The sequence below is a fragment of the Podarcis cretensis genome (genome assembly GCF_951804945.1).
Source record: "Podarcis cretensis genome assembly, chromosome: 9".
NCBI classification, from domain to species: domain Eukaryota; kingdom Metazoa; phylum Chordata; class Lepidosauria; order Squamata; family Lacertidae; genus Podarcis; species Podarcis cretensis.
Genome location: NC_137178.1, coordinates 26,396,673 through 26,461,016, shown reverse-complemented (window position 1 = coordinate 26,461,016; position 64,344 = coordinate 26,396,673). Strand labels below are relative to the sequence as shown.

General features: G+C 41.6%; 1 long non-coding RNA gene across 3 annotated transcripts; it reads right to left on the bottom strand.

Moving 5' to 3' along the window:
- Nucleotides 1–7,809: 7,809 nt before the first annotated feature.
- LOC307223938 lies at nucleotides 7,810–52,984 on the bottom strand. Of its 3 annotated transcripts, XR_013842330.1 has the most exons (7): nucleotides 52,775–52,984; nucleotides 31,539–31,607; nucleotides 17,491–17,700; nucleotides 13,597–13,697; nucleotides 12,439–12,488; nucleotides 9,527–9,602; nucleotides 7,810–7,949 (listed from the first exon to the last, which is right to left on the bottom strand). It is a non-coding gene; the product is annotated as an uncharacterized lncRNA (long non-coding RNA). The 3 variants fall into 3 exon arrangements; XR_013842331.1 differs by lacking the exon at nucleotides 17,491–17,700 and having other exon boundaries at nucleotides 52,775–52,979; XR_013842332.1 differs by lacking the exons at nucleotides 9,527–9,602; nucleotides 17,491–17,700 and having other exon boundaries at nucleotides 7,928–7,949; nucleotides 52,775–52,977.
- Between the last annotated feature and the right edge of the window lie 11,360 nt (nucleotides 52,985–64,344).

Sequence of the window (64,344 nt, the reverse complement as noted above, 5' to 3'; positions counted from 1 at the left end):
TCTCAATAACACATGCCCTCCCTCCAGGAAGGAATTGCAGAGGTGGGAATTGCAAAGAAGCAGGGCAGCTTCTCAAGGGTACAGTAGCAGAATCCAACTCTTCATGAGCACGTCCTAATCATCATGCAATGACAGATTTCTGGGGCAGACTTCAACTACTGCGCATTTCATAGCCCTGAAATGATTGTTTCTCCAAAGAAGAAGAACAAGCCTTGGGAATGTCTTGCTGTGATCCTCCTAAGAGGATAAGCAGTAGCAGAAACACAAGTTGGTATAAAAAACAAAACAAAACCAGAAACACGCACACATTTGGATCTTTCCTTCTAACTATTTCTTGCCTATCTTACAGCAACAAAGGAATGGACAAATGATTCCAAAAACTAAGCAGAATTGATCCTAGACAGTGCCAAGATGGGGCACTGCCTGTGAATCCTATGTAAGCCACTCTGAACTTTGGAGACAAAAAGTGGTATCCATACACAGTGGCGGAGCTTCATGCTCCGGCACCGGGGGTGGAGAGCAGGCTGGGCAGGGCTGGTGTGTGTCCTGGGGGTGTGGCGTGCATTCTGGGGGTGGGGCACACCACCTGCAGGGATGTGGCACCCAGAGTGGGCAGCCGTGGTGGCACCCTACCGGGATCACACTGCCGGGGGTGGTGCGCTCCTCCCATACTCCTCTTCCTCCACCAGTGTCCATACATAACAAATGTGCTAGTCTTCTTTGATGGTCTCTTATCATATTTTCTTCTTTGTAACAAATTTCAACCACATGAGACTGATAAGGAACAATCTGACTGGGTAACTTTTTCTGGTGACACTAAAAAATGTGAAAAAGTTGCCTAGTCAGCTTGCTGTATTAATCCTATTTGTTTTATGGTCAACAGCCTTCTTTTGTCACCAAGTTGTCTGCCCTCCCCAACTTCCTCACTATTTTATTTCCTTACCATTTCTTACACTATGGAAGGAGCCACTTCGTACCTGGCAGACATCCTTTCACCTCAGGGCTTTTTTCAGCCGGAGCTCACTGTAGCTGAGTTCTGGCACCTCTCAGGTGGGCACCATTGCCATTCAAAGAGAACAAAGAAGAAGTTCATGGTGAGCTCAGGCACCTCTTTTTCTAGAAAAAATAGCACTGAGCGGCCTGTATCGTTAAATTGGGGTGGCTAAGCTGCCGCTGTCCGGATGTTGTTGGACCCTTCATCCCTGACCACTGGCTGAGACTGATGAGCATTGTAGTTCAACAACATCTGGAGGGCTACAAGTTGTCCATCCCTGACTTAAATAAACAAGCTGTCAAACAATGTTGGGTAGCTGGACTGGAGAGCCACTCAAAGTCAAAAGGGTGTTTTGCTATTGAAAGTAGACCAAAAGCATCTTGAATGATGCCCTGCTCCATCTACAGAGAGAGACAGGCAGCCTGAAGTAAGAAGAAAGTGTCAGTTTTTACATTTAAGGATTGGTGTTTTATGAGGCTTGATGTCTTAATGCTTCCTCTGGGACTATTCTGCATGAGTGCATTGCACAGGTGGCCCATTGCAATTTATAGTCACAATAATTGAACAGGAGAAATAAGAGCCTTGAGCCTTAACAGCACATGGGATGCAGCTGGTTTGGGTGCTTAGGCGGTAGGCATAACTTTTATATGACAAAGTCTTTTTCTGAAAGACAGGAAGTTGTTCTCTCCTCCCTAGAAGCGTCATGCCCCACTTTTTTTTGTAGTTGTGCATACCAGGGCATGCTCCTGGAATCACTTTGTCAAGCCCTAAAATGAGCAATTTAATCCACCATAATTTATATGGCTATGGAATTCTTTTCAATGAACATCTGTGAAAGAGTCAGTTTGAGAAATGCAGGAACCAAGTTGTCATTAAAGCTGGAGACTTGAATGAATATTTTATGATCCTCTTTTTCAAGTTTTTATGTGCTAACATCTCATATGAAGTTTTCTTTCAGCACGCGTGCAAGGAAAGCACGGCCTTCGCCCCCCTGAGTTGCCTCCTTTTGGAAGATATTGCAGGATCAGCTATCCCCGAGTTTTCCTGTTCATCACTCAGTTTTAAATAAATGGCCAACCATCTTAGATTGTTTCTTGAAAGAGCAACAGGCCTGTTTACTCTGCCTGAAGCATGCTGCCGCTGCTGGTTTGGGAAGTGGTGTGCACACGTGGGTGGTGCTGTGGGTTAAACCACAGAGCCTAGGACTTGCCGATCAGAAGGTCGGCGGTTCGAATCCCCATGACGGGGTAAGCTCCTGTTGCTCGGTCCCTGCTCCTGCCCACCTAGCAGTTCGAAAGAACGTCAAAGTGCAAGTAGATAAATAGGTACCGCTCCAGCGGAAAGGTAAACGGCATTTCCGTGCGCTGCTCTGGTTTGCCAGAAGCGGCTTAGTCATGCTGGCCACATGACCCGGAAGCTGTACGCCAGCTCCCTCGGCCAGTAAAGCGAGATGAGTGCCGCAACCCCAGAGTCGGTCACGACTGGACCTAATGGTCAGGGGTGTCTTTACCTTTTTATATCTATCCTATCATTTCCCAAACTTCTATCTATGAGAAAAAGAACTTGATATGTTTTAAGCTGCTAATGTGGGCACAGCCTCAGAGTCAAAAGAAACGCTTCTAAAAAAAGAAATCTAGAATGTCATTAGGGAAGAGAACCAACCATTATGAATGTGAAATTAGGCTGTAGTACTGAGTCCTACTGAATTCAATGGGTCTTACTCCCAGGTAAGTAGGGTAAGGATTGGAGCCTAAAATAGTATCTGTTTATTGGTGTGTATAACCTGGGAAGTTTAAAATCAGTTTCATTAACACACAATTAGAATTATTAAAGATAGTGGGAAGAATATAGTTGATACCATATGCACTGTTAAGTGTGAGCAGCGAGTACAATTCTCTGCTTCTAAAAGTGTGGTTGATGGGATTGTGGGAGGTCAGCTCAAAGATATTATGAATTCAGAAGCCAAAAATGTGTCATTTAACATCTTAGGTGTTTTAAAATGAATTTTCCAGTATAAAGGTCTCTATCCTGGGCATGATTAGATTGTTTGAAAACTACTTAAGGTAATGGAATGAACAGACTAGGCTCCATAGATGTTTACTCAGGAGCAGGGTTGGGGAAGAAATTGAATTCAGTTCACACTGAAAGCTGAATTTACCCAATTCAACCTTTCTGGAACACTATGAGAACTGAAACACAGCCATCCATCATAATTCACACTTCTACAGATTTTGATATGCATTTCTCTAGCAGAGCAATGTGTACAAAAATGTGTGCATTAAAAAACCATATTATTAGGAGAAATTGCTTTGCTTTGTGCTTATTAGGCAAAATTGCAAATTTCACACTACAGTAAAATGCTGGCAAATTTTCACGAGGACAAAAATTGTAAACTGTTGATTCTTGCTATAATAGGGTGAGATAGCACAGTTCAATGTGCTGAGAAGATATGAAGTGAATATGGCAGCAAGGGCATGAATTTGTTTCATCTGCACTCTGATTTGTTTGCAGAATCCCAGTTTTCCATGTTGAGCCCTATTTCCCAGAAAATGCCTCTGCATATTTGGAGAAAAATGAATAATGCTGTTGCCTCTGAAGTATATCCAAGCTTCTGCCACAGGAGGTCACTCAACAGCAATGCATAAATCTCTGAAGACGTGTGATGTGAAAGGTGACAGGACCTGTTCAAAACATTTGAAAACCAAACCTGGGTATGTGTACATGTCCATTCTGAATATACCAAAGGGCAGGATTTTCAGCTGATCCTTTTGAATCCTTATTTATTTATTTATTTATTTATTTATTTATAAAAATATTTATATTCTTCTATTTCTAGAAAAAATATATTAGAGCTAATTACAATTATACATTCACTGTTCTCCTAGCCTGATTTTAGAAGTGAGCTGAGCTGGTGAGAAAATACTGTATTTTTCGCCTAATAGGGCGCACCGGCGCATAGGGCGCACCTAGTTTTTTTGGGGGGGGGATAAAGAAAAAAAAATTTATTTCCCCCCCAGGCGCGGGGCTGGGGCGGGGGAAGCCCTAGCTTCCTCTGACCCCAGCCCCCAGAACAGGCTGCTATCCACAAGCTCAGCGCGCCCAGGCTTCGGGATGCAGGCTGCTATCCGCAAGCCTAGGAAGCACGGCAGGAACTCCCACCGGGCTCCCAGGGCTTGCATATAGCTTCCTAAAGCCTGGAGAGCAAGAGGGGTCGGTGCGCACCGACCCCTCTCGCTCTCCAGGCTTCAGCGAAAGCCTGCATTTGCCCCATAGGACGCACACACATTTCCCCTTCGTATTTGGAGGGGGGAAAGTGTGTCCTATAGGGCGAAAAATACGGTAATAGATGAAAGATGGGGAAGAAAGTTGGGGAAGAATTACACTTCCCTCACCAACTGGCATATTTTGGTCATAAAAAATAGAACCTATCATGTCATTTCTAAAGATGTGACCAGGGCAGTTGTGTGAACAAATATGGCTATATGGCTCCCTGTATCATATCTAATTTGTTTTGCTCCAAGCGTTTCTGGTTCTATGAAACCTGGTTTGTGGTTAAGACTAGCAAAGCTAAGATGGAAGAGAGGAGATCTCATTTGCAAAGACTGCATCTCTCAGTTGCTTGCTCCCTTGCCTTCACTTCCATGTCAAAACACACTGTGGTGCACTTGTGCCTGATTCTCCAAGTCCTTCAGTGTCACACATTTAAGCATGTAAGAGTATCTGGGCTGGATTTTTTTTGTATATTCACATTTATTATTGACCCTATACTCCTAGCAAGGCACATCCAATCCTGGGTTTGTCTGACTTGCTGCTGTTTCCATTCTGCTGCAGTTCCGCTTCTGCTAAAACCTATGTTGTTGCTCTTATTATCTACTATGTGCAAAACTTATGAAATTAATTGCACAATTAATTTCAATGCATTTCAGTGTAAGTCAAACATCAAAAACAATACAGTAAATTAAATCCTTATTTGCATATCTTTGGCAGTTATGCAATACTGCCAATACTGATGGTATTTGCTTGTATGATTTCCATTCATGACCTCTGATGAACAATGCAAGACTTTCTGCTCTCATTTCCATTTCAAATGGAATCCTCCAGCATCCCTAATTCCCCACCCACCCCATTCCTTAGTGTGAGATTAGATTGCAGTTTATTGAGAATTCATCATTTGTAATTATCCTTAAAATGAATAAAATATCAATTAAATAGAATGCTGTACCTGATTTTGTAATTTTCTTTTTTTTATAAGATATTTATTGAAGTTTTCAAGAATAATACAATGTAAAACAAAAAGAAGCAACAAAAATACAAAAATAAAAACAACTAAAAACACATATAATTTCCATTTACTTATTTTCTTTTAACTTATTTTCCAGACCTCCTCATACCTCCCTTTTTTATATTCCAGTTCAAATTATTAATTCAGCAAATCCTCACCATTAGTTTTTACTTATTTCAAAACCTTATTTTCCATATCTCTTAAGCATTACAGCTGGAAACCACTTAATTTCTGTCCAACATCATTCTAACATTCATTAATTTTACAATATTTCTGCAAATAGTCTTTAAACTTCATCCAATCTTCTTCCGCTGACTCTTTTCCCTGGTCTCGGATTCTGCCGGTCATTTCTGCCAATCCCATATAGTCGATTATCTTCATCTGCCATTCTTCCAGCGTGGGTAAATCTTGTGTCTTCCAATATTTTGCAATAAGTATTCTTGCTGCTGTTGTCGCATACATAAAAAAAAGTTCTGTCCTTCTTTGGCACCAATTGGCCAACCATGCCTAGGAGAAAGGCCTCTGGTTTCTTCAAGAAGGTATATTTAAATACCTTTTTCATTTCATTATAAATCATTTCCCGGAAAGCCTTAATCCTTGGGCACGTCCACCAGAGGTGAAAGAATGTACCTTCAGTCTCTTTACATTTCCAACATTTATTATCGGGCAAATGATAAATTTTTGCAAGCTTGACTGGGGTCATGTACCACCTGTAAATCATTTTCATAATATTCTCTCTTAAGGCATTACATGCCGTAAATTTCATACCAGTGGTCCATAACTGTTCCCAGTCAGCCATCATAATATTATGTCCAACATCCTGTGCCCATTTAATCATAGTAGACTTCACCGTTTCATCCTGAGTATTCCATTTCAGCAGCAAGTTATACATCTTTGACAAAATCTTAGTTTTAGGTTCTAACAATTCTGTTTCTAATTTCGATTTTTCCACCTGGAATCCAATTTCCTTGTCCAATTTGTATGCCTCCATTATCTGATAATAATGAAGCCAGTCTCGCACTTTGTTTTTTAATTTCTCAAAACTCTGCAACTGATTTTGTAATTTTCTTTAGGCTGAGGAGGATCCATCCATCAGAACTGGAGTCTGAGGAATGGGATGGGGAGGGAAGTTAACACAAGCTTCTAAACAATGAAAAATGTCAGCTCCCCACTTTAGCTTCCAGCGTGAGACAATAAAGCCAGAGTGTTGAAGTAGTTACCATGGGGGTGGCCAACATAGTACCGTTCAGATAACATTGACTACAACTCCCATCAGTCTTGAGCACTGGCTACATCTCTGGGTAAGAGTGTAGTACAGTGGTACCTCGGGTTAAGAACTTAATTCATTCTTGAGGTCCATTCTTAACCTGAAACTGTTCTTAACCTGAAGCATCACTTTAGCTAATGGGGCCTCCTGCTGCCGCCGTGCTGCTGGAGCACGATTTTTCTTCTCATCCTGAAGCAAAGTTCTTAACCCAAGGTACTATTTCTGGGTTAGCAGAGTCTGTAACCTGAAGCCTCTATAACCTGAAGCATATGTAACCCAAGGTACCACTGTATCAGGCCCTTGGTTCAAATTTTCCCTCAGTTCAGTTCAAATTGCACACTGAACTAGGGGCAGTTTTTCTCTTTCAGTCTAATCTAACTCTCAGGGCTGTTGTGAGATGAAAATGGGAAGGTCGTAAGAACTGAAAGCACCTTGGAGAAAGGATGGGGGGAATGAACAAACCCAAGTCCTGTTGATGGGCTGGGCTGGGTTACGTGTGATAGTATGGCTGTGTACATACCATATATTTAAAGAACGTTGGGAACTGTAGTTTTCCATCACAGAACTGCAGTTCCCAGTGTCCTTAACAAACTACAGTTCCCATGATTTTGGGGAAACACATATGCTTTATGGTGTGAACACAGTTAAGGCAGGAAGTTCCTTTCAGATCTTTCAGTCCTAGGAAGAGCCTTTGCATGGTTTTCCTTTGATTATATGGAAACTTACTGTCCCCTTTAAATACTGAGCATCACAGAAAAAAGAGGTGGTAAATTACATATTTTCTATGTCTCACCTTCTAGGGAGCAGGGGGAACCTCCCTACAATTCTGATTTGCCTGTTGATCTCCAGCATTGTTTTTGATGAGTTGCTAAATTGCTAAATTGATGGGCCAAGCAATTTATTAGGTGTTTTGTCTGTTTTTAACTGCAGTCTGCCTCTCAAGGAAACAAGTATTGTCTGTGGTGTGGAAGATGAGTCTCTGTGTGATGAGAGCCATGTGTACCAAGCCCCCATTTTTCATAACTGCTGTCATTTTACAGATGTATGACCCTCTTCGCCTGGTTACGGAGAAGCCGGGGGTGGGGTAGAGAATGGGGAAAGAAGATAATATACAGGGCTCCACAGAAGAAACTCTGGTAGGCAGATACACAAATCATGTCATGCAAACCAGACCCGGCTAAAGGAACATTGCATCCCTCTTCAGAAGACAATAACAGATAGGACAGAGAAAGATGGAGTCTGAGATGATTAGGAAAACAGGAACGGTTAATGGATAACAGCAATGTGGCGCCAAGTAGTTCATTTCATGTCATAAAGATATGAGAAGCAGCACAAACAGAGAGCAGGTAAAAGGTCTTTGAAATTTATCCAATCAATGCAGATACAGGCCTGTGTCCCCAGTGGATCTGGCAGAAATGGATACAGATGGTGGAAAAGTTAATTTATTTCAAATGGTGTCATTTTGTTTTCTTGGGTATTTCAGCTTGGGATTCTTTGTAATGGGCCTACAGCTCCAGTCTATGCCGGTGCTGCAGCACTGACCACGTACAATGAGAACCGGAGCTACCATTTTGATTCTCGAAAGCAGCTACAGATGTGATGGAGATGTATAACCAATGGGGTGCAGCGACCTCTCTCCCATGCTTTGCATGCAGGTGGACTCATGGTTGATCCCTAGCATCTCCAGCTAGAGCTGGGAATAGCCCTTTTCTGAAATCCTAGAAAACCACAGCCAGTCAGTGCACTGCAAACAACACTGAGCTAGATGACTCAGTGGTCCAATGCAGCTTCCTTTTATCCTCACCAACTGGCAACCCTTCTTCATCATGTTGAAAGGAGGGACTTGTCCATTTGTCTCTCAAGTGAGATGGGAAGGTTCTTTCTGCACCAGGGACTTGTGTCTGCTGGTAATAGGGGAATATATTCAAGTTCCTGTCAGGCAGTGCCATTTTTCTAGAAAAAGAGGTGCCAGAAAACACCTCCCTTGTTCTCTTAGAATGGCAATGGCGTCCATGTGAGAGGTGCCAGAACTGAGTTCCAGTAAGTTCCAGCTGAAAAAAGCCCTGCCCTCGGGACATTTTGACCGGCAGACACTAACTCATGAACATCCATTGAAGCTGAATGTTGGAAGATGCAGGACTTACAAAAGAAAGTACTTCTTCACACAGCACATAGTCAAACTTTGGAACTTAGTCCCACAGCAGGCAGTGATGGCCACCAACTTGAAGGGTTTGAAAAGAGGACTGGGCAAATTCATGGATGATATGGCTATCCATGGGTACTAGCTGTGATGGTCATGCTTGGCCTTCATGCTTGGAGTTTCTGGAAGCCACAGGAGGGGAGAGTGTGCTTGTCCTCAGGCCCTGCTTGGTGGTTTTCCACAGGCATCTGGTTGGCCACTGTGGGACAGGATGCTGGACTTGATGGGCCTGATCCAACAGGCTCTTCTTATGTTCTTATGCTGTCTCCCATTCACTTTTTTTAAAAGATTGATTTAGGTAAAGGTAAAGGGACCCCTGACCATTAGGTCCAGTCGTGGCCGACTCTGGGGTTGTGGCGCTCATCTCACTTTACTGGCCGAGGGAGCCGGCATACAGCTTCCGGGTCATGTGGCCAGCATGACTAAGCCGCTTCTGGCAAACCAGAGCAGCGCACGGAAATGCCGTTTACCTTCCCACCAGAGCGGTACCTATTTATCTACTTGCACTTTGATGCTAGGTTGGCAGGAGCAGGGACTGAGCAACGGGAGCTCACCCCGTCGCAGGGATTCAAACCGCTGACCTTCTAATCGGCAAGTCCTAGGCTCTGTGGTTTAACCCACAGCACCACCCGCGTCCCGTTTGATTTAGGCTAGAGTTCAATTAAAGCTATGCTTTTCAGCACAGCACAGTACGATTATACAATAGTTGTTAACACAGGTTACATTTTACCCTGATCAGTTCCATACAAAAGGTCAACACATTCAAATACAGAAAAGTCTAACCTCTGAAATAATAAGATCGTTAATTATTGCAAAGTTCAGGCTGCAATTCAACAAATGATGCTGCTTCCAAGATAACCTGCGTAGGGAAACATAAAGATCAGTCTCTGTGTGCAGTGGTTACATCACATATGATAGTGCTGCCCAAGATGGTATTGTGTGCCCTTTAGATAAATATCCCAGTCAACAGATGCATATAGACTAAAGAAGAGCAATTGAGAAAAATGCATGTGCTGGGAAAGTGCAAGGTAACGACTCTAAGCAAAGTAGATTTGTATTGGCATAAAGCCCTTTCAGAAACATTTGCGGTTCATTTTGATCAATGGATTTGAAAATTCTGCTTTGTGGATATAGCAAATACTCAGCTCTTTGCTTAACGAGGTGATAAGGGGCTATAAAGTCAGCTGAGATACGACATTGCAAACAAAATACTTTAGATTGTAGGTGCTGTTTTTGTACCGAAACGCATCTGCCTCAGTGTTGGAAGCAGTGTCCTTCACTGGTGTTGACAATGGCGGAAGAAAGCACTATACAGAAGTCTGGAACGAAGCCGACTTCTTCAGCCTATTTAGGCAAACTAGAACTCTGGGCAATGGCATAATTCCTCCATGAAACAGCTTGGCTGAACACAGTGGGCCCTCCCCAGGCTGAAGAACAGGGCGGACTGCAGAATATCTCTTCTTATAGGAAATAGGAGTATTGTATTGAAAAATGCTGTATCCCATTCCCCAGCATGAAGAATGACTGCTTGTCAAAGAAGCAGTAGTACTTTGCATGCTACTTCAGATCATCCAGAACTACTTCTCTAGGCTTGGGGGCAGGCAGGCTGGTCTAAGAGCAGCACACATATATAAGGCACTGCTTCTCACTTTGGGAGCAATCTGAACCCAAGTTCTGCAGGGATGAGCAAGTTAGGATCCAGTGAGTTAGGATATAGTGGCCATTGATAGTCTTGTTGTCTATGTATCTGCCTAATCCTCATTCAAAGCCATCCAAGTTGGTGGCCATTCATTGCTTTTCACCTGGCAGACACTCCTTCTGGTGGGATAGGATAGATCAGCTTGTATTTCTTGCTGGGGAGGATGCCTGTCAGGTAGGAAGCTGCTCCTTCCATGGTATAACAAAGGGTAAGGAAAGAGAGGGTGAGGGATATGGGGCAGACAAACTGGCAACCAAAGAAGGATGCAGTCACCTCTTAGCCGTCCCTGAACCAAGCCACCATATTCATTTCTATATCTCTACCAGTGCCAAAGAAGGTTGCTGTTGTTGCTGTTGTTATTGACAATAGTTGCCAGGCTTAATCAACATTTGAGAAAAGCTTTGAGAGCCTGGAATAAAAGTGACTATAGTATAATTGCAAAGACACCTTAATAAGGATAGTGATCTGTGATAAGCATCTTGATGATGAACAAGATTGAAAGTAATGAATGGATCAATCCAAATCACATTCCTTATTTATTCTTTTTGGGGGGCAATGTTATTTTCTTCCAAATCTTTCCAGATCTCGGGGCATGCAAATATCTATTTTCTTTGCAGTAATGCTGTTAAGAGCAGCCTGGATAGGAGGAGGAGGAGGAGGCATCCCACAGAAGAGATAAAAGAGTACAAAACAGCTCCTGATACTGTGGAGTGTAACCAATTCCTAGGAGTGAGCTTGTGCTTTTGAATATTTTATAATTTATAAACTGGGAACACATGATGTTCTGCTTTTCAAACAGTAGCTCATATTGCATATGCCCTCCATAGACGTGGGATGAAAAACAACAACAGAAAATATGCCCTTTTGTTCCCCAATATTTGGTAGTGCTCTGTGATTTTCAATAGAAGTTTGGCACAGGAGTCATCTGACAGGCTGCCTTGTCTATTAACAATGTATAGATTGGGCCACCCCAGACAACATAATTTGGAGTGCTGCATTCCTGCTAGTTCCATTGAGTACTTACAGCATGATACACTAATCCAACATAAAGACAGTGGCAAATGATGGGGTTAGTTTTGCTGTAGATGGCAACGACGGTAGAAGAACATTATTGGAGGTAAAAGGTTTTGCTTCTGCTTCCAGTGTTGCACTTATTTGCTAATTTGGACTGGGGGAAAGGCCCTAAGTTGGGTTGTGCCACAGCCTCTGGGGTTTGAAGCAATCTTTTATTTGTCCTGAATATTCCAATTTTGCAACATTCATCTTTACTGGATTTTTGCAAGCAAGTTTCCTGTAGAAGAATGCTTTTTTGTACATTATTTTCACTAAAGTATGCACATCTGTATGCATTGTCCACTCACATTTACATTTCCTAGATGTTCTTTGGGTGGATAACTGCATTGCAAAACTTGGAGACATGTAAATTTTTGCTTCAGATATTGAAGGCTAGCTGTGGTTTGGTTCAGGAAGTGTGAATTCAGTAAGCTCACATGACAATGTGAATGAATTTCACCCTCCATCCCTGCATGGGACCTCTAGGGGATAGCGCCAATGCTTCAAAGAGGTTGGGGGGGGGAATGTATTCCACTAAAGCCAATCAGATAGTTTATCTGAAGGAAAACCAGTCAACAAAATACTTGAGGAGGTCTAATTGGTCTAAACCACAAGGCCAAATTATGAAGAGGGCCACAGCTCTGTGAGACTGATAAAAAGTGTTTGTGCCTATACAAGCAGTGGAACAGAAGCACCCACCTGAACAGAAGTTTGCTTGTTATATGTGTCAGCATTTATGCATAGCTGTGTAAGAGCCAGGCGGTGCGGGGATACTGTACATCTTCAACCCTTGAATTGTACAGCGATAAGACAGACTCTTAGGATTAACAGCCCTGTCAAGGGGAAGTCTCTGAAGTGCTTATTTGTTTAGATGGAGAATTTCATTCATCATTAAGGGAGTGATAGAAATGGAAGCCCATCTGACGTGGTATCTGAAGCCTACCTGGAAATATGTTGAGGGTGGTGAGATTAAACGCCGTCCCCTTTCTGGGTCTGAAAGTAGCACTAGATATGAGACATATGACTTCTAAACTATTTGCTTTCTTCCCTTTCTCTTCCCCCTCCCATGAAAGCATGGCAAGCCCACTTGAATGAGCAAAGGCTTTTCATACAGGCAACAAGAGAACAAATGACATTACAATTTTAAATGCAATTTTCCGGTCATACTCTAAGATTAAATAGTGCACGTTTATACAATAACTTATAATTGCATTTTCCTCATTTTGTTCCTCCTAAATTTGTTTAAATTGATAAAACCAACACATGTGTATTGTTTTTGAAGTATTAATTAGAGATGGAAAGACTACAGTCCTACCTTCACTTAAAACGTCATAGAGTTCAATGAGACTTACTTCTGAGTAGGCATGGTTAGGCTTACAGCTTTATTTATTATCTGCTATCATAATAATTACTGTCCTGGCTTTCTAGAGTGAGAGTACTTACTGTTATTAACATCAAACAACAAAGTCACAAATATAACAACACAATAGCTTAAATTTAAAAACAGAAACAAAAGTATACTGCCTTGCATTTATTATCTGGATCTGAACCCAGTGCTAAAATAGTAAAAGATAAAGGTACCCAGGACTGTTAGGTCCAGTTGCGGATGACTCTGGGGTTGCGTGCTCATCTCGCTCTATAGGCCGAGGGAGCCGGCGTTTATCCACAGACAGCTTCCAAGTCATGTGGTCAGCATGGCTAAGCTGCTTCTGGCGAACCAGAGCAGCACACAGAAATGCCGTTTACCTTCCCGCCGGAGTGGTACTTATTTATCTACTTGCACTTGACGTGCTTTTGAACTGCTAGGTGGGCAGGAGCTGGGACTGAACAACAGGAGCTCACCCCGTCACAGGGATTCGAACTGCCAACCTTCTGATTGGCAAGCCCTAGGCTCTGTGGTTTAGACCACAGCGCCACCCGTGTCCCTTTAAGCTAAAATAGTGGGGAATGTCTATTCCATAGCTAGAGGCCTGTGTGCTGGGGACTTTATGGGAATGTAGACCTATGCATTGTGGAAACTATTTAGTAGTAAATACCATTGAAAGAAATGGAAACTTCTGTTTACTAAGTAACTGGAATATAATAGTATGTTTACACTTACATTTAATGTACACTTATCACATTTTCCAGTGCTGTATTTCAAATCCGTGATCCCATGACGTTCACATCCTATGATGTTCTGCATGGTCATCCTGTTTCTTTCTGAAGAAAAACAAAAACATTTGAAGGATTTTCTTCTTCTTCTCAAAGCGGCTTCACAGCAAATGGAATCCACAAGCCAATACAAGTCTGAACACCTTTGCCAAAGCCACCTCTGCTGCTGTGGGTGGTCTTGCAGTAGTGATATCATCATGGAAGTGAACAGGACCCAATTCAAAATAGCATCTTCAGAGTGCAGACATCCAGAGTGGTCAGAATGCGCATGCTCAGATATGCACTTGACACCCACTAGTATTTCTCAGCAATGCCACATCCGCTCTTACTGTCAAAACTTTGTGTGCAGATGAGACTGATGGTACAAACGCGTGTCAACTACGGATGGGGTAAAAACAGTACCTCCCCTAAACATTCCTCGGTGTGAGCACATATTGAAACAAATCATATCCTGATCAGCAATATGGGACCTTTGGTGATGTTAACATCTCAGGTAGAAAGCGTTTTCAGGCGCAGATTTAGGGGAGCGTGACTGGTTTACCTGCACTGGGAGCTGAGCTGGGAGGGCGCTACAGGGGGCACTACAACAGTGATGGAGAACAGAAGGTGAGAGGTGGGGAAGGAAGGAATTTTGGCATTGAGCAGGGTGCCACTGAAATTTGAAAGCCCAAGGTCCACCACTGGCATTTTGAAGAACAGCTGGAAAAACAGACTTCAAGTCACTCTGAGTTAAAAATGTGGACATACCCTAAGTCAGAAACACTTGTACTCTAGTCCCTAAATGACCGTATTTTTAGCTCTATAAGACTCACCTTTTCCCTCCTAAAAAGTAAGGGGAAATGTGTGTGCATCTTATGGAGCGAATGCAGGCTGTGCAGCTATCCCAGAAGCCAGAACAGCAAGAGGGATTGCTGCTTTCGCTGCACAGTGATCCCTCTTGTTGTTCTGGCTTCTGAGATTCAGAATATTTTTTTTATTGTTTTCCTCCTCCAAAAACTAGGTGCGTCTTATGGTCTGGTGCGTCTTATAGAGCGAAAAATGCAGTACCTTACTAGCATGTGCCTCAGGAAATAAAATGTGTGGAGATCTATTCTGAAACCAGCTTTTACAGTCTGGATCGTTTTATTCTAGAATGGAAAAATGAGGAGAGGAAGGTCAAACACAGACATGCTCTAATTTGATGGGAGAAGTAGTTTCAGCATTCAGCTGTTTGTAGGCATGATTGTATGTCAGCATCGTGTTCAAAGAGGCATGAAAGGTGAGAGCAGGAGGGGCTGTAAGATCTAAAACAACAGAGAAAGCAAGAGTGGTTCCACCCTGTTGGTGGTCTTCCAGATACTGGACCTAATTGGATGTTAACTAATTAAAGCTATCTTGTTCTGTCATTTTGACAATGTGTGCAGTGAAACACGTTGGTGAAGAAGATGCTTGTTTTCCTGAGCAATAGAAACAACAGTGCTGACAATTCAAATACAACTCTGTGTGGGAGAAAAGCCACATTGTTAATTTTGTATACACGTCTCTTGGAGCTCTATAGAAGAGTGGTTTTACATTGTATTTAAATATGTGAAGGGCAAAATGGCTATTGAAAATAATAATATTCTAAGGACATTTAATTTGATGTTTGGACTCTGATCCTAAACACAGCAGGTGGTTTTTAACTGGGGCCACATTGACACCATTCATTTAAAACACTATGATGTCACTTTAAACGGTCATGGCTTCTCACCAAGAATTCTGGGAGCTGTAGTTTGTTCACGGTGCTGAGGGCCCCTCCCAGAGCTACAATTCAGCATTGCAGGGGGTTGGACTAGATGACCCTTTGGTCCCTTCCAACTCAAGATTCTATGATTCTATGAATTCCTAGAGTTCCCTGTGAAAAGGGATTGAATGTTAAAACACTATGGAGAATGTTTCACATTATTCCACAATCTTGCACAACAGAATCATGGAACTGTAGAGTTGGAAGGGACCACGAGGGTCATTTAGTCCCACCCCCTGCAATGCAGCATTCTCAACCAAAGCATCCGTCAGAAAGTTCTTCCTGGTGCTTAAGTTCCTCCTGTTAGGAAGTTCTCACCCTGGGCCAGCAGGGGGATACTGTAGATAGTTATGCAAATAAGGGATCGAAAGTGATGTCAAGTGATTGGATAGTTTTAGAAAATTGTTACAGTTACGTTGTACTGGAGCTCTATATAAGCAGGCTGACTGAAACCTTCAGTTCAGTTCTGTCCTGGCCTGTGAATAAACAAGAGCTGTTGAAGAATCGCTGTGTTGTCTGATATGTTCACCCACAACTTAACAAAATGTATGCTAAAAATCCTGGAAGGTTATGCAGCCAGAATCTGACATTTTACTCGCCTAACGTTTCCCTGTTTCCCACAGGAGCGTTCACTCCAGGATGAGCAGGAAACATTTACAGAAGCCCCAAAACTAACATGTCGATTTGATCGCAGCGCCTTTGACAAACCGGTGTGGTTTAACGTGAGGCTATGAGACCAAGCCTAGAGCGAACTTAACTTCAGAAATAGGAAAGAGCAGATGAGAAAAGTACAGTGCGCAACCCTGTGTTGAGGACCATAAATCCTGTTTTAAATCCTGCTGTAATTTTGGCTTTCCGTCCTCCCCCCCCACCCAACCTGTATTATTTCACAACTGATTACTTCTGACTGCTCAACACCCAGTTCCCTCGGAAAGTGCTAATTAAGAGACTGAAGAGGCTCATCTAATATTTATACTGGTGGTGTTGCACTAGATCATTTTGCAGTGCATGAACAGCGTCATGAAGAAGGAATTAGAAGCAGTATAGCTCTGAGCCCCAGATAATCCTTCGCTGATTAGTGAGATTCTCATTGCCACCTATTCTGAATGCACTCCTCTCAGGATGTTGATAAAGCCTTTCGGTATCGCAAGATGGACTACCAAGCACAGTGCTAGCTTTCCTACCCAATCAAAGCGAAGCCCCCAGTTCACCTGGTTAAGCTATCCTAATCCTAAATCGGCTTTTAGATTGTCGCTTAACAACTCTGAGGTACTCCAGAAGGATCCAGCGCAAATCCGGCAGTAAATGAGGCCTAGTCTGAGTGAAAACGAACAAACAAAAAGCTTTGAGGAAGGGGGGGGGCAATATTTTTCACCTCCTAAGACTTACAGGGGGGAAATCTATTCAATGAGAATTAAGGTGTCACAAATCAGATGGTTCTATGAAGTCAACCTTCCTGTGAAGACTTTGAATTTTCCAGCCTACGAAAGATTATATACAATTGTATGTTAAACCCCATATGATGACAAATAGGGGGTTTTCCAAGTGGTGTTGTGTTTTTTTTTTTTAAACTTTGGAGGTTATTTTTGCACAGGGAAATGACAAAGAATAGAGCACCACAGAATTTTAAAGTGTAATTATTCTGTGTGTATTTGTTAACAATGACAAATGTCTGGGCAGCCTGTCCAATTATCGATTAGATCTGTATTTCAGACCTTCCAATTAACCTTTACGTTAAGGTATCATTTTGTGGTAAAGAGAAGGCTGTGCCTTGTAGCGAAAAATTGTACCCTATAATGTATATTCTTGAGTAATGGTATATATGGTGCACCGCAAATCTCAGCGCCCTTTATTGACTATTTTAACAAGGACATGTTTGAACACTCCTGCCGGACGCTTCTCCCATTCGTAATTAAAGAGGGGGAAAGAAAGCCAAGTTAAGCACAATGGCAGAGAGGCTTCATGCAGACATGCACTGGCGTTGTCAAGGTTGCTTGGAAACCCCTAGACTTCAAGAGATTATTGTATGGATGAATAGAAATGCTGGGAGTCATTTCAAGTGCTCTGAGTTGGGCTTACTGCTCGTTTGACTTCTCCATTTAAAGAGCAATGCTTGAAAGAAGCAGCCGCAACTTCCCTGCCCACAGCAAGCTTTCAAATCTCATGCATTATTGGATAAAATCAATATATCCTGTTCAGTAGCTTGAAAGCTTCTGTTCCAAAGGAATGGCATGCTTTGGAGCCCGCTGACTGAATCTGGATGCAAAAGAAGTGCCTGATTTGCTGGTGCTGCAGAGAGAGAGAGAGAGAGAGAGAGAGAGAGAGAGAGAGAGGAGGAGTGTCAGTGCCACCCTTGCTTCTGTTCTCCTTAGGAGCCAGCTGGGCTAGAGTTAGAATTGCTCTAAGAAACAACTAGCCAACCAGTCTACCAAAACAACAACAACCCAACATGTGCCCAAAAAATTTAAAATGGTGAAGTTGACAGTAACGACTGAATACCTTGAACTGAAGCCTCTTTGCTCTAAAGAGGAAGTCTGTTTTGCTCAAAGAAAACATCAAAGAATTCAGCATTCTTTTCTTGCTCTTTTTCTTTTCTTCTTTTTAAATATATACACTGTTTTGGAAAAAGGGGTAAGAAAACAAAAATGCCAACTGCATAAGGGGCAACGACACCAGCCAGCAACTCGAACTTACAGTAGATACAATGAGCTGTAGCCAATGGTCCTCCTACTTAGAGTAGACGTATTGAAATCAATAGACAACTAACTTAGGCCTGTTAATGTCAGTGGGTCTACTCTGAGTAAGACTTAGTTGGAGGCAATCCACTGAGTACCAACCAAAGATCACTGTTTCTGGAGCTCCCACCCCCGACGATGGTCCTTGAGATCTAAGATATCAAGGTCTATTATCCTTCATAAATAAATTGAGTATAATAAATCCAATACACAAACCCCATCCTGTGGTGGTTTGTCTTTTCTTGTGGGAAGTTTTAGCAGTTCAAGGATTAGCTAGCTTTCCCCTTCCATGAAGGGTCTGATGTAAACCCTTGTACCAAGAGCTTAAAGTCTTAAGACTGTTAGAAATTTCCATCAGTCAGCCGGTATGTTCGTGAATAAAAAGTTAGTTGCTGATCTGACCCCACTCATTGCTCTCTGGAAAGAAGCCATCTAACTACAGACATTCAGCTGCACCAAGTGAGGGAGAAGGGGGGGGCAGTTATTAATAGAAAAGTAATGGGGCCGTTTGCATTGACATTTGAAGTCACATATATACCTAGGATGCAAAACCACCCATATCTATAGATCAATTCGTTTGAACATCAGAGTCTGCAACTTCAAATTAAGACCCCTATGATGGGGGGGGGGGGGGAGAAGAGGAAAGAAACATTGCACCCTCTTTTGTAATTCAAGAACATTGTGAATAAAAAATATTTTAACAAATTATTTTGTAAATCTATGCTGAGCACAGTGTGAACTGTAGAATTTTATTGTATATAGAAAATTTCAGGCTGTTAAAACTGTGTGCATCTCAAACAATGATCCTACTCATCCAAAACACTAGCCCTTTGCAGGGTCCCCCCCCCCAAGTGGAACAGTTCCTCATATGTGTAGAGTGCCCTTCACATGCTGTCTGAATGTTCAGATGGTGTTCTTTCAGCCTGGGTGAGTGGGTGTCTCCTCAACCATCCTAATACAACCATGTTCTATCTATATCATGACAAGCCAGTGTCTTGAGTAGGGAGGGACAAATCTGTCAAATTTGGTTTGTTTCTGTTTCTCACATTTCCAGTCATCAGTTCTGCACATTCCCAGACCAGTTTATGATATATATATTTGTCATGAAAATTAAAATTTCAGTGTGAATTTCTTCAAATGCACACATTTTTGTATGCAATTTTGCCTAATATGAATCCCCCCCAAAGCAAGTTCTCCTAATTTCTCCTGCTGCCAGTGTGGCTATTTCTGTGGCTCTGACCCAACCAGTTGACATGGCCCAAATCTGGGACACCATATCCCTGGTATTCAAAATCCTGCACGAGTCATGCGACATGTGTGACATTGTGGATCTGAAAAAGTGCTTTTGGGGGGCATGGAACAAAACACGCTTTTTTCAGGGTGAGATCTCGGCCGAAAATTGTGCTAGAGCAACATGTCCCAAATGGCAGCTGTGCTCTTGAGGGGAAAACCAAGATGTCCTAGTTTTTTTTCCCCCTGGGGCAGTTGACAGGTATGAGATGAGCCATTCCAGCTCAGCCCTAGAATTTTTATCCCTCTTTAAGAAGAGTTCTCTTTTCCTTTTTTACTTAGTAAGGAAATGAATGAATGGATACATGCACACATGTGTATATGGCACCTTGAAAAATTAAAAGGCCAACAGCTTCCCCAAAGTATGGGGTGGGGCCAAGAAGACTGAACAGGGATGGCTCTACCATTAAGGCTAGGTGTAGAGAACCTTTGGTCCTCCAGATGTTGTGGAACTACAACTACCATCAGCCCCAGTAAGCATGACCAATGGCCAGGGATGATGGGAGATAGAGCCCAGTAACATCTGGAGGGCCAAAGCTTCTGCACACTTCCATTAGGCAAAGTGAGGCAGCTGCCTTGGGTAGGACATTCTGGGGAATTGTGGCAGGACAGTGGTATCAACCACCTGGCTGTTTCTCATGAGTTCCCCAGGCACTTCACTCTGAGCTGGGTTTGCCTGCACCCTTGAAAATTGCCTGGTGCCCACAGATATAATAGAGGACACTATCTCCTAGCCACCATTGAAATAAGATTCATATGACACTTGACATCTGGGCATGGGATGGGCAGCAAAATCTTGCCTAAAGTGGCATGATGTCTCAGGGAAGTCCTGAAGCTTAACCATGTCCCATGTGCTGGTATCCACACTTGTCCTTTCCTGTGAGAACCCAGGAGAAAACTAGACTTGCACTGTGGGTCAAATATTCACTCTGAACTTGGTTTTTATCAGTCTTCATCCTAGGTGGTGATGAAGTCTACCAAAAGGATGGACCTATTCCCTACAGCAGATTAATACATAAATAAAATCTTGCCAAATGGCATTTCATGAAGAACCATGAATCCTAAGAAAGATTGGCCAATAAAAGAGAATACATTGCCCCATACCTTTTTCTAAGTGGTATTTAGACATTGCTACTGACATCTGTTTACATGATCACATGATTGGAGCGACAAAAAGGGGTCAGGTCAAGGGTGCACCTCGTCCCACCACGTTTGTAGTTGAAACAAACAAGCTAATAAAAGTTAGGTTAGTTAATTTTTATAGCTCTATTAGTGAAATGCAGAGTTTATCATCGTGGAGGAAGACAAAATCATGATAGATTTTAAAAAACAAACAGCATGCTCCGGACTGCACAAACACCAGCAAAGTGTAGGTCAGTGGCTAATCAAAGCTGACAGGGACAACAATGGGCTGGGGAGTGACCAAAGGGCAGAGTTCAAGATATGGGAAGAAAACCAAGAGAAGTAAATCAGCTTAAGTCCAAAATGCTTCAGATCAATTGCGTTGGGAGCCTTGGTGAAAGAGCTAAACTAGATGTGACATTAATTGCATGATTGCAGTGAGCATGGGCTGCGTTACCAACTATTCTGAAGCTACTATTCACTCGGGGGGGGGGGGAGTGGGGAACTTCCATTGGCACTCATAGGATTTCCCTTCCTAGAACAATTTCCTAGGTGGAGATTTTCTTTGGGACCATGGTGTGTGTGTGTGTGTGTGTGCACGCGCATAAAAGAGTTAAATCCTGCCCTCAATCTTGATTCCCCCCAGCTGCTATTTAGAATTTTGAAAATTATCACAGAATTGGTGTAAATGTGTAGTCTAACCCACACAACACTAGACACTCATCAGCAGGAGCCCTTCTCCATGTGCCTCCTCTAAGGGAGGGTTTTCTAGTGGTAGCTCCCCAGTACAGTGGTACCTTGGGTTACATACGCTTCAGGTTACGGACTCCCCTAACCCAGGAATAGTACCTTGGGTTAAGAACTTTGCTTCAGGATGAGAACAGGAATCGTGCTCCGACGGCGCGGTGGCAGTGGGAAGCCCGATTAGCTAAAGTAGTGTCTCAGGTTAAGAACAGTTTCAGGTTAAGAACGGACCTCCGGAACGAATTAAGTTCATAACCCAAAGTACCACTGTAGTGGAATGCTTTTCCCAGAGAAACGCGACTGATACCATCACTGTCAGCTTTCCAGCACCAGGCTAAGACCTTTCTGTTCGTCCAGGCTTAGGGTTCTTAAATTGGATCTGATGGCAGCTTTGTTCGTGGTGCTCTTTAGTGTGAGGTTACCAGATTTTTTTCAGTGAATCCAGGGACACTTATTGTTTGCTATGTACATGTGAATGCTGAGAAAGCTGTAAATCCGGGGACTGTCTCTGGGAAGCATGGACGTCTGGTAACCTTACTTTCGTGGGGTGGGGAGAATTTATCCTTTTTATAGTTACACTGGATGAGTTCTGTAGAAATTACAAGTTTTCACTTGTACCTGGTTCTTAACTCATTTTTAAAATCTTGCTTGAATTCTATGGATTCCAAACAATAAATGTAATAGTTAATAAGATAAATAATATTATACACCCAGAGCAGGATAAAGCTATGTATCTATCTATATGCAATATTGAGATTCTTAATCAAGCATGGTGGCAGTAAAGTGTTACAGCCAAGAGAAGCTCAAAGACACTCTATAAAAGCCTCTGAAAAAATGGGCAGATGCCTAATATCCATCTATCTCAGTAGTGTCTACACTGATTGGCAGTTGCTCTCCAGGGTTTCAGGCAGAGTCTTTTTCAGTACTACCTGATGATATTGGACATTAGACACGGGACCTTCTCCATGAAAAGCAAATGTTTCCTATTGAGCTGCACTCCCTCCCTCAAAAACAAGACCTTTATTCTTCACATGCTCTGTTCATTAGCAGCAAAAGCTGAAGACGGCTCAGAACTAGTCCCATCCTTTGGCACTGATATCCTAAGGACACAGAGATGCCATGTCATTTCTTCATTCTCCTCCCATACCTGCCATGGATCCAAGTTACAAGTCCTGAGGGACACAGCTGCTGGGGAGGGATGAGGGAGAAGAATGTAGCTTCAGCCACCCTGCCCAACCATACTGGTGTATTTAGTGATAAAAGCAATATCACCAGGTGACAAACTGGCTGGCAACCATCGCAACTCTCATTTCACCCAACCATACTCTAGGGGTAGACTGATGTTCTCCCCAGGAATTATCTCCAGACATGACTTTAGAGATAAGTTTGCAGCAACAAGATATAAGCAGCAATTCTTCTTTGTTGCCAATGAGGGATTAAAAGGCAATCTGTGCACAATCTTGTAAAATTGAGGCAAAATCTAGGTCAGAGGTCTTGGGTTTAGTCATATGATGGGGCTTCTGAAATTCACTAGTTGCAAATTTGAGGCCTAAATCATTTGAGATGTAGAAAAGTAGGAAGATGCATTCATGATACTAGAAGTGTCAGGGAATGTGGAAGCATGAGAATGTGCTAGCAGATATGTCCATGCAGTGATCTCATGTTGGGAAAGGAGCAAATGTTAGTGTGTCGTACATGGAACACGACACACTTCATTATTAGCACAGCGTAGCAGGTTGGACAGTGTTCTCGAAGCTACCAACATGTTTGACCAAACTGCTGGAGGCAATGGAAAACAGGAGTGCCTGACGTGCTCTGGTCCATGGGGTCACGAAGAATTGGACATGACTAAACGACTAAACAACAACAACAACGGCAGGCATATGAGTGGGATATCAGCTGCCAAGCCCTGCATTCAGATCTCAGCTCAGATGCAAGATAGCCTTAGGAAAGCCTCAATCCACCATACGTAAGATCAGGATGATAATAGTGGCTTACCTAACAAGTAGCTGTGGTGATGGTCACAAATGTAGATGGTATGAAGAGTGGATTAGACAAATTCATGGAGGATATGACTATCAGTGGCCTCTGGTCATAATACCTCCAAGATCAGATGAAGTTTTGCTTTGAATACTAGTCACTGGAGAACACAAGCAAGAGGTGGAGATTGTGCTCATGCCTTGGTTATGGACTTTCCAGGGGTATTCTGTTGGCCACTGTGGGAGACAGGATGTTGTACTAGAGATAGTTCTGTGATCTGATCCAGCAGAGCTCTCCCAATGTTCTTAAGATTATGTGCATGAAGTTCTTTGGGCAATTAGGAAAAGTTCCATACAAGCACCAGTTCTATGTATAGCAAGGATGGGGAATCTGTGGCTCTCCAGATGTTGATGAACTGCAGCTCCCATTATCTCTCCCCACTGCCAGAGCTGGCTGGGGCGGATGCAGGTGATAGCCCAATAATATCTGGAGGGCTATGCTCCCCCCCAACAATGTATAAGATTACGCTGTTGTTTTGTGTTTCATTGATTTAAATGGGAGGTTAAGTATGTCTCAAAGAAACCAATGAGATCTACAGTGGTACCTTGGGTTACATACGCTTCAGGTTACATGCGCTTCAGGTTACACACTCCGCTAACCCAGAAATAGTGCTTCAGGTTAAGAACTTTGCTTCAGGATAAGAACAGAAATCGTGCTCCGGCGGCGCGGTGGCAGCAGGAGGCCCCATTAGCTAAAGTGGTGCTTCAGGTTAAGAACAGTTTCAGGTTAAGAACGGACCTCCGGAACGAATTAAGTACTTAACCCGAGGTACCACTGTACCTTGTTTCCATTTATATTCACAGTAACACAGGTGCATGGAGACTTCATAGGACCGCCTAATGAGTATCATGTGATGCTTTGTACTGGAAGAATGTTCTTGGGTTGTGCCTTACAAATGATAGGAAGCCAATCCATTTCCCAGATCAGTTTGGAAGCTCTCCCAGCACTTGTTGATTATTCTTTTCTTTTTAAACAATGTGCTGTAGAACATTCTCAAATGTTATGGAATCTCCCCTTCTAACTAAAACTGAAGTGAAGTAACCCCTAATAAGACATGAAATTGCTGCCATCTCATCTATACTTTCCCCCGGTGGGGCTCATTCAGCGTGGATGCAACTCTTAAAATGCACTGAAAACACACATGTTAATCTCTAAAGATGCGAGTAGCTTTGCTGAAATCGATGTCCTGAATGTTTGTAAAGATTTGTGGATATAGAACTATTTGCAGGCCCAGGAAGTAAATGATAAACCACACAGAATCCAGTAGTTCATAATAAGTCACCCTGGCTGTGTTCCAAGAATTGTTGCCAGTAATAAGAGTTTGGGAGGCAGCCTCTATCTAAAAAAAGATTCCTTTTTACCATTAAGGCTTAGTCTGTGTGCTCATCCTTTGAACAGAGTGGGCTGTTTATTTATCTGTATGTGTGCATAATAGCCCGAGACAAGGTAAATCCCCCCCACTTTTCTTTCTTGTCTTTCAGGTATTTTTCCATCGTTCCTTTGTGCGTGTCTGTTTGATTTGAGCAGGCTCCTTTTTTCTTTCAAATAGAACTGGGGAGTAAACAAAGCACCTTTGCATTATGAAGAAAGGGGGGGGGGGGGAGAGAGAAGAGGCAGCTGAACAATCGACCCAGCAAATAACACTAACTCCTTTTGGCACTTCTTCTTTCAAACCTGGAGAATTAAGAGTAAATGCTTGTGTTTAAAAACAAAAATTTAAAAACCCCATGCACCCCCCACCCTTTATCCCACCCTCCCAGTAAACCCCAGCCCCCCAGAAATGGCATGAACACACACCAGAAATATTTGATCTGGTCTATGTTTGTGTGCTAGTCTTTCTGATCTACTGAGGGGCAAGAAAGTGGTACAGTGCTACCTCGGGTTAAGTACTTAATTCGTTCCAGAGGTCCTTTCTTAACCTGAAACTGTTCTTAACCTCAAGCACCACTTTAGCTAATGGGGCTTCCCATTAGCCGGAGCATGATTTCTGTTCTCATCCTGAAGCAAAGTTCTTAACCTGAGGTACTATTTCTGGGTTAGCGGAGTCTGTAACCTGAAGCGTATGTAACCCAAGGTACCACTAATTGCTATCCTGCACAGAGTAAAGAGCAGGAAGGTATTCCATCCATACGTGCATTTATCACTGAATCCATTGTTGGAATAATAGGCTTATACCTGACTCAGTCAACACAGACTGGCAGCAGCTTCCCAGGGTTTCAGACAAGGGGTTACTCCCAGCCAGGGCTTGTGTGGGACTTTCTGCATGCAAAGCAGATGTTCTACCACTGAGCTGCAGCCCCTCTCCAGAGATCCTCTCTAGATTCACAAGCTGTTCCTGCTGATTCTCCCCAAGAGGAAAAGGCTATCACAAAGTGATATGGGAAGCTCTTGCTGTTTTTCTCTAGATGGCAGCATCTACCTTATGGTCTGTCTTCTGAATGTGAAACAAAATTCACATGCAAGACATGAAATGCTTATGTCACAGCATTCTGATTTGGTTCTGAATGTGTAGATCCCCATAGCTGGAGTATTTGCATGGCAATGCTACTTACTCAGCAGTAAGTCCCCCTGAGTTCAACAGGGTTTGCTTACTCGCAGAGAAGCAAAGGGAGTGCAGCCTTAGTTTGCAAAGCTTCTCTTGCGTTTCTCAGTTTCTCTTGTTGATGGCAGTCTCTTGTCTAGTCGAGGGCACTTTTCACATGCTTTCCCTCCCCATCTCTTTTCTGTGAAAATGGCATGGTATCTCTATGGATGTGTTTGCCAAGATTAAGGAGCAGGTATTCAAATGGTGTTACTGAGTGCAATGGTGCATCCGCTATTAAGCAAATGGTTGCCATTTACTCCTCCAGAAAAAGAAAGGCAGAGCACTGTCCAAATTTGCAGTGGGAGAAGCACCTTCCAGCTGAAACATTGGCTAGCTCAGCCATTGCTGATGAGAAATGCTTGCACTGGTGTAGTGCATCTGCTGCACTATATGAATTTCCCCTATAGAAACAGAATATTAGTGACACTGACTGGAATTTTACTCGTATTATAATAATTTGATGACTAATAAAAGGCAACAGTTTCACTTACAATGCATTTTCCTGAATGAACTCCGCTCCCCTTGTAGTCCATACATCAACATACTAAACAGATATATACATTAAGAGAATGTGATCCGCATGTGGAGTGTCCGACTAGTGGAACAATCTTCATGGGTTCTCAACCAAACTTGGACCCTGCTCTGAGCACACACCAAGATACTATAAGAAATTGGGACATTGGCCAACTTCCATAACTTCATAATCCTTCTCTTTCTCTGAACTGCAAGGACTCAGCTAGATTGGTAAAGAAAAAGTGAACTATATGTGTTGTATACATAGCTGTCAACTTACAGATTTGAAAATAAGGGATCAGCAGCCAAAATAAGGGATTTTCTGGGCACAAGTATGTTCAACTTCTGAGCCCCTCTGAGCCAAAGGCAGGAAGCCCAGCCAGCAGCCAAATGAAGCCTCATCAATAAGGGACAGCAGCGGGACATGGTGCTGGGATAAGGGACTGTCCTGCCAAATAAGGGACACTTGACAGCTATGGTTGTATATGCAGTATAATATTGTGCCACCATATGGCACTGTTGGAGTCCTGTTTCCCTGTTTAAAGTATTGTCGTGTTTAACAGAAATGCTTCTTTATGTGTCTAGATTTAGCCCTAGTCATTCAGAGTGGGAATATCAAAGAACTTCCAAAATCAGAGAAGGATATCATGACTTAGAAACTCCAGATCGTCCAGAAAAATAATCTGATCCAGAATGCAGCCATCCGAGCGAGACTTGTTGGAAGCTGGATGTTCATCGTGTTGGACACAATTATGGTACCAGCTGTGCTGGTAACCAATGCAGTTCTAAGCTCAACTTAAAGTGCTGTTTATAACCTTTAAAGCCTTAAATGATTTAAGTCTACATTATTTAAAGGACCATAAACGGGCATCCAGGAGAGGCAGCTCCCACCCCACAGATTAACAAAAAAACAAACAGCTTTCATTTTTTAAAAGAGATTCACTGTATAACATTTGCATAACCTGAAATATGAAGCAAAAAGTACAGCCATTACTCCCTGTGTGTGAGAGAGAAACTAGCTTGCTCATCCCTTTCAATAATTTACTCTGCTCCCCCACCCTCAGCCTAAAAAATACATTCAGTTTCTCAGAGGCCTGTCTACACCTGTATCAATTTACCTGCACATTGAAATCAGTAAGGGAGGTCCTCCTTATTTGCCCACCACCAGGAGAAGTGAAGTAGGCAGGTACAAGGCACAGGGGGTTCACCGTGGCAGCCCTACAGTTGTGGAATTCATTGCCAGCCAGGCTCCATCAAGCTGTCAGGAAAGATCTGAAGACCTTTTTTCCCCCTCCAGAAGAATGGCTTTATTGGTGGGTCTGTTTTCTACTGTTGGGCTTGACTATATCTTAGTAATCTTGGCTGATTGATTTTTTGGTTGTTGCCAGTTTCTGCTATTTTTCCTATGAGTATTGATGTTCAGTGTTTTGCTGAAATGTTTGTTATTTGTTTAACATTCCATTAATAGCAGTTTTGCTTGTGAATTGCGGGGGGAATCAGTGCAGTTTTGAAAGGTTCAGTTCATCATCTTGATGCAAAATGGCATCCAGTACTATCCAAATGAAGGATAATGTGTGGATGTTGGTACCAAAACATAAACCAAAACCTCTCCTCAGTCTCAGGAACCATCACAACAAATTTGGTGACAATATATTCAGAGGTGTCAAAATGGCATCTGAGGATTTCCAAGCATAGACAAAAATCCGCTTCTCAATCTCAGGAACTGTTACACCAAATCAAGTGGCAATATTTTCAGTGGCATCCAAATTGGTGCAGCTTGGAATCATCATGCCAAATTGGGCAGTGACATCTTCGGAGGAATTCAAAGTGGTGCAGTTTGGAATGGTGCAGTCTGCCATCTTGATTCAAAATGGTACCCAACTATTTCCAAATGTGGACCAAAATGTGCTTCATGCTGTTGTGAAACCATCATGCCAAACTGAGAGACAATATACTGAGAGTCATCCAAATTGGCACTGTTTGGAACATTTCAGTCCGCCATCTTGATTCAAAATGGCTTCCAACATCTAAACATAGATGGGAAACTGTTCCACCACCTTGGGGACAAGTCATGCCAAATTAGGTGATGATGTTTCAAAGAGGCATCCAAACCAAATGAAAACAGACAGGCAAAAACCACTTTCCAAAATATATAGTAGGTTATATTGTATATTTGCCAACTTCTGAGATTTTTCTCAAAGATGAGGAATACAAATTTATTGAATAAATATGTATATATTCCACACCTTTGAGAAAATTCTCACAAGTTTCCAATTCACATTTAGGTGTGCTGTCACTGCATGGACAGTGAGAGCGAGTGTGCCAGGTGGATGGAGAGAACATAATGCTCCCATTCTCAAGTTTCCTGTCAAGTAATGGCCAGATTGTTGTCGTCGTTACTTGGGTGGGGAGAGAGACAATATCATCCTATATGGCCCTATTTTAAAAAACAGAATGCCTAGTGATGATGCAGAATAGTGTAAATAGACAATTTCAAAGGAAGTCAGAGTGCTGTTCACGGAATGGAAGCTGATAACCAAAATAACCAAACAAGGATCAGACAGCATTCAAATGAGTGAGGAAGAAAGAAGGGTCCCAGAACTCTGAGCCAGGAAATGGTTGTGAAGCACCAGCTCCACTGAGATAACATTTGAAGATATTAAGAAATACCTGTATAAATGGGTTACGACTCCACTTTGCCATGCTGTTCATAAAGTGAGAAGAGCTGTGAGCCTTTCTCAAGCCAAGAGCAACAGAAGGGTCATGTTTAATATAATAATCAAGTAATCCATAGGCATTAGGACAAATAGCATACTCCAGATACACTTTCAAAGGGCAGAAGAGCTATCGTATTGAAATCAGATGCCGTGTACATCACACATAATTTCTTCCCGCACTCCACTTCTGTCCTGCTCTGCTTCTTTCTGGCTCTGGAGATACATCTGTTTCTCCTCCCTCAGTTGATATGATCCAGTTAAATCCAGGCTTTGGAGACACTTGCATGAAACATCCGCGATTCCTTGATTTTTCAGAACATAAATCTTGCGACGAGCCTCACTATGTAGGCCTCTGTTATGAGATCATTTTCCCTATGAAATGCTATTCCACCCCCCTTTGCAGCTATATTGAGACCCATGCAAACATAGCACTGTCAAAACTGATCTCCATATAACACACCAAACAATTGTTTCCCCAGAACACTGATGAAGAGAGTGAAAAGGGTAAGGAAAGAAAAAAAGGTGCTAGCTAGGGCTCTTCAGCATTTTAACAGGCAGCTATGGCATAATTGGAGATCTCAAGAGAATGCAGACCCTGAACATATCAAGTCACAAAAGGCTTTGCTCAGACGGATATTCTGAAAACAGGCAACCTGCTATCAACAAAGATGGCGTTTTGTGTGTCTACTGTATTCCCCTCTCACAGCTACAATTCTCAGAGCAGTTTAACATTCCTTTTTTTCACAGAGAACTCTTGGAATTGTAGCTCTGGGATGGGAATAGTTGTCTGCTAACAACTCTCAGTACCCTTTAACTACAACTCCCAGGATTCTTGGGGAGAAGTCATGACTGTTTAAAGTGGCATCATAGCTATCAGTCAAATCAAAAATTAAAAAAGGAATGGAAATGTTTTGAAGCTTAAATCTTTTGAAGCTTTAAAATATTGTTCTAAGGAAGATATGCTAATATGCCTAGAATAAAAATGTAAAGTATATCTATGATTTGGAAAACAAAAGAGATAAAGGAAATACAAAGAATGATACATTTGGAGAATGCAAAGATAAAAGTGGAAATAGAGATTCAAAGAAGTTGAATTGTGGCGGAGGGAAGCTGCAGGTGGAGGGGGGGAGTATTATATGATAAGTATGTAATATTTGCCTTCAGTATTTTTGGATTGTATTCAATCTATTTTTCTTTTTTTCCTGTACTACTTACTTAAACAAAATAAATAAAATTTAACATTAAAAAAAAGAGTGGCACCATAGCATTTTAAATGTATGGTGCATACTTCCCAACATTTCTCCAATGAAAATAGGGGCGTCCTATTCCATCACCACCATCATCATCATCATCACCACCATCATCATTTTATTATTTATACCCTGCCCATCTGACTGAGTTGCCCTAGCCACTCTGGGCGGCTTCCAACGTATATAAAAACCATAGGAAACCATTGAACATTAAATACTTCCCTATACCAGGATGCCTTCAGATGCCTTCTAAAGGTTGTATAGTTACTTATCTCTTTGGTTCAGGGGGTCGCATAACTCCATACCCGCCAACATTTTTCTGATGAAAACAGGGACACCCTAAGGAAAAGCAGGACATTCAGGGATCAAATCAGAAACCAGGACAGCTTCTGTCAACCTGGGACTGTCCCTGGAGGGTCTGCTTGGAGGGTCTGCAATAGTGTCACAGTGGCTGTACTTGAATACCTCCTACTGTGTTTAGGATCAGAGTCCCAACATTACATAGTTTTTAAATGACATGGCCTTTTCCTCCATGAATTTCTCTAATCCCCCTTTTAAAGCCACCCAAGCTGGTGACTGTCACTGTATGTTGTGGGAGCAAATTCCCCAGTTTAATGATGTGCTGTGTGAAAGAAGCAGTTGCTGGGAACCACAGAAGGGGAGGAGTGCTCTTCTGCCTCTGTCCTTTTTGAGGACTTTTCACAAGCCCTTATCTGGGTGGCCATTATGAGAACAGCAAGCTAGACTTGTCTTTATGTTCTTCAGCACTTTATTTTGTCTGTCCTGAATCTCCCAGCATGCACAGCTTACTACAGAGGTCGGCTGAAGCTGTTCTCAGTTTTATTCCCATTTATTTCAGACAGACAGTGAGGATGTCTGGATCCTCCATAATAACCGAGTGTTCAAATTATGTATCATTTCCAGAAAAAATGGCTAGAGGGGAAGCAACCAGTAGCAAAATGGGTTTGTGTAGTATAAAGGAAGTGTGGGGTTTTTTTTTGGAAGGGGGGAGAAGGGACAATAAATCACTCATACTGTTGCATCCCAGTAGTATCTGGTTTTGAAACAGTTGAATTAATTAGGTTAATTCCTTTCCAATATTTAGAAGTTAGGAAGGCAGACTGAGACAAACCTCATCCTAAGTCTTCCAGGCATTTCCCTTCTTAATCCATTCCACTGGCGGGAGGGATTCATCTTACTTCTTTCAAAGAAAAGAAAAGGAAAAGATGTGTCAAGTTGGTTTGATGCTCTCTGACAATATGGAAATAATATTCCCAGTTCAGTATGGACATAGTTACACTAAGAATAAAGCTCTTTTCCCAGCAAATGCTGGGAATTTTAGTTCTGCGTATGATGGGCACTTGCTCAGTTTAAACAATCAAACAACGCGTCACCAACAAAATTTTCATAAAATCTGCAGCTGGCAATTTATCTGCATGAATGCAATTAAATTATGTTGAATTATTATAGCTTGAGCAGAAATATTATTACCAAGGTCCGTCCCTGGTCCAAGCAGTTTTCCATTTGCCACACCACTTTCCTGCTCTTTGCCTTTGAATCAGAGCATATTTCAATCCACAGAAAACCCAATTGATGTATGTTCTGATTCCACACAAAAAGAATAGGTTTTCCTATGGGAAAGCAGCAGGACAAATGGAAGTGTGGACTAGCACACCCTAGTTCTGAGAGTGGGATAAGGGAATCTCTAGCAGAGAACTATCAGTGCCTCACCAAACTACTATCCCTAGGATATTTTCAGTTAGAGTGGTATAAAACTAATATAGGTTGGTAGGGCAGATAAGTCCAAGCTTCTGATTTCTCTAACAGACTTTCCCCAAAGGACCAAACTCTGATGCCATTGGCAGCGAGGTGTCACCCCTCCCGATGTGAAAACGGGCTCTGTTACCTGCTATATACATTTCTACATATACATTCCTAAAACATGTACATGTACGCACACACGCACACACCATGCACAGTTGTGTTTTTACAGTAGGATCTGGACTGCATTGCCATAAATTGTGTTTGACATGAAGTGCAGTTACAAATATTTCAAAATTGTGTGTGGGGAAAGCTCAAGAAACCCATTCCCATTGTTATCTCTTCATATTTTATTATTTTCACAGCAGTACCAAAAGCTATGTAACTAAGACCAGATTAGCAATGGAAACTTTTTCTTAGAAACAATTCCCAAAAGATGCTTGCCCATGACTGGCCTGATAGGTATCTGAGCAAAATCAAATGTGAGTTGTCCAGCACAGCCAGGCTTTGTTTGGAGATGCATAGTTCCTAATGTTCCAAAGAACCAATAAACATTAAAGTTGTTGGTTTTCTTTTGCCTTCTATGCACATAGATGCTTCAAAAATCCTTATTTGCATTTCTCCTTGAATTTTGGATTTTTGAATTGCTTGCTCTTGTTTCTGAAATAGAACTGATGTGTTAAGTGAACCACCAAACAAGTCTTCTGTTTTTCCATAACAAGGTCATTGGAAGATTTTTGCATGGGTATATTCTGCAATATGGCATTGATGCAATAAAGGAGCAACAGAGGTGGATTTATAGTGGACCAACTAGATATCATTCTGCCTTATTGGTTGTTCTGCAATGCTTCCTCAGTGTTGTCCAATGTTTACCATCTGCAGATGCAAATTGGTAGTATAGCAGATCAAAAGCAGGAGAAAACAACAAGTGTGGAACATTGGTAGTTATAAAAAGTTGCAGGCTTTCAGCAGGAGGCTACAGGACATGGACTGACTGGAAATGAAGCTGTATGTCCACCGTGAAACATTTGCAGGTGTGGATGTCAGGGACTGGATGGATGCAGAGGAACGGTGGGAAGAACCAGCTGGGGAACCCCCAAGGGAAGAAAACTCAGACCCCAGGGATTGGTGGAGGGATGATGATGAGTGATCAGAGAGAGGAAACTGGGAGGTGTCTGAAGCTGAAAAGATAACAGGGCTTAATGAGCAGGGAGAGTTTGTGGCGCAGAGAAGTCCAGAATAAGAATCAGTAGCTGCAGCAGAAGAGTGGGATGAGGGAGGCCAAGAGGCAGAGATTTCAGGCTGGGGAGTGTCTCCCCCTCCTGCTGCGATAAGCTCCCCTCCCTCCTAGTCTCCCAGAACCAGGAGAGGCATGAAAAGGGCGGAGGAGAAATTAGTCATGTGGGTGCAGTATCAGATTGCTTGGGAAAAGCCCAGGAGTGGAAGGGACTTAGGCAGCTGTGGGATGGTGGGGACCTTAAGTCTCTGCAACTGCTTTGCAAGACATACTGAAGAAGAGTTGGTGTGCTCATTAGGTTTGACACTCCTGTGCAGATCCTGGGTTTTTCATTTATTTTTAATGAAGTGTTAACTCCACTTGCTTTGTGTGATTTACAGCTGGCTCACTCCTGACAGTGTGGATGCATAGAAAGTAGGGTTGGTTGTAACCAATCCAATACCATCAGAAGCAGAAATAATCATGAATGCACAACAAAAATGGCATCTGGATGGGGCATTTCTTATTAATTACTTGTTTTTCTCACCCCACAACAAGAATGTTACAAGCTTTTTCTGGGCCTACAGAAATCTTGCTTGGGGACACTGGATCAAAATAGTTGATCCAGTTTTCCTTTCTACCTGCTGAGCCTTGCCACTCATAGAATGCTGCTCTGGAGGGCCTCCAGTCTCTGAGACTAGCTGTGTGTGTGTAAACATCAGACCAATCCCAACTCCTTGGATTTCAGTCTATTTATTGAAACCGCCCCCCCTTCTTTTAAGGAGCTGAGAGCAGTATAACCGAGGTTATGAACTTGCATATAAAAATGAGAAAGGATTGGCACCATACCTGATGGGAATTTAGTAGTAACATTTCAAACTGGAAAGAGGCTCCTACACTTTTCCTGAAGGCTTCCTGCGTGGCAAGATATGTGAATATTGTATTGACCATAGCCTGACTTACGAATGGAGCTTTACAGCTACCCAACTGAAGTACTGTATTTAGGAAAGGGATAACAGCTGCACTCAATGGAGTTTTTATTGCCCTTTCAAGTAACTCAACCCAACAGCAGCAGCATTAAGCAAAGTGTCGTGGCAGAGCAGAGAGCAGCACAGCCCGTTCCTTGAGGTCATGCTATAAGTGCACAGTTATTTACCTTTCTGACTGCATTGTGCTCATCATACCTGTAGATGGTGGGAACTACTCAAAGACTGCTCCCCATTTCTGTTTATAGGCATAATTCTTAAAAAATATAAATTGCCTTGTCTTCCAGAAAAAAGGCACAACATAATTTATCAGTGGACTTGATTTCAGTCTGCTCTCTGTCCTAAAGAGTCATTTAATGTAAGTAAGGAACATGCCAAATGCACACACAATTTAGGAAAGACTTTAAGTCTATGAAAACCATTTGGAGTCACTATAGAATTGATAAATGGAGGAACTCTTACCCACAATCGGTACAATAATCCGAAAAAGCAACATTATTAAGCCTTTTTGGCAAACAAATCACCTTTAAAGGGATTTTGGAAAGACTTGGCTATCCATATATATAGAAAGAAAAGCTAAGAACCATACTGGAAGGATTGCATTAGTGAGCCACAGTGCTAACTCTTGGAAATGAATTTTGACAAGTACTCTTGCTCAGTGCTTTTAAAACTTCTACTCTGATTGTGGCTACTCCTCTGTGTTCATTCAGTTAAGCAGAATGTTACAGGGAGTCTTCACAGAAGCAAGGAGTCACAGAAGCTTCAGCTGGGTCATAGGTGAAGTATTTACAAGGAGTGGGATTTATAAGGCAGCAATCATGAGCAATAAGCACTGAGATTTAATGGGAGGAAGACTATAAGACAGGAATGGACTGGCTAGTGAGCAGCCAGGAGAAAAAGGAATTTCTTTGGAATGATACTGGGAATTTGTACAAGGAAGTGCAATGACAGCAGTTCCAGGTCTGAGGAACCTCTGTTAGGCCTTGGTGGACTTACCAGGCAGAACCATTCCAAATTTTGTCACTTTATTTCTGCAATTTTCTGGGATAAGGGGGCTGCGTCAGATTTTTTCTGGAATCAAATAACATGGAAATGAGTCCTAAGCATGCACTATATTTCATAAGTTTTCCAGAAGTGGCTTTTATATCATATGAAAGTTCAGATATAATGTGGAAATCAACAGGGACATACTGAGAAAATGTAATAACCTGTCATATGAATACAGCTATTACCCGTTTCATGAAAGGAGGCAAATATAGAGGTTATCCCTGAAAGATCACTGTGTATAGGCCTATTTTGCTTTTAAACACAGACTATAAGGGGGGAAAGGTGTGAAATGAATAAGCTAAGTACTTTGAAAGGGAATACGCATTGTATGCTAAGTTTACATAAGCCAAGGTGTGGCCTGCTTACTTGACACACTGAAAAGGATTGTCCAGCTTTTCCACTGTGAACAAACCTGCAGATATCAATTGTGTGGACTGTGGATCTAAGGATAAGAAAAGATAAAAGTTTTGTTTTCCTGTGGCAATCAATATTGCTCTTTCATACACTTAATCTTTAGCTATTTTAAATCTTTTGTTTAGAAGGCAGATTCAGCCCATTGCCATTTATAAACATGTTATTTTCAAACAAGCCACCTTAACTATAGCAGAAGCAGTTTCTTGATGCAAATCTACCAACAAAGAACTATCAGCATCTAGTCCAACATTATCAATGCCAGAAACGTGACAGTGGCTGCATTCAGATAGTGTTTTATTCAACTTCCCAGTGTTTTCTTACCTGATAATGTCCCTTTGCAAGGCACTGTGGGAATGTTCAGGGAGGCAGGAGAGGATATATTGTTTAATGATTTCCTTCCTAACTTGCGTTAGCAAGTTCTATATCTAAGCAGAGTTTAAACATTCCCCTTTAAATGCACAGCGGTTTGCTTGTTGCAGGCTAGTTTTAGCCTCTAAATATAGGATTCCTGGTAAGATCCCCTCTTGTCCCTCTTAAAAAGAATAAACACAATGATTTTATTAAAGTCAACATAAAAGTAGTTTACTCACATTCATTCAGTTCACAGTTGGATCCCTGAAGGCAGACTTATGTTACAAAAGAATATACACATGTGGAACTATCCCATAAGAGAGTTAGTTCCTAACTTAGTTCTCCTCACACATAGAAATACAGAATGGAGAAGAGTAGAAAGAGGGAGCGGTGTGTTCCCTGCCTTGCTCTTGTTCCCAGGCAGAGAGAGGGCCAGATTAGACCATGCCCACCTCTAGTCACATGCAGAGGAAGTTTGTCCCAGCTCAGGAGGAAACAGGAAGTTTTCTCCTGGTGGGTACAAAGCATCCCCTAGCATGTTCACTCTAGGAATGTTGTACTTGACTGCTATGTGTTCCACATCCCACAGGCACATTCAAACTGTGTCTCCAAAGGAAGAAAGAAAAGAATCAGGAACATAGTTAGTATTGGAAGTGCACCCTGCAGAAGGTGTGTTTGTGTGTGCTCTCAGGTTGCAGCCGGGTGACTGGATCCTGCTCCCACACCTGCAGTACATGAACCAAAACACAGCTGCCCATCAAAATTGGCCAAATTTTGTGACATAGCGTTGCATCCCAAAAATGTGTACAGAAATGCATATAGTGTATTGGGGGAATCATGCATAAAAATGCATATAAGAAGCTCACTTGTCAATGTAGTTCTGGGACTAACCCTCTGGCCAGATCCAGTTCCAGACCCTGGTCTACACTGACCACCAGCTGCTCTCCCCAGTTTATTTGACTAGTTGTAAAGGCTTGCATTATTATTTTTTCCATAAGATTTTATTAACACTTTTTCATAATACAATATGATAAAAGAAACTAATCTTAAAAAAGAAAGAAAACATAGAATCTTCTCTCAAAGGTAGCTCCTAACCCATGTCACTTGCAGATAGTGGACACTCACAGTTCTCACCTGGGAGCTTTCCTTTCTTCTAGTCTCTCACCCTGGGAGATTTTCCCTTCCCTGCCTCTCACTCAGGTCCTTTCACCAACCATCCACCACCTTCATGTGTGTAATCCTTGGAACCCAATAATGGCCCAGAGGCTTGCATTAAGAAGACTGTCCAGCATATTCCAGTCCCCAACCAACTCAAGCAGTAGCGATGGAAAAGATGTGGCTTGGATGCTTCAGGGAGAAAACATCGGTTTGCACTTCCTCTTTTCTATAGGTAAATTACAGCACAGTCCTGTGCATGTCTGCTCAGGTAAATTTTACAGGATTAGTCACATTACTGTCAGCTATTGAAATGCTACGCCAAATCAATCAGGGTTAAATTAAGAAGCAACATTTGCTAGATCTATTTCAGTGACATGTATATTGGCAGTATGAATTCAACCATCATCTCTAAAACAGTATTAAGTTTTATAGTTTATAGTTCATGTTCAGATGCAGTTTCATTGTGGTGCATGTTTGGACTGCAGTGCTTTGTTTTCCAGAGCAAATGATAAAATAAGATTAGACTACAAGCGGAGAACTTTTTACTGGCCTTGTGCTCAAGAACGTCATGTCTGATTTTGGAATGACAAAAAAAAAAAGCTAAGCTATTTATTCAAGAGAGTGAATGGGAGAACTGGTGAATGTGAATGTCACAAGCGCTTGTGGTTAGAATTTCAAAGTAACATTCCAGTTTCCTGTATGCTTTCTTGCAGGAAACTGATTAATTTAGAAGCTTGACTTGTGGGCTGTTTTTTTTTTAAAAAAAAAATCTGCCACATCCCATGCTTTGCTGTCACTTGCTAAAAAGTGGCCTTTCTTCTGGCTGTAGAAATGACTCCTTTCTGATTCCTAGATTTCAGAATCTAGACAGTAAACTGGTCACACAGGATAGTGTGATGAGATTCATAGAGCTTTTATTTCTAATACCAAATCTATCTGGTCTGGTACACTATCAGTTTATGAGAGCACTGTTCTTTCCGCCATGAACCTCTTGGAAACCCACCATGATACTGGAAGATGAAGGTATAATTCTGAGAAACAAGACCAGGAAGGGTCTTTGCTTCATCTCTTAGCTGCTTGCTTATAATCCCCAATGATGCAAGGTATACACTTAATAAGCGCACTAAGCTGTGATCTTTGTAGGGATCAATGGACATAACTGCAGATTCAAGGAAACATTTAGATGAAACTGTGCGGAGAATTCATGACAATGTGCTTCTGGAGCAGATGCTAGGCAGACAAACTGGGATACTGAGGGGTCTGCCACTTCCTCTTGAAGTATTGTGCACAGTGGGATCTAGGCTGGTGAGGAAATGGGCAGGTGACCTCTTCACCATGTGCACATTTGATTTGAGCTGACAATTTATTTATTTTTTGTCAAGGATTGAGCATGTGGCCAAAACCAGGTAACCTGAATCCCTGACAATGTCTCTGTTATGCTGCAACATCCAGTCTTAATTTTGATTATACCTACAAACACCTTTGGCATGCAAAGAATATTCTCCGCCACTGAGCTGTAGCCCCTCAACATTCTTCTGCGTCACATGCAGTGTACAGAGAGGCTTTGTCCCACCCCATGCCAGGGGCGGACTTGGGTAAACTTTGGTAGCATGGTGCCCTGAATGAGCCCAAAATTTGGCATCCCGAAATGGATCTTCTCAGTGATGGATCTTCTCAATTTTGCACGCCCTCGGCTCAGCACCCTGTGCATGAGAATCGCCCACACAGCCCTAAATCCAGCATTGCCCATTTACATGTTACACATGGGGAAAGAGCCCCATGTGTATGCCATGCAGAGAGTTTGGTCGGTGAGAATGGAAATCTTGCCCTTGACCAGTTTCTGGTTTGCACGGGCTACAGCCCTTCATGTGTCTAGATATAAATGCCCCATTCAGGCATTCAAGGATACACATAGTGGGAGGCAAAGAGCCTGCCACTCTCTACTTTTGAGCATTCATTAAATATACAGTTTGAATGCTTTAAAAAAGGGTTCTTGTGTTTCCAAGACTCCACTACAGCAAGATACAAATGGCAATATGGAAATGAAGAGGCGGGGCCCTGCAGTTGGCAATGAGTCATTGGCTTCTACTGAATTCTATAAGACAAGAGTTGAAATCTGCAACATGTTTGAGAAGAGGCACTTGGGTTATGTTCACCAGGCACCCCATGCCTGAATGTGCTTTTTTGTTTTACTTCCCCCCCATAAAAATGAATGGCTGAGACACTCACGTCTGAAAGATATGTCATGTGTTCTTAGGAGTACAGGATTGTATCCTGTGTTAGGCATATTCAGAAGAAACCTATTGCATTCATTCATTCATTTGTTACATTCTATTTCAAAGTTGTTCAGAGCAGGAAACAACAAAGCAGCAAAACAGTGCAATTAAAAAATAAAATAATATTTAAAGCATTAAGAACTTCTACAAATATTTAAGTACAGTCACATATCCTCACCTCTAATAATTTCAAAGTTGACTGGAAGAGCATCTTTCAGACATCAAATGCCTGGATGAACAGGAAAGTTTTAAATTCCTCCTGAGTGTTTTTAATGATGGAGGTGTAAATAATGTTAAGAATTAATGGACATAACCAACTTAGGTCCATTAATCTCAGTGGATCTTCTATGGGTAGAATACAGTTAGATGCAATCAACTGTTGCAATGGAGCCAAATTATTTCACAGAAATTATAATCAGATGCACAAGGCCTCCAGCTGTTCCTAATTTATGTAAGTGCGGGAAAGAGAGGAAATTTGACTGTTTAAGTTCCAGAGAAGATCAAGTCACAACATCCACTCTGATGCTCAGAAAAGAAACTGCTTAACTTCCCATCTTCTCACTAACCAAATTTGACAATTTTAAAACCATCTTGAATCTCAATCCTACTGACTCCCATAGATCACACTAATAAGATAGAACAGGATGGGGCATATGATGCCAGTGAGTTGATGAGTGCTGCTTTGAAAGACTCATTAACGAATGGCAGCTTTTTGCCAAAATGTTGTTAATGTCCCCAGAAGTCTGAAGACGCTGAAGACAAAGGTGTGCTATTTTTTTTGTGATGAAATGTCTGCTAAATTTTGTGACAGTGTCTGCTAAATCCCTATAATTAGCATGGGCCCCTGTTAAATGTCATGGGGTATTTGATGAAACAGGGCATGAACTCTGTAGCAACACTCTGGGGATCTGTAATGCTATCCAGCGTGACGTTTGGAATTTAACTACTAGATAGGGTTTCCTTATCTAGGAAACGCAGGGGAGAAAGGCATTTGTCCAGTCTAATGACCCCTGTTAACAGATTTATGCCCCTCCCTCAATACCGACTCTGTCCCCTCTGCCTCATACCAAACAAATGCGTTATCGAGATAATCAAACAACATTCCGAAAACCAGAAACAAAAATGAAGAAAATAATCCAGTTTGGTTATATCTTATTGCAGGTTTGGTTATTAATATATATGGAAAGAAAATAGAAATCTTATAGTTACACCCCCCCCCATATGCATAGGATACAGTTTGGTATATTGCATATATCCATGCACACACACACCTATCTGTATGTATACTGCTGTTGTGTTGCCATGTAGTGCATTGCTGTTCCTGGGCCATAGCTCAGATTCAGAGCACATGATTTGCATGCAAAAGGCTGCATGTTCAATCCCTGCCATCTCCCATTAAAATGGTCCTGGGTAGATAATGTGGGAAAGACCAGGTTCTGTCTTGTGGAGCCTCCATCAGTGGGCTGCATATGTTTCTATACATATAGGGAATTACGAGGGCTTCCAGTGAGACTGTGGATTTATACACACGGGCTCCTGAGGTACAGGGGAACAGGCCCAGTGTCACCATGCTGCCCTCAGAGGGGTCCCAAGCACCATGGTGTCTTTTTCTTCATTTTCAAAAAATGTGGGATGCGCAGTCTTCAGAGGACTGCTGGGCCAGACAGCTGGAGACACTACCATATTAATTTCACCCATAATGTCCCTGGGTTCCACCTGCAATGTAGCAGCACTTTGCAATGCTATGCTAGCACAGGGCCCAGAGATATAATGGGGAAATTATTGTGCCTGGCAGCACAAGGCATTGGATGGCCCCGAGAGAAGAACCAGTCCTTTCCGCTCCGCCACTTGTCCCCACTGCCATGACCCACTGCTACTTTCCCCTGTCACCTAGTAAGCTTGTAAGCTAGTAAGCCAACTGGAGGGAGGGCTGTGGCCTCCAGGGTTGTGTCTGTGGATGCCACCGGCCCCCTAAAACAAGGCTTTGGCCCTGTGGAGTGAGGTATGAACAAGGCTTTGCACTAAACTAATACTAAATAATCTCTCTTGGTCACTCTCTTTGCAGGCAGTAAAGGTACTTGTGCTTTCCCAGTGTTTAGTTTACCTGGAATGAAGGACAGTGGAGACTCTGGTCTCTGTAAGTTATTTACACATATATACAAACTGAGCATAGGATGGAGGAACTCACAGCATTGACATTCCAACATATATTGCCTCCTCATTAGGTTCCTGGGGAAATCCCCAAGCCATAGCTTTGGGTCCAGCCCAGAGCAAGACAAGTCTCTATGTCTCCAGCATCCAGCATCAGCATCAGCCTGAACAGCCACCTACCCCACCATCATATTGCTCTCCTGCCTAGGCTAACATAACATCCAGCCAGGTGAGGAGGGAAAAGACCCCACTCCCATTTGTCTCTATGGCAACAGAGCCCACTCTTTAAGATGCCGCTGAGTAGCTTAACAGAGGAACTGGTTTGGCAGGTTCAGCAGATTGTCTTTTCTAGATTCAAACCTCACAGATACAGGACCACAGGCCTGAAAGAGACTCACAGGGCTACATTCCCTTCTGAGCATGCTTCCAGGGGCCACATTCCAGGGGTGGGTGGGACCATAGACAAAAATGGATAGACCAATGGATGTTACAGACTCTTAGCTTTGTACTGGAGGCTACATTTTAGTCATGCAAAAGTCAGAGGATTTACACACCCAAACAAAAACTTCTCCATCCTCCATCCAGGCAAGCAGTGGGCTCATTACTGTGCAAGGACACATTCTAGCCAGGCAAAAGCACTCAAGGAAAGCATGGAGCAGGGCTGGAAAGAAGGGAGTATGGCCTGGAGAGAGTCCAGAGGACTGGATTAGGAGAGCTGGAGGGCTGGATTTGGTCCCCATGCTTGAGGTTCCCGACTCCTGATCCTCAAATGCTATATATTACACTGTCAAATTTTGTAGTGAACAGGACAGAGAGAGCTTTAAAACATAAATGATTATTTGTATTGTTTACAGTTGAAATAAGGCACAGATATGGCTTGGGACAAATCTACCTGTCCTAATTATGAACTGTAGCGCAGCAGGTAGAAAAATAAACAAACCGCTAACTTTCCAGGCTCCAATCCAGCAGATTTAACACATCGATGTCTATAGATATTTGGTTTTAGTGTTCCTAACACTGAGTTGGACTGGCCTCCAGGCTGATAATTTACCAGGTGAGCATAATGGGCTCAGTCCACTGGAATCACCTTCTGCACAAGCCCTGTTTAGAACAGGACCTGTACAGAAGTTCAGGCGGATTGTGCCATCTGTCAGTAGGAAGAGCTCACATAAAACTTAGGTAAGGAAAAAAGTTACCTATTTTACCAAGGACTTATTCTGAGATTAAATGTAACCTCAAAACAAATAGGTTCTGTGAGTTTATGCTAACTAGTCTAATTAATCTTCATGTTTGATCTTTGGACTAATACGTTGAACTAATTTGGGATTAAAAGATTACAAGTAACATTTTGAGTTGAAAGCTGTTACATGCCTCATGTCAACACTGCGGTGACAGAATTAACCCCGGAAGCCCTTTGGATTCCACACACTAGATGCTGCTGCTTGAGCAGAGTTAAGGCGACTTATTAGTGAAGGCATTATATAGTGCTCATCCTGAAATGTTAGATGCTAAGAGCACAATGACAAAAGTCAGACACTTTGGGTTTTGCTTATTGTATCACGAGCATCATAATCATCCTCCTGCATCATCCTGGGTTTCTTATCCACCCTTCACCGCAAGGCTACAACCATATAAAAATACAATAACAAAATTAGTTAAAACAGTCTGCAAACACCACTGTTGAATTCCATTCGGAAAAGGTTTTTTTTTTAATATTTTCTAATTGTAATGTTTTTATTTGTTTATAAATTTGTATATTCTATTGTTGTAACCCACCCTGGTACCTCAGAGTGAATGGCAGGTTAAAAAAATCTTATAAATAATAAACAAATAAATAGCCATTCCTATTCTCAGGAACCCTGATAATGCAGGATTCCTGATTACAGGGAGGTTTGTAAGCATGTACAAACGCAAGAAGAGTTCTGCTGGATCAAGCTGGTGGCCCACCTAGTTCAGCATCCTTTTCTTCTAATGGCCAACCAGATCACAGAATCCCAGAGTTGGAAGGGACCACAAGGATCATCTAGTCCAACCCCTGCAATGCAGGAATCTTTTGGCCCAAACATGGGACTTTAACCCATGACCTTGCTATTAAGAGTCTCATGCTCTACCAATTGAGTTTTCCCAGATGCCCATGGGGATCCCACAAGCAGGACCTAAATGCAACAGCAGTCTTCCCACTTGTGATTCCCAGCAACTAGAGACTGTTTGCTCTTGGAATCCCCTTTCAGACCATTCTTCTGAATACAGACAGGGATAGAGATAGAATTCGAGAACTGTAGAGTTGGAGGGGACTCCATGGATCATCTTCTAGTCCAATCCCTCTTAAATGGCAGGAGCAAGGCAAAGGTTCTGCCCCCAGGCTACCTCCCTACTTTGTGCTCTCACATGTTCTTTGAATGCCTGAGGAAATGTATCATAACAATTAAAAACAGTATGAAATTAATAAACAAGAACAGCAGATCAAAAAAGGACACATCCCATGGATGCTGGAAATCATCCAGTCTGAGGACACAAACATGCCTTCAGGTAACTGTGGAAGACCCACAAAGGTGAGACCTCAGTTAGGGGTTTCACAATCTGGACACTACAGAGAAGGCCCTTTCCCTCCATTCCACCAGCTGTTCTTCAAATGAGACTCACAAAAGGCTTCTCCTATTGACCTTAGTGAACAGGCAGGATCATACAGGAGCAAAATGCCCAGTGTAGGTAATACCATTATACAGTTTAGTTACTAGGTGGCCTTGGTCTCATTTGTACCCGGGCAGACTCAGAAGTTTCCCATTGCTGTTCTTATTTAAGAGATACAATAAAGTTCTTGTCTAGCTTTGTGTCATCCTAGCCTCCCATGACAGCCCTTTAGGTATCCTGGTCTCAAGCTGTTTATGGCTTTGTTGCTGTACAATAAATAAACTGCTACTACTACTTGGGGTTTTCCCCCCAGAGTTACCAAAACATTTGGCATAAATCATGCATTAAGCATTTTCCCATAAACCAAATGGACAAATGGGTCTTGATGTTATGCACTTCTTTCCATTAAAGCTGCGAGTCCCCCTGATGATTTATTGCTTGGGTTACTTCTCTGAATTACTGCTTAACCTCCTTTATATTAAAAAGGGGGACAGGATATTGGAGTTTTCTTAAAGTTGGGAATTACTAATGGCCCAAATAAGATGATTCAGACATGTTTTATTATACTCTGTCATGAACCATGCATTTTTTGCACGGGAAACCAATGATTAGTCCAACTTGGGTCACATAACTTGGCCAAATCAAGGAAGGTTTTGAAAGCTAAATAACAGAATTAATAGTAATGCTTATTTTATTCTTCTGGATTCATGGAGTCTAGTCATTGTTTGGTGATTCTTGTAATTTCTTGAAAGAGAAGCAGGGAGAGTATAGGCTTCTATTTTGAAGAGCACACTTGAGTATTTTATGAGGTGATGATAGCAATTTAATACCAGATGCTCTTTGCAACTAAAATTTAAGGAAACATACCTTACCTCAGGGAAAGGAGAACAGTACTTGGATACAATATGTCAGTATCTTCAACTAAATCATTGCCATAAAATTACAATGTTTTCTGCTAATACCTAAAATATTCTGCTGCTTTAGCTGGAACATGTTCTTATTCTTTCCTGTTCCAAATGGAAACGCATTGTGTCATGCGCTTTGCATTCATAAATACTTAACATCTGCCACCTAACTTCCTATATACGGTACATATTATTCAATGACTCCTTCTGAATCATTCACTAAGGTGGGTAGGGAAATCTTATCATTTTACTCATGAAAGTGAAACTCTTTGTAGTGCTGGTTATTCCCAATGCGGCTGAAGTTGCTAAACCAAATCTGAGTGGAGGTGGACTTTTGGTGGCCTGCTGGTGGGGGGCAACAGTGGTGGACGTTGGGGTCTCTCTAATTTCAGTGATGCTCTGTGTGATGCCAAAATTCAGTGCCCTCACCTCTCACCTTCCATTCTACCTCATAGTTGTGGCACCCCTGAGGCTCCATACCCAGTGTTACCAAACTGGTTGCATTCCCCTAAATCTGCCTCTGGGGCCAGCTCAAAAATGGAGAGTTCTGAGACTTGGGAAGAGGCAGCACTGAGGTGATGCCATGAGGCTTGATCTGTACTTAATAAATGTGCTAGTCTGGACTGGTGAAGGGATCAGGCCCAATCTTGAAGAGAAGTAGAGTTTGGATTTGATATCCTGCTTTATCACTATCTGAAGGAGTCTCAAAGCAGCTAACATTCTCCTTTCCCTTCCTCCCCCACAACAAACACTCTGTGAGGTGAGTGGGGCTGAGAGACTTCAAAGAAGTGTGACTAGCCCGAGGTCACCCAGCAGCTGCATGTGGAGGAGCCGAGACACAAACCCGGTTCACCAGATTACAAGTCTACCGCTCTTAACCACTACACCACACTGGCTCTCAATCTTGCTGCCAATACTACCTTCTACTCCTGGTCCACCACTCGTACCCTAATGCACCAAAGTGGTAAAGCGAGTTCTCCATCAACAAATCTTTCATGTCTTCTAGCTTGAGGATGCCTAAGTTTGATAGCCCCTTTCTTGGGTTTTGGTGGTCTCACTGACCCTAAGGTTATGAGTCTCATGACACTTCTCAAAACATACATAAAATATATGAGCCAGGAAGAAGCTTTGAGTCACATTATGTAGCCTAAGAAAGTGGGTAGCAGGAGTTTCTGTCTGCCCAGCTTGGCAACCTTGGAAGTCAGACAATTGCGCTGAGATATAGCTGCCATTAGAAGATTCAGGATGCTTCAGACACATTAAAATTGGTGGAGTGGTGGCCATTTGCTGTATCTCTTGTCTTTATTCCATGGAGTCAGGCTTCCCTTAAGAACAAAATTGGTGAGCACAATAATCTCAGGTGTTTGGCATCCAGGCTCCCTGACAGCTCACATTTCCATTAAAGCCCAGGAGAAGACATCATGATGTAACTCCTCCCATGGTGCTTTTCCAGATCTGGAAGTATGGGAAGCCATGGAGGCTGCAGAATGCTGGATAAATGGTTAATGGAAAGAAAAAGCGTCTCCACCCCCCCACCGTTGTACCCGGACACTGCCAAGGGCCTTCTGTCGGTTTCCTCACTGCGATAAGCCAAGTTACAGGGAACCAGGCAGAGGGCTTTCTCGGTAGTGGCACCCATCCTGTGGAACACCCTCCCACCAGATGTCAAAGAGAAGAACAACTACCAGACTTTTAGAAGAAGCCGCCCAGAGTGGTGGCTGGAATTCTAAAGTAATTTTAAAGCACACTGTGAATGTGGCAGAAGATAGAATCCTCTTTTGTGGGGAAGAAAAACTTTTTGGGAAACTGGTGGACAGATTTTGGCATGGGATTACTCAACATCTAATTATGAAGGCAAATCAGAATAAGGGCAGTGCTTAATTCCCTCATTCTGGAGCATTATGTACAAAACAATGGCGCTTGATGGGTATTGGGAGTGCAGTTTGTGCCACTGATCCATACACCTCATATTTCACACCTGTTCATGCCTTTGTCCCCCCCCCCCCATTGTCAAAATGCCACCTAACGTTGCACCTTAAGAACAGGGTGCTGGTGTTTGGGCTGGGCTGGGTGTGTGGAATCTTGTCTCCAGCCTCATTTTCTCCACACACCAGTGCTCTATGCATCACTTTACATAAATGACAGCAAATACCACAACTGAAGCCTATAAGAGAGTTGTCTATATGGGCTTCTGAAGATCTTACCTAACCGATGTTTGAAATGAATATCATTCATCACACAATTACACTTTTCCAAGGTTGAGTATTCTTATTATATTTAAAAATAATTGTACACAATGAGTATGGTTCATTTCCCTGTCTGCAGAATCCTTTTGCACTTGTGGAGTTTCCTCCTACTCATAGAAAAGTACTAGAATACACCTGATTGTACAAAGTTGCTGGACAACAGCCATAGGTTACAATCCTATAAACAATTATGAGGAATAAGACCCATAGAACGAAGTTGGACATAAGATTGAACTAGTGAATCTATTTAGACTGCCACTCTTTGCACTTTATTCTGCTCCAAGAATGTAGAATGCCCATAATCCCATTCTTAATGACCATACTGCTCTTTCTTATGAACTTCAGGATCATGAGCAGAGAATAGAAATTGTATCTCTGAAGTGTGAATTGGAAAAAAAGTTTCAGATTTATTGCTTTGTATCTTCTAGGTACGATGGTACTTATTTTTCCTCATGTGCCATTTAGAAGTTCTTAAATAAAGGACTCTTATGCCTGCTAAGGGAATTGACACAGTTCACTAAAATAATTTCATTCCATTGGATAGCAAGGTATGAAAAGCTGCAGTTCATCTTTTCATTCATACCACGGTCTGCCAGGGTATTAAATAAATTCCCCTCCCTCTTCCACTAAGTGGTTGGCATTTACTCAGTCTTCAGTGCTGAAGTTACTTTAAGTACCGTTTGAGTTATTAACTTCCCCCCTTATTTGGGTTTATATTGAAAGTTGTTATAAACTACTGCAAGTTGAAAATGGTGTCTGGAGAAATCCACGTTAAAAGCATTATTTTTTCTGAAGTATTCATCATTATTCTTGGTCTTGCAGTGGCATCCTCTGAAGCCAAAAGAAGTCCTCAAGAAGAAAATAAATCAATTATGGCAAGATTATCTCATGCTGGTTATTATATTAATATGAGAAACCCGAAAACAAAATTAGGCATCAAGGTCTAATCAATAAGTGAAAATCACTTTCTCACTTTCTTCCACTAGAAGAATGCTTATGTTCATTTATTTATTAAAAATCATTTGTATACTGCCTTTCATTTCAAGCAGAACAATAAAACAGGAAGGACACAGGACATAACGAAATACAACACTAAAAACATATAAACATATATCAAAATTTATAAATGTGTTGGAAAAGCCAAGACAGGCAAAAGGAGGTATATCTTCACACAGTCAATAGCTAAACATCAATCAGGACAGTCAAAAGGGATGCGGGTGGCACTGTGGTCTAAACTACTGATCAGAAGGTCAGTGGTTTGAATCCACATGACGGGGTGAGCTCCTGTTGCTCCTAGCAGTTCAAAAGCACATCAGTGCAAGTAGATAAATAGGTACTACTGCGGTGGGAAGGTAAATGGCATTTCCGCGTGCTCTGGCACTTTTCACGGTGTTCCATTGTGCCAGAAGCGGTTTCGTCATGCTGGCCACATGACCTGGAAAGCTGTCTGCAGACAGACACCGACTCCCTTGGCCTGAAAGTGAGATGAGTGCCGCAACCCCATAGACACCTTTGCCTGGACTTAACTGCCCCATGGGTCCTTTACCTTTTACCTTTTTAATCTATTTCACAGACAGAGAAACTATTGCTACAAGCTACCCCATTCTCCATGAGCTGTGCAAGATTCCAGGGGTTGCAGACGTGCTTACCAAGGCCCGCGTTCCCTTTTGGGACAATGAGGCACAGCCGAGTCTGTGGTGACTTTATGATATATGGTTTCTTTACACATCTACACAGCCCGAATCTGGATGGAGAATGTGCAAATCAGTCACATCTCAAGAGGGTCCTTTACCTACCATTGCTGTAGCCTCCAATTCCGAGAGTCCCCAAGCATCAAATCTAACCCCCTCTGCAGCATAAAACCAACTGCCTGCCTTATGCTCTGCCCACCCCACCCCCGCTTGCAAAGGATACATCTTTTTCCAGTTTGCTTACCTCATAACCCAGTGCAGTTCTGGAAACCTCCCCTTCCCAACTCTGGAACTGTATTTTGCTAATTACACTCCGCTCCCTGTGGCCAGCAGAGATTCTTTCGCCTTGGTGAAGAATTTACTAAAGCCAGGAATTAGCAGTGTAAAAATACTGGCTGGACTTGGGTTAAACTATTCTCTCCTGTGTTCCCAGTTGAGAAAAAAAGACCATGCTTTTGTCATATTTGCTTTGCATCAGGGACAGTGGCATTTGCTGTCTATGAAGAAAGGTCACACTACCTGATGAGAAATAGTGTTATGCTTCTAAACCATCTGCACTGTCTCTTTCTTTTCTTCAGGAAACAGCAGTAAATTCTTTCTGGATCTTCCAGATATTTTTTTTTAATCTCAAACTACTTCTGGTTAACTGTAAACCGTATAGGAGAACAGACATTTCCAATATTAGATCCAGCAGCAAATATATCAATGTGGACTTGCCTGTCAGATTTGAAATGCAAATGTAAAACTTACATTGGACAGAATGTTCATTTGCATTACAAATACATCACCTCTTCTGCATAAACAAGCATCTGATGTTAACATAAATTGCAGGGGGAAAAGAAAAATGCTCAAGGGCAAATTAAGAATCGTGTGTGTGTGTGTGTGTGTGTGTGTGTGTGTGTGTGTGAGAGAGAGAGAGAGAGAGAGAGAGAGAGGGAGAGAGAGAGAGAAACAATATGTTGTTTAAAACAAACAAACAAACAAACAAACTTGGGTTTTTAAGCAAAGGTTTTTGAATGCTCATAGATTATAGGTTTTTGAATCCAGAGTAATTGGCATATCACAATTATATATGCATGATTTATAAAGAAATCCTATTAATTTCAGTCGAATGTGGGGATAGATAGATATATATATATATATATATTCCTAATGAAACTGTATTGGTATTTTAGTACAATTTCCTTCAATGAACATTTTTTTATACAGTTTGACTAATGTATACATTTCCGCAAGCAACTTGCCCTAATGTAATGTATCCTGTGTTATTTTCACTAATATATTCATTTTTAGGCACACCTTCCCCTAATTTATATATATTTTATAAGCATTGTTCGATTTGAGAACTACATTGCAAAATTTGGATAAGTGTGAGTTGTTTCAGTTTGCATATTGATTTGAAAAGTGCAAATTTGCCTTTAAATGTGAACTGAATTGACTTCAATTTGCCCCTATTCCAAGAAGGACATTAGCATAAACCAAAAGTCTTCTGCCTAATTTAGTTGTGCCTTGAGTTTTCTTTGGGTATTGTTTTTGAAACTCTTCTGTCTGTAGGTTGTTTCTGATGCAATATATATAATTTGTTAAGTATTTCAAGTTAGTTGACAGAAGGAAATACCTATATGGTTATTCAAGGATTTTGACTCAAATATTATATATTCATTGAACATATTTGCTATGTTAAGCATAAAAGAGCTAATCCATTCTTATCAAAAGATCACTTATTATTTTAGCCTTTGAATGCTTTTATATTGCTTAATTATTTTCATTTTAAAATGGCTGGGGGTTCTTATACGAAATAGTCTTCTTTTTGTAAGGTCATGCTTTATTTATTTCCAAATGCATACTCCAGTTTTGTTTATAAAAACAAACAAACCTCAAAGCAGTTTACAAAAATATAATAAAACAGAATGAAAGCGGCTCAAATTCATAAAATAAATTTCATACAGAATTTAAGGCTATTTGGCAGAAATAGTACGTAAAGACTGACTTGAATTGAAAGCACATAGCATTCCCATTAAAAAACTTGCAGGCAATGAGAAACCGATAACAGGTTTATAAATATTTGCAAGGGTTTATTTTTCACTGGTTCCCTCTGTCACTTCAAAGGACAAAGATGGACATTTTTACCAGAAAAAGTGCAATAACGCTTGACTGTTGGAAGGGTAAACACTATTTTAATGAAAAATGGCACCAGTCTTCCACAAAAACAAACTTGAGTTTGTCCTGTGCATATTTCACATTAGATCATGCAGAACTCTTGTGATCTAACTTCCCATAATGAAGCAACTAGTGAATGAATGAATCAAGGCTAGCTTTAATCACCATCCTTTGCATTATTAAAAAAAATATCCAAAAAAGGATTACGGCATATGCTTTTGAAAAATAAGTTTTAAAAATAATGCAAAATATACAAATCAAAGGTTGCCTCATTTCCCTTGAAATAAAGGAAGAGTTGCCATTTCCCCCAAAGGGAACTACAGGTGTTCAAATGGAGGCTTCCAACATATTTATGTATTAAAAAACCCATCTCTCTCTTGCCATCTGTCACTAAAGAAGACGAGATATAGAACAGTGGCAGACTCATGTTCAAAAGGCTGTCTTTGGGATAACAAAGAGAAAAGTTAATGGACACAGATTTACAAATTATTAATGATTTCTCTTGCCATTTTTGAAAAATGAACGCTATGCACACCGTCTCTCTTCCCAAACAGATTGCATTTTATTCCTCTGCAGTTTGTCCATCAGGCTTCACTCTGACAACATAATCCAAAACTAATCCAGAGCATTCAGTTTTCCTTGTTGGCTCTCATGCACACTGCTTAGTCAAATCCTGCTACCTGTCAGCCCTCCTGTGTGTGCCAGACAGCCTGCCAGGTTAACCCCTGGGGAAAGCGAGAGACCTACTGACTTAACCCCTACTTCCCTTCCAATAATCCACTGTAAATATGTAGCGTTAACGGGCTAACTGCGCTAATCAGGGCTGGATCTTTTAAAATCTGCTTCATACACACTCGCTAAGTAGTAAGGATCTGAGCATCACTGTTAGAAAAGGGGAAGTCAGTGCATCCAAGTATATCAGCCCCAAAGCAGCAGATGACTAGGACACACTGAAAGGATTTAATCACTTAAAGCAGTGTGTGAAAACACATGCATCAAATTGCTAGGCCACCTAGTTGCTTATGAATCCATCTGAATTGTCAGCACAAGGTCAGGAAAAAACAATAATCCACAGAAAGCCCAAGAAGCTCTACCTTTGATGTAATTTATTCCTCCAGGTTTTGCTTCTTATAATTCACTTTTACATATATTCCCCTCCTCTGTCCAGTACAGCTCCAGCTTTAGATTTTTGAAACCTGCACTTTAAAATAAATTTCTGAAAGAACCGGCCCTTGCCATCATAAAATTGCTTCCCTCACACATTGCTTACAATCAAAATTGCCTAGCATCTTCAAGCCTTTTTCAATTTGGAGGCCTCCTAAAATCCGAAACACACAGCACAACTTGAGTAACAAAGACTTTTCAAAGTACTCACTCTTTATTTGGTGTTGCAGGGGGAGACCCCAAAACAAAACACCATTGCTCCTCATTGGAATTCAAGGCACATCACTCTGTCATTCTGTGGCAGCATCAACAATCCACAGCAGAAAATAACTTGCGTAAGCACGGCATACCCGGGAGCACTTAAAAGCCCCGCTAAGCTCAGCCACATGAGATCTGTAATAAAACATTGCTCAGCTCATTTAATGATTGGAAGGCATGATGTCCAAGACTCCAGGTTAATATCTGAAGTGGGGGGAGGTAGAGTTACCCATGGGGAGGTGGTCCTGAACTCTGTCATGAACAAAAGTAGGAAGGGAAGATCTTTTGTGGCTTGTGATAAGAACATTCATTTTAACTCAATTAAATTCCTGGCAGTCTCTTGGGAGGAAGAGATGATATTGATTCTTTATATTCAGTACTATAAATCAGAAGTATTTAAAAAATACTGAACACAGCAACTTTGCTATCATGATCACAAAACAAAAAGGCACTAAGAAAACAACAGCCTTCAAAAAACATTTTCTGCTAGTATTTAATAGTATAATAGTATAGTATTTTTCATTTAACTTTTAATAAATGTGAAAAATTGTTCAGGAACATTTGCAGCACTACCATTAACCAGATTAAGAGTATTTTTGTGCACCTTGAAAGTTTTTACAATTATATTTTCTCAAGTAAACATTAATCATTCATTCATTTTGAGGTTTATTTTGGAAATGAAAATTGAACCTTTTTTCTTGCTTTTAAGCTATTCTTTTCTTTTTGAATAATATATACATATCTGGGATTTATTTTCACAGAAAGAAAGAAAAAAAAAATAAAATGTTGTTTCAAACCTTCTGAAAGTATATATTTAATTGATTTTCAGAGGTTAATAAATATGCAGCCATACTAAATCTTAGGAAAGTGCATAAATTATTGTGTAAAAATGAACTGAATATGAGGGCTTTCTGGACAGATGTTAAATGCTTTATTTGAAAATGATGTAGGCACCATTCTGGCTATGCTATTAGAGCAAATACCTTGGAGACATCTGTTTTCTAAACTATTATCTTTTAATAAACGTGAATTGTCCAATGTTATCCTAGGCTAAATTAAATTCATGCAGCAAAAAGAATTCTTTTGCAAAGAATAACAGATGGCAAGTTTGCTAATCAAAATGTAAAGACATATAAGAAATAAAGTGGAACTCTGAAAACTGCAGCCACAAAATAATCTTAGTCTTGGCTGCCAAAAGTTATCCAGTCTTTAGGGATGCAAAGCAAATTAATTTTGAAATAACCTCATGCTGTGGTTACCTAGGAAATGCCTCAGTTTAAAGCTAAATCTCTTTTCTTTTGTGCTTACTGTTTTGCAGTAGTTCAGCAACCAGCACAGGATTTACTGAAGAGTCAAAGCAGAGCTAAGCAACATGAGTCAATGAAACTACACATCGCAGGCATCATTATTGTTACACATTGAAATTTTCATTTCAGAGTGGTTGATAGTTTTGCTATGATAGCTGAACCACCATCCTTAAAGCTGTTTAAAAATACCAAGACTGGGCACATCTCGGTGTATTTCCACTGAATGTCGACTACTTAGGTCATTTGTTGATTATTTTTCTTCCTGACAAAGCAGCTGGGAGATGTTCTGTCAGCTATTGATCATGCAACTTATCAGCTATTCACAACATACGTCTTTGTAGCTGCTGCGAAATCTAAACAACTTGGATTCATTAATTAACCTTCTCATATTTGGCAGGAGGGGGGAGTAAAAGTAAAAAGTATAGATGGCCTCCAAGCTGCTGTTGTTTTTAATTCCTTTTAAATGTTGACCAAAGGAGAAAAAGAAATAAAGTGCTAGTGCAAGACACAGTCTTTTGTGTGTATGGGGACATTGTGTGCTTGTTGGCTGTGGAAAAAGAACTCTGTATGTTCAGGGGCGATAACTTTACCACAGCCAGCTATAGGAGCCAAATATAGTAATAGGATGGCAATGTGTTCTCCTATTCAGAGGTCAGTCTCCTAGCTCAAGGCACCCTTTCTTCGAAAGGCTGACTGGCCTAAGTCCAGTTTCAACAGCACCCAGACAGCTGAACAAAGAGCAGCAAGGTCAGGAGGTTCTGAGGGTTGAGATGCAGACCCCAAGGCCTGCTTCACATTTGGTCTCACACAAAGGCTAGAGTGGCCTATGCAAGAAGTAGGGCTTTTTCTATAGTGTCCATAGCACTTTGAAATGCTCTCTCCCAAGAGATTCATATGGCCACCTTCCAGTCCTACTCCAGCCATTAGGCAGAGTGAGGTGGGGGCCCCAGGCAGAAATTGTGGGTGTCACAAAAAGGCAACAAATTGTTAGGTATATAACTTAGTATTGTTGAACTGCAGGGCTGTCTTAAGCATATGCGGCGCCGGGGGCAAAGATCTGCCCAGTGCCCCCCCCAGTTGCTCAGTCCCAGGTGCATAGAAGTGCAGAGCTGGCCAACCGCCTCAGCGTCTCGCTGGCTTGATCGCCCCCGAACTCGTGGCGCAGAGCCACCCACAGCAGAAGAGCCCACCGCAGCACTCTAACTGACAGACAGGCCCTTCCCCGGACTCAACTCTTGGGACCCTGACTCTTGGCCTGGCGCCCCTGAGAGCCCGGCGCCTGGGTGCCCCGCACCGCTGGTGCCTATGGGTAAAACGGCACTGGGTGTGGGGAATGTTCATGGGGTTTTCTGCTTTAGGGGCTAAAATAACTTGCCTGGTGTGGCCACTATATTATTATTATTATTATTATTATTATTATTATTATTATTATTTGTTAGTTACTTTATTTTATCCAGGGCAACCCAAAGGGATTTACAACCAAACAATATACAGTGGTGCCCTGCAAGACGAATGCCTCGCAAGACGAAAAACCCGCTAGACGAAAGGGTTTTCCGTTTTTTGAGGCGCTTCGCAAGACGAATTTCCCTAAGGGCTTGCTTTGCAAGACAAAAATGTCTTGCGAGTCTTGCGAGTCTTGCGAGTTTTTTTCCTTTCCCCCCCTTTTTCTAAGCCGCTAAGCCGCTAATAGCCGCTTAGCCGCTAAGCCGCTAATAGCCGCTAAGCCGCTAATAGCGCTAATCCGCTAAGCCGCTAATAGGGATGCTTCGCAAGATGAAAAAACCGCTAGACGAAGAGACTCGTGGAATGGATTATTTTCGTCTTGCGAGGCACCACTGTATAATGTTACTTTGGTGGAGAGAATGGCTTGAGCTGGCTCCTTCCTGATGTTGTTTTGAAGGCAAGTCAAGATTTTAACTGTTTTAACACATGTAACTTTTGTATATGCCATTATATTGTAAATCACTTTGTGATCGGGAAGCGATTCATAAATGAATGAGCTGGTGGCCAGGCACTCATTAAGAAGTCATTGTGCAGTTAACTTAAAGTGCAATGCTATATCTATCTATTTCAGAAGTAAGTCCCTTTGTGTTTTATGGGTCTTACTCCCAGGTGAGTGGGTACAGGGTAGAAGTCTAGGCTTTGGTTTAGGGTTGGCATTGCGGAAAACAGGGTTCTTGTGTCTTTAACAGCTCTAGCTCCATAATCAGGACCAGCAGGACATAGCTGGCTTCCCACGGTGGAAAACACAAGGTTGTCCTGGGATTACTTTCTTCAAGTTTTGGTTATGCCATGAGTCCCTTGGCAGCCATTTTATGACTGGCACCAACAGCACTCTCTCAAAAATAAAAATGCCCCCTCTATAGGTATCCCTGTAGTACCTTTTTGACTACAGGCCTAGAGTGATTCTGGCCTCCTGCCGCATTCCTGACTTATGGCTGTCTAGCCTGTGCTTTAATTCCTTCGGTGGAGGAGAGCCCATCATCTCCCAAAGCAGTCTCTTCAGAGTCATCCAGGCTACGGGCTCAAACAAGACTTGTTCCATGTCAACTCCCAGCATAAGAGTTCTGTTTGATAGACCAGAAGAGTCCTGTAAAGTTGAAATGGTACATTTTCAAATGATATACATAAAGATATGCCATTATGTGTTAGTCTCAAGAATAATTTTATGCAGATTCTCCATTCCTTTCTATTTTATTAAATATATCTTTTGTTCTTCTAAAGAGTCATATTGCTAAAATGTGTCCTATGTAATCTGTTGATACTGAACAGGCACCTCATGCTGAACGTGTGTTATAAGCATCTGGGTTCTTGGGCTTTCTTTAATAACTTAAAGGCACATGTAAATTGTGGTACTATCAATGCATTTCCAAAAGCTAACACACACAAATAAAATATCCTTTGTCTTTTTGCAAAACTACTCTACCCTAAGTGATTATTAGAAACTTGGGGAACGTGAGCCTATTTAAACTTCAAGGCAGAATAAACAATAGATAGTATCCATCAGTCTCACTAATCATTTTGGAATGTTTTGTTAGACCCCATTTACTTTGGTCTCCTCCTTTTCAATCATGTGTGGCACTTAAAGCTCCCTTCTACAATGAAAAATATAAGAAATGTAACAAATGCAAGAGCTAATGTTGTACACAAATACAATATGTGCCTTATGTACAATATAACATGCCGTCACCTAATGATCCTAATATCAGCCAGGGTACAAAAGAATGTTTGCAGAAGAGTCCATGTGCAATGTGACATCCATCCCCATCTATTCCACCCTCTCTGCTGACTGGCGAACATCTCTTGAAATTTGGGTGAGCTTTGAACAAGATATCCTGGTAAAGTTTGGATCCATGGGGAGAGGGGTTCTTATGTACAACAATGAAATTCCCACTTGGTTTATAAACCAGAAAACCCCTGAAGAAGAAAGAGCTTTCAGTGCCGGATTTATGTATAAGCTAAACAAGCTATAGCTTAGGGCCCCACTCTCTTGGCCCCCCCCCCAAAAAAAAAATTAAAGGGAAAAAAACCTGGATGTACATTTCCAAAATATAAGACAAAAAACAAATAAAATAAAACCTACATACAGCAACAGTGTTTTGTGTTGTGTAGGCTTCTGTGATGTAAGTAATGGGCCCTGCCTGCTAGCCTGCTCCCTAAAATATCACTGGTTTGCTCATTTCTATATATAGGGTGCCTACATTCTGCATGGACTGGTTGCATGGCAACATGTGCAAATGGCTTTAGATACCTGTTGGTCCATAAATTACCATATTGCATATGTTCAACACAAAAAACAGTGACAATTTGTTGTTGACAAAGGACAGCTGGACATATAAAGGGCCCCATTACCTACTCATCTGATGAGTAGCTTAGGGCCTCATCAAACCTAAATCCAGTCCTTGATCTTCTACTTAGGTCTGAAGCACTCCACTCCACTCCACATAGGCTGACTTTTGTTCCATGAATTTGTATACTTGGACATATGCTGAATCATTTAAGAGACTGGGGGGGGGGTGTAACATTTTTAAATCCCCTCCCTCCCTTCCTCTTGTCCTTAGGGGGGAAAGTGGGAGATATAGCTCAGTGATAGAGCACCTGTTTTGCTTACAGAAGGCATTGTGTTCAATCCCTGGCATTTCCGGGTAGGACTAGGAATGTTCCCTGGAGAGCTGCTGCCAGTCCGTGTAGACAACCCTGAACTCAATGGACCCATGGTCTGATTCCTGTGTTGTGCCTAACTCAATTTTACTGAAAAAGTCCATTTGAGTCGGCCAATTGGTGCGAAAGGAGGATAGAACTTTTTTTATGTACGCCACAACAGCAGCAAGAATACTCATCGCAAAGTATTGGAAGACACAAGATCTACCCACCCGGGAAGAATGGCAGATGAAGGTGATGGAATACATGGAACTGGCTGAGATGACTGGCAGAATCCGGGACCAAGGAGAAGAGTCGGTGGAAGAAGATTGGAAAAAATTTAAAGTTTATCTTCAAAAATATTGCAAAATTAAGGATTGCTAGAAAGATGTTGGGAAAAGAAAATTATGTGGTTTTAGCAGAAATGACATAAAGGATTAAGTAAAAATGAATTGGTGAAAGAGAGAATGTAAAATTATAGTATATTAAGACAAATTATTAAGATAAAAACAAGGTTGGAAGGATTTGCTGAAATAACAAATTGAATTAGAATACAAAAATGGGAGGTGTGAGGAGGTCAAGGAAATAAGCAAAGGAAAGAAAGCTATGTAAAGGTTTGATCTGTTGTTTTTTTTAATTGTTTGTATTTTTTCTGTCTTTTTTATTTTTCTTTTTTCTCTTTTTTCTCTTTGTAATCGTTAAAATTTGAATAAATATTATTAAAAAAAAAAAGTCCATTTGAGATGAGAAAAATCTCAAAATCTCAAACATACCCCGTAAAATCCTGGAATACTGGAGAGGATTCTATGCTCCTGCATGATATCAAATTGAAGTTGTGCTGCTTTTAAGCCCAGCAGAAATGAACTCTTTGAAGGTCTCAATGTGATCCTCATTTATTCCAAAATATCCCCCACATCTTTCCCAATAATCCTGTAATTGCTTGCCCCTAAGATAAGGTTTGTCTTGCCACCACTTGTGCCTTCCAAAATAGCAACAACACAGAGACGATGCTAAGCTGGCAGTGTTCCTCTCTGCTGATTATGACATTTGGTTTCTTTGCCTTCTTCACTCAGTTTGCTCTAGCAGATAATCTGATATTTCTGCTACTCAGTGGAGAAAACTTGGCAGCTGTGGAAATCTGTGGGTCAAGCTCTGGAATGCTGTTTTCCAGCCATGGAATACACTAGTGCTTATTTTGACTCATGGGTTTTGACTCATTATAGCAATATACGCTAGATATTAATATCGCTTGCATTTTCTAGGAAGCCAAATCTGTAGAGCAAATTACATGTTTAGGATGCCTTTATCTGAGCACTACTAGTTGAACGTACTTTTTAGATTGCTTTTCAAAGCTTCATTGAAGAAACCAAATATTCAGAGCTAGAGTTTGCTCTTGTTTTGATTAAGCAGAAGGACTGTGTGTTAAATATTCACTGCACATTCTAAATTCCTTGAACAGTCTCCCTCTCCAGGCAATCAAAGGAAATCAAAATCTTACATTTTCCTAAGTTTTCTGATGGCTCATGTAGCTGCAGCACAAGTATTCATTGCATTTCTATGAGAATGTCAGTGTGATGGAGCAACAAAGTTTCCAGACTGGCTGTTTATTGAGCACTCACTCATGCTGATACATTTGCCCAAAACTTCCATGCAGGATGTACAATGCCACCCATTTATTGAGCATTTATCCTTAGAGGATTGCATGGAGATTACGTGGCATTGCCAGCCAGTGGTGGCTATGTATATTTCTCTAACTTTTTTTAGTTAGAAAAGTGATGGGATCATTGTACTAGAAAGTGTGAGCCAACTTCCAAATCTGGTGCAAATAAACAGCCCATTTGGAAGTGTCCTAAGCACTTACTATGGAGGAATGGTTGATAAAATTATTGGGCATGTTTAATTATATAAAAATCACCACTGACATTTATTAAGGGTTGGAAACTTCCTATGGACTTTTTGTGTAAAAGATGAAATAAATTTGTAATATATGGACGTGAAGATTTAAATATCAGTTTGTAGAAGGATGATTGGAAGTTAATGAGTAGGGTTGCCATACATCCATAATTTCCTGGACATAGCCCGAATACTGTAGTCGGTGTCCAAGTGGAAAACACTAAAATCTGGCTGTATGTTGGCAGTGTTTGTTCTGGCAATTTCCCTTTAAATTAGCTCAAAATCTCCATTGCATATATCTATCTATCTATATCTATCTATCTATCTATCTATCTATCTATCTATCTATCTAGAACTTTGGACAAAACTAAAAAAAGCTCTACAGCTTTGGAAAAAAAGAAAGGGTTTTTGTGTCCAGGTTTTCACTTTTTGAAATATGGCAACCCTATTAATGAGTGAACACTATATTTAGCTGCAGGACAAAGAACTGGAAATCTTTCTAGCTTTCTTAATTTCTCCCCTCCCCCTTCTCTTCTTTTGCTCTTCCTACCTTTCTTTATTTCCCTTTTACTTTTTTCTTCTTCTTTCCTCCTCCGTTCCTTTCTAGATTAAACATCTCTTTTATTTTTTATTTATTATAAAAAATACTTTGTATTGGGTATGAACTTTTGTATATCTTTGAACAAATATCTATCACCTACCTACCTACCTACCTACCTACCAACCTACCATAAGCTTCCATACCCACCAGTCTCAAACATGCAAAGTGCGAAGTAGGCTAGACCTGTCCTCACAAAGACATCACACACAGCAACGTTTCCCAGACCACTGGAAGGTAATCTCTTCAGCATGCATAGGCTTTACTCCAAAGGCCAGGGTTCTCCTGTCTGTGGAGGAAACCCTCCTTTCAACAGCTACTAGCCGTGATAACTACGGTATGTTCTACCTCCACTCTTGGAGGCAGCAAGCCTTTGGACACCAGTTCCTATGGGGAGAGTGCTGTTGCACCCAGGTCTAGCTGGCAGGCTTCCCCAGGGGATCTGATTGGTAGCTGTGAAACAGGATATTGGAATAGATAGACCTTTGGTCTCAATTCAGGAGGGCTCATGTTCTGATACTCATGCAGAGCCAATCCTGTATCAGCTGAAGGATGTTGTCAGCAGGCACCTTGTCAAGGGAAAGAGCTTGCATTGTGCAATCCCGCGGGCACCTTTGACCATTCAGAAACAAACACCCAATTTCATTTAGTGGGACACTCCCATTGAACGGCATACCACAAAGCAACTTTCGTGTCTTCGCTATATCACAATTTGGAAATGAGCCTTTACTTTAAATCCCATCCACATCACAGTATGTACAAACCTGTGTGCTTAAATTGTGTGCATTGCATTAGCCCCCCCCCCCAGTTTTATTTCATTTTGAAATAGGGGGAATATAAGTATTTTGCATGTTTATATGTTAGAGGGTTTGGATCCCCAAACAGATTAAACAGATTTAACAGTATTTGCATATGCAGTAATATAGAACAGGACTGTGAATATTTGGTGACTAAGCAAAGTTCACTGTTTATCCATAAGCCATTACAATATTAATTACATTTATGTTACTATTTGTTATTGTTGTTTAGTCGTTTAGTCGTGTCCGACTCTTCGTGACCCCTTGGACCAGAGCACGCCAGGCACTTCTGTCTTCCACTGCCTCCCGGAGTTTGGTCAGACTCATGTTTGTAGCTTCGAAGACACTATCCAACCATCTCGTCCTCTGTCGTCCCCTTCTCCTTGTGCCCTCCATCTTTCCCAACATTAGGGTCTTTTCCAGGGAGTCTTCTCTTCTCATGAGATGGCCAAAGTATTGGAGCCTCAGCTTCACGATCTGTCCTTCCAGTATGTTACTATTAGAATGTTAAAATAAAGATAATCCAAATATATATATATGCAGGGGAGAATTTTAAAACTCTCATTGTGTCAATTTCAGAAAATGATTACAGCATTATTTTTGCTTTTGCTTTTTTAAAACATATCTATCATGGCCTGGTTGCTGCTACTGCAAATGTCACCATCTTAAGAGTTGTATATTTATTTGGATAGCACCAAAAATGTTTTACTTTCATCATCATTTACCGTACATTTGGCAATATTTATGATACCATTTGTGTTGTAACATAAGAATTTTAAATTCAACTAGTCCTACTATATTATATTTGGACATGCAATACAATTTGTCTTTATATCTTAGTCCAAACCATTTAAAGACTGCAGAATGAAGTCTGGCTCCAAGTAAGAGCTGCTTCAGTCACTGCTATATACAACATCCAGCGTTTGTATGGATTACATTTTAATATTCTCATGGAAGCTTAATTAGAGTGGATTATTACAAGATCATAAGAATATTATGCTGCAATAGGATCATGTAGCATGGAGTATTATAAGCTGGCTAATATTTCAAACTGTCTCTCCGTATTATTTTGGCACAAACGTAATAGGAGCATAGAAAGCTGCCTTTTACAGAGTTTGATCATTGTTCAGTCTAGCTCACTACTGTCTACACTGGCTGGAAGCAGCCCTTCAGGCAGAAATATTTCCCATTCCTACCTTTCGGTGCCGGAGCCTGAGCCTGAGATAAAGGTAAAGGATCCCTGGATGGTTAAGTCCAGTCAAAGGCGACTCTGGGGTTGTGGCACTCATCCCACTTTCAGGCTGAGGGAGCCAGCGTTTGTCTGCAGACAGCTTTCCGGGTCATGTGGCCAGCATGACTAAACCACTTCTGGAGCATCGGAACACCACAACGGATGCCAGAGCACATGGAAATGCTGTTTACCTTCCCACTGCAGTGGTACCTATTTATCTACTTGCACTGGCGTGCTTTCGAACTGCAAGGTTGGCAGGAGCTGGGACAGAGCAACGGGAGCTCACCCCATCGTGAGGATTCAAACTGCTAATCGGCAAGTCCACAGCACCACCCGCTTCCCTGAGCCTGAGATATTAGTCTGCTCACCCTCATTGGTGGGCGGTTGCTTACAAAGCATATTCTCCACTACTGAGCTAAGGCCCTTCCTGAAACAGAATACCAAGATGAACATTGTATTTTTAAAGGCTGTGCTGAATTTTCATCAACTTAGCTTTTCAAAAGTGGCTCTTTCATAGAATCATAGAATTGTAGAGCTGGAAGGGATTCCAAGGGTCATTTTTAACAACCCCCTGCAATTCAGGAATCCTGCCCTCAGCCTCCTTGGGCAGCCACGAAGCAGCAACCTTCTAGTTAACAACCAGGTGCACTGACACAATGTGCCACTGGGGATATGAGAGATATTTGCCAACACACCAAAGAGTCGAGAGAGAAATATTTTTGGGTAAACAGGTTATATTTATTGACTATAACAAATTAGAGAATCCAAATTAACCAGACTGAACCAAATTAAATTTGTCCAGGCAAGTGGGTGGTGCAAGCTAGAGCTTTGCAGAATTAAAGCAAAACTGAAAGAGTTCTCCATGGGTGCTGATGGACATGTAGAGAGCTTCTTCCCCTGAAAAGGAAACAGAGCCCTTTCCCACATCATTCAAGCACATGGATAGTGTTCTCAGAACGGACGTTGGTGGTGCTGGCTGGCAGTGTGCAAGGGGTGTTGCGAATAACAGTGCCTACTTGACACTCTGGTGACTGGAACTTGAGAAACTGTATTGGCCCTTTCAGCCTTTCTCAACCTGTGGGTCCCCAGTTGTTGTTGAACTACAACTCCCATCACCCCTAGCTAGCAAAGCCAGAGCTCAGGGATGATGGGAGTTGTAGTCCAACAACATCTGGGGACCCACAGGTTGAGAACCACAGCGTCTAGATTGTCCCTTCCCCCAATAGCAATAGTTAGTTATAGGCTTTTCAACCAACTATTATTACCTGACAAATAATCATCACATTTGAGCAGATTTTGCAAGCATGTTGCCAGTCACAGCACTGTGTTGGAGAAAAAATGGAATGTCTGAAGTTTAATTTGTGTCAAGTTAAAATGGAAGGGGAAGCAGAAAGACACATGGGCAGCCACAGCAAACTGCAGAGTTGCACTGAAGCTATAGTTTGGTTTGGGAATCTAGGAGGGTTTTTTCCTTCCTCCTACTCAACTGATAGGAGTGGTCAGAATATAAGCAACCCTGTTTTTTGTAAAGGGATGCAGCATGGTCTTAAAATAGCA